Source organism: Heptranchias perlo, chromosome 4 (assembly GCF_035084215.1).
Source record: "Heptranchias perlo isolate sHepPer1 chromosome 4, sHepPer1.hap1, whole genome shotgun sequence".
In the NCBI taxonomy this organism is placed as follows: domain Eukaryota; kingdom Metazoa; phylum Chordata; class Chondrichthyes; order Hexanchiformes; family Hexanchidae; genus Heptranchias; species Heptranchias perlo.
Window position 1 is genome coordinate 123766735 of NC_090328.1, and position 72089 is coordinate 123838823.

The 72089-nt window shown below is 45.8% G+C and overlaps 1 long non-coding RNA gene across 1 annotated transcript; it reads left to right on the top strand.

Moving 5' to 3' along the window:
• The first annotated feature begins 3662 nt into the window (after positions 1-3662).
• On the top strand, positions 3663-45730 carry LOC137320596 (uncharacterized). The gene is made up of 5 exons (XR_010962599.1): positions 3663-3692; positions 14422-14574; positions 41989-42135; positions 43080-43112; positions 43600-45730. It is a non-coding gene; the product is annotated as an uncharacterized lncRNA (long non-coding RNA).
• The last annotated feature ends 26359 nt before the right edge of the window (positions 45731-72089 follow it).

Sequence of the window (72089 nt, forward strand, 5' to 3'; positions counted from 1 at the left end):
ATTAGTTTTCTTGGGATTTCCGGCATGGTATCCTCTTTTTTTACTGTAAATACTGACACAAAGTAATTGTTCAACATGTCCGCCATTTCCCCATTGTCAATGACAATATCCCCACTTTCAGTTTTTAAGGGGCCAACACTGCTCCTGACCACCCTCTTTTTCCTAATATAACTATAAAAGTTCTTTGTATTGGTTTTGATATCCCTTGCAAGTTTCTTTTCATACTCTCTTTTTGTAGCTCTTACTATCTGTTTTGTGACCCTTTGTTGATCTTTGTATCTTTACCATTCGCCAGGATCTGTGCTATTTTTTGCCTTTTTGTATGCCCTTTCCTTACATCTTATACTGTCCCTTACCTCTTTAGTTGTCCATGGCTGTTTTTTTGGCAAGTAGAGTTCTTGCCCCTCAGGGGTATAAACCAGTTCTGTATCTCATTAAAAGTTTCTTTAAACTTTTCCCACTGATCATCAGTCGTTTTACCCATTAACAGATTTGCCCAGTTTACTGTGGACAGTCTCTGTCTCATCCCATTGAAGTCGGCCTTACCCAAGTCTAGAATCTTAGCAGCTGACTCACTTTTTTCCCTTTCAAACACTACATTGAACTCAATCATGTTATGATCGCTATTGGATAGATATTCACGCACAGTTAAGCTGTTAACTAAATCTGGTTCATTACTCATTACTAAATCTAATATGGCTTGCCCCCTTGTTGCCTCTTGGACATACTGCTGTAGAAAACTATCCCGGACACACTCAAGAAATTAACTACCTTTCTGACAGTTGCTAGTCTGCTTTCCCCAATCTGTGTGAAGATTGAAAAATTTGCCTTCGGAAATCTGGTACGTGCTCTGTGCCTCAAAATGTGGAGGCACTAATAATTGAGCGTTATTAAGAGTTTTGATTGATTACATTCATCTGGAAAGCAAATCATAGATTGCAAGCCATGATCCCAACCCCTGGTCACTTGGCAAAGGTGGTAAATTTGGGTGAGGTATGGGAAAATCAATCTATATTTTATTTATATATGAAGATAGCACATATAACCAGGGCACAGCGCAAAATAAAAGTTTCACTTCTCTGTAGAGTATTGCCAGAACATCAATTCATGTATTACCAATAAGGCAGTGTAGTCCAAACAATCTGTGTGTAATATCCATTTTTTGGATGTTCATATTGATCTTCTCACAGTTAGTCCAGAACTTTTCTTCTGTTATCTCAGAATTTATGTTTAATGGCTTAAGCTGTATAAAACAATGAAATCTTTTCTCTGTGGATGCTTTATCTGCCTCACAGTAGTTATTTGTAAAATTTCTACTTGGTACCCTCTAGTAATTATACTTAGACATGAAGCCAGGCGAAACCTATAACTCTCACAAGGCAGCTTTCTGAAACACATGAATGCACACACCCATAGATACACACATATGCATAGACGCACACACTTTTGCCATAGGAACAAAGGACACCTCGTTGCAATGTGGGATGGGTTGTGCGGTGCACTCTGAGTACTGTAGTTCCACAGGGACGTGGTGAAAACTATAACTACCGGGATGTCTGTGTGCATGTCTCTCTCTCTCTTTTTCTCTTTCTCTCGCTCGATCTCTCTCTTTCTCAGGTATTTTTTAACATTAAATGACCAATTTTATGGAGGGCTTGGAATTTTTTTTCAGAATCATGTATTTGTTTTCTTTATGTTATAAATGTTCTGAGTAAGGAACCAAAATAGCAGCCAAAAACGAAATGAAGAAATTATTTCACCAAATTGATTTGTTTTATGGTGTCTGCTCGTCTGTGAATAGTAAGTTAGGGGAAAAATAGTTTGTTTGCTTGTTTTTTTGATTTTGGTTTTCTGCTTTTTACTCATTCTTCATTGCTACTTTTTGGACTCATTCATATTTAGTCGATTGGGTATTAGATTGATAACAAAAGTTAAGTCATTATTTGAATTGATTACGCTTTTTTTGGCTGTACAGACATTCAAAGCCCCGACAGCTGACACTTTGTGTGAGGCTCCCTAGGTAAATTTTCATCTTTAACTCTTAGCGCAGAGCTGGAATTTGGGTTGAAGATGAAGATGTACCCTTCTGAGACCATACTTTCACACTTTGAAAGCTGTGATCAACAGATGCATGCTAATTGCAAGACTTTAAATTTATTAGATAAAGCCGAGTTTGCCTGAAACAACCAGCTCATCCAAAGGCTCAAATGATTCTAATAAGCTGCTTGAGGTTTTTTTAAAATTCATTTTCAGGATGTGGGCATCGCTGGCAAGGGCGGCATTTATTTCCCCATCCCCTCGTTGCCCTGAATTTGGTGGTGGGCCTTCTTGAACCGCTGCAGTGTAACAGTTTGGTACAACTGAGCGCTTGCTAGGCCACTGCCAGGTAAGAGTGGCAGTTTTCCTTCCCTAAAGAACATTAGTGAACCAATTGGGTTTTATGACAATCCGACAGCTTCATGGTCACTTTTAGTGATACAGGCTTTTTATTTCCAGATTTGAAAAAAAATTGAATTCAAATTTTGAAACTGCCATGGTGGGATTTGAATTCATATTCTCTGGATTGGTTAGTCCAGGCCTTTGAATTATCGGTCCAGTAACATAACCACTCCACTACCGTACACACTGTTTGAGGTTTTCTCTGAAGTTTTAGATGCTGTATGAACTCCTGCACATCTTATTCTGTTGTGATACACTCTTAGTGGAACGGGATCGGTTCGTGCGAGGGGCTTTGGCGAGCAACAGGCTTGGAGAGATTTTAACTCCAGGCCTCGTTTTAATATTCAGGCCTCGACTCCCATCCGAATCTGGCAGAAATCACTGCTTGGCCAGCGGGGCGGGAGCACAAATTTGGGCGGCAGGAGGCCAGTGGGAAATGTCCCCGGCAGTCAGGTAAGTGGTGAGGGGGTGGTCTCCAGATGCGATCGCGATCGAGGGAGGGGAGAAGCCCGGGGCAGGGGAGGCCCAAGGTTGCCTTGTGGGGCTTGGAAGGGCACTCTTGCAACTCCCGGCCCACAAAAAAACTAAAAGACAAAAATGTTAAACTTACCTTACTGGGCCTCTTCTGGGCCTCGATCCAGCTAGCAGCAGGTTTGGCTGGGCGGGGAAGCCACCACAGCTCCCTGTTCAGGCCCCCAGTTAAAATATCGGATCGGGTCTCGATTATGTCATTGAAGCCCGATCTGCATATTGAAAGAGGCCGGCTTGGGGCAGGTGTCCTTGCTAGCCCCAATTTAAAATTGAAAGTAATGGGTAAACCCCCGCTCCATTTTAACTGCCCTCCCGCCTAGTTTCCATCTGTTGGGGGAGTTAAAATCGGGAGCTTAGATATCAGTTATTGTTATGTAATGTACAGTAATGGGAGACTCCTTCAGATTTGCATTAAATGCTTAGCTTTTGTACTCACCATAACTCTTCCTCTATGAGTGCTGTTCACATTTGTAGCAAGTATCAAATTAGTTATTAAACACAATGCATGGTCTGGAAGATACTTTACTGTCTCTACAGAGGAGACCAATTGCTAGCCTGCAGGCAATTTGCTCATCACACAACATTATAATAGCTCACTAGAACATCAATACACATTCTTCGACGAGACTGAAGTCCAAAGTCTCAGGCCTTACTCATTACACTCTTGTTTACTAACTCATATGCTGATCAGAGAGAGAGAGACAGGGAGAGACAAAAAAGGGGTAACTCTCTCTCCTTCTTTAAGACGCTTCTTAAAACCTACCTTTTCGACCAAGCTTTTGCTCACCTGTCCTAATATCTCCTATGTGGCTCGGTGACTAATTGTGTTTGATAAACGCTTCTGTGAAGCACCTTGGGACGTTTTACTACATTAAAGCCGCTGTATAAATGCAAGCTGTTGTTGCTGGCTTACAATCTGATTGCTTTGCTTTTATTGTATCCTTCGGTAGAGCAGCTAACCCTGTCATTACTTATTGTTTGCTGCTTTTGTACCACAGATTACAGGTTTGGTTTGTTGATTTTTTTTTCAGGAAATATATTTTTAATAAGGAGGTTGTAGTTGACAAGATAACCTGGTAAGTGAAGATTCACTGTGGTGCAGTGCTAAAATAGAGAGAAAATTAGAACACCATAGCCTCGATCTCTTGACTGGGCATAAGCAAGCTGAGAAGTCGGGCAGGGCACAATTTGCACCTGCAAGACTCATAATACATTGACCCTGGCTGCATTTTTAGTGTCAGCTTAATTATAAATTTGGTCGGTTCCAGGTATGGAGAATTCTCTGATTGGGAGCTCGCCCATTCTGGGCTGAGAAATCGTGTGCTGCTGCAGGATTTAAAGGCCTATAGCAGCCTTAAAGGGACAGGTACCCAGATGTTTTTAAATTGCAAAGTAGAAAGCTCATTTGTGGGAAAGAGCCTGAAAGGAATTCTGTATTGGATCCATAGAAATACTACTTTTGAGGAAGTGAGGCTGAAGAGGGGGTTCCTTCTTTGGTGCAGAGTGCCACAGGATTAATGGGCCCCATTATTAAAAGAAGGATGCTTTACGAGTATGAAGCCTTGGTGTAGGCACTGGTGGCCATGCCAAACTGTGTGCTGCAGGTGGTGAGTAAGATGGAGGAGACCACTTGGTGCCTGTGCAATGCCATGCAGGATGACTTCACAATACTACAGAGGTGCCCACGTTACTTAACTGCCACCTGGCACTTGATGTTGACCAGTCAGAGGTAGTGCTGTCCACTGTCATTACAGTAGCCAGTTTCTGACCTGAACTACATAAGAGCACCCTTAATGCAATGACGATGCACCTTGAACCTTGGGGAAGCCATAAAACTGTATGCCTCTTTCTCTCTGCTGTCTTCCTGCAACGCCAAAGCATATGAGTTGGGCTGTTCTGTTGTAAAAGAGGTCTGACCAATGCACGGGGATCCAGGAGGTAGCATTGCAGGAGCCTCAGCCTCTGCACTTGTCCAATAGATATGAGGTTGTTGCAGCCCTTGTGGACGAGTGCAGGGACTGCAGGGAGGACAAGCAAACTGGCCACGACACTGTGGTTCAGGGGTCCATTCAAGTTGGGGGAGTAAAAAGGAATGTGGTTGTAGTAGGTGACCATATAGTTAGAGGGATAGATACTGTTCTCTGCAGCCAAGAGTGAGAGTCCCGAAGGCTGTGTTGCCTACCCAGTGCCAGGGTTAAGGAGCTTTCCTCAGAGCTGGAGAGAAACTTGGAGTGGGAGGGGGAGAATCCAGTTGTCGTGGTCCACGTGGGTACCAATGATATAGGCAGGACTGAGAAAAGGGTTCTGCTGAGGGAGTTTGAGCAGCTAGGGACTGCTTAAAAAGCAGAACCACTAATAAAGGTAATAAATAGAGCGTTAAAACATAAGAGTGCACTAGCAAATGGGGCCGGGGTAGGAAAGAATGGTAAAAAGACAAAATTAATGGTTCTTTATCTGAATGCGCGCAGCATTCGTAATAAGATAGATGAATTGACGGCACAAATAGAAACAAATGGGTATGATCTCGTGGCCATTACAGAGACGTGGTTGCAAGGTGACCAAGATTGGGAGCTAAATATTCAGGGTTATTTAACATTTAGGAAGGATAGGAAGAAAGGTAAAGGTGGGTGGGGTAGCTCTGTTAATAAATTGGTATAATAGTGAGAAATGATCTTGGCTCAGAAAATCAAGATGTCGAATCAATTTGGGTGGAGGTAAGAAATAGCAAGGGAAAGAAATCACTGGTGGGAGTAGTATATAGGCCCCCTAACAGTGGCTACACTGTAGGGCAAAATATAAATCCGGAAATAAGGGGGGCTTGTAAAAAAGGTAATGCAATAATCACGGGTGATTTTAACTTTCACATAGATTGGACAAATCAAATTAGCAAAAGTAGCCCTGAGGAGGAGTTCATAGAATGTATTAGGGACTGTTTCTTCGATCAATATGTCGGGGAACCAACCAGGGAACAGGCCATTTTGAATCTGGTAATGGGTAACGAAACAGGATTAATTAATGATCTCAACGTAAAGGATCCCTTGGGAAGCAGTGATCATAACATGATAGAATTTCACATCCAGTTTGAGAGCGAGGATTTTGGTTCTGAAACTACTGAATTAAACTTAAATAAGGGCAATAACAAAGGAATGAGGACAGAATTGGCTAAAGTGGACTGGGTAAACAGATTAGATGGTATGATGATGGATAAGCAGTGGCAAACATTTAAAAAGATATTTTATGATTCGCAACAAAAATATATCCCTGTGAGGAGGAAAGACTCCACAAAAAGTGTGAACCAACCATGGCTAACTAAGGAAGTCAACGATGGTCTCAGGTTAAAAGAAAAAGCATACAACATGGCAAAGATTACTGGTAAGCCCGAAGATTGGGAAAACTTTAAAAACCAGCAAAGGATGACTAAAAGAATAATAAAGAGGGAGAAAATAAATTATGAGAGTAAACTAGCAAGAAATATAAAAACTGACAGTAAAAGCTTCTACAAGTATATAAAAAGGAAGAGGGTAGCTAAAGTAAACATTGGTCCCTTAGAGGATGAGACTGGGGAAATAATAATGGAAAACAAGGAAATGGCAGAGAAATTGAACAGATATTTTGTATCTGTCTTTACAGTAGAAGACACTAATAATATACCAATAATAGTAGATAATCAAAGGGCAAAGGGGAGGGAGGAACTAAAAACAATCACTATCGCTAGAGAAAAAGTAGTAGGTAAACTAATGGTTCTAAAGGCTGACAAGTCCCCTGGACCTGATGGCTTGCATCCAAGGGTCTTAAAGGAAGTGGCTACAGAGATAGTGGATGCATTGGTTGTAATCTTCCAGAATTCACTAGATTCTGGAAAGGTCTCAGCGGATTGGAAAACCACAAATGTATCACCCCTATTTAAGAAAGGAGTGAGACAGAAAGCAGGTAACTATAACCAATTAGCCTAACATCTGTCATTGGGAAAATGCTAGAATCCATTATTAAGGAAGTAGTAGCAGGACATTTGGAGACTCATAATACAATCAAGGAGAGTCAACATGGTTTTATAATGGGGAAATCATGTCTGACAAATTTATTAGAGTTCTGGATGTTGGATTTCCAAAAGGCATTTGATAAGGTGTCACATAAAAAGGTTACTGCACAAGATAAGAGCTCATGGTGTTGGGAATAATATACTGGCATGGACAGAGGATTGGCTAACTAACAGAAAACAAAGAGTTGGGATAAAAGGGCCATTTTCAAAATGGCAACCTGTAACTAGTGGGGTGCCACAGGGCTCAGTGCTGGGGCCTCAACTATTTACAATATATATCACTGACTTGGATGAAGGAACAGAGTGTTTTGTGGCCAAATTTGCTGATGATACAAAGATAGGTGGAAAAGCAAATTGCGAGGAGGAAACAAAGGGCTTGATTTTACAATGGTGGCAGGTTGGCAGCGGGGGGGGGGGGGGTGGTGGTGAGGTTGCGCGTGGCAAACTCGCATGAACAAAACTTACCCGTTTCCGACGTGATCGCATGTTGATTGATGATGATTAACGTCCTCTCCAAGTTTCGCACCCGGCAGCTAGCCTGATTGACAGGCTGGCTGCCATCAGGAGCTGCAACGGGGGGAGCGTGGGGGGAGGGGGGGTAGTGAGGGGGCGAGAAAGAGAGAGAGCGAAACGTCATCTGGCGACGGAACGGAAGACGGGGGGGGGGGGTGAATGGAAGAACCGGCGCTGGACTGGAAGACCAAGGGGAGGAGAGGGGAAGAACGGGGGGCGGGGGGAAGGTTGTGGGGGGAGATGGGGAAGATCGGGGGAAGATCGCGGGTGTGAAGAGGTGGACATTGGGGGGTGAAGAGGAGGACATCGGAGCGGGGAACATCAGAGCAAGGTACAAAGGTAGGTACATTTAGTGTCTTCACTTCCTTCCATGGTTTTTTATTTAATTTATTTAGTTTCTTGTTCCCTGATCCGGCCCACCAGGCGTGATTCAGAGGCGGTGGGCAAGCCGCCCAGGTAAATTAAAAATTGTTCTAATGACTCACTCTGTCACAGGTAAAGTGCCTTAAGTACCTCAATGAGGTACATTTGGTTCTTTAACTGTCTTCCATTTTCGGCTTACCTGCGCGCACACTGGTGGGTCCCTGGGAAACTCGGAAGTTGGCGGGTTGGAGACGGCTTCTGAACCCGAATGGGATTTTCACAATTTTCAGAGCCCCGTCCGCCCTCAACGCACCCGCAATTGCCTCCTAAAATCACCCCCATCGTGTCTGCAAAGGGATATTGACAGGTTAAGCGAATGGGCAAAAATTTGGCAAATGGAATATAATGTGGGAAAATGTAAAGTCATCCACTTTGGGAGGAAAAATAAAAAAGCAAAATATTATTTGAATGGAGAAATACTACAAAATGCTGCTGTACAGAGGGATCTGGGTGTCCTTGTACATGAAACACAAAAAGTCAACATACAGGTGCAGCAGGTAATCCGGAAGGCAAATGGCCTTTATTTCCAGGGGGATGGAGTTTAAAAGCAGGGAAGTCATGCTACAACTGTACAGGGTGCTGGTGAGACCACACCTGGATTATTGCGTACAGTTCTGGTGCCATATTTAAGGAAGGATATACTTGCACTGGAGGCAGTTAAGAGAAGGTTCACTAGGTTGATTCCGGGTATGGAAGGGTTGTCTTATGAGGAAAGATTGAACAGGTTGGGTCTATACTCATTGGAGTTTAGAAGAATGAGAGGAGATCTTATTGAAACATACAAGATTCTGAGGGGACTCGATAGGGTAAATGCTGAGAGGATGTTACCCCTCATGGGGGAATTTAAAACTAGGGGACATAGTCTCAGAATAAGGGGTCACCCGTTTAAGACGGAAATGAGGAGGAATTTTTTCTCCCAGAGGGTCGTGAATCTCTGGAATTCTTTACCCCAAAAAGCTGTGGAGGATGAGTCATTGAATACATTCATGGCTGAGTTAGACAAATTTTTGATCAGCAATGGAGTCAAAGGATATGGGGAAAGGGCAAGAAAGTGGAGTTGAGGTAAAAATCAGATCAGCCATGATCTCACTAAATGGTGGAGCTGGCTTGAAGGACCAAATGGCCTACTCCTGCTTCTATCTCTTATGGTCTTATGACTTCCATTGCTCTCTGGCTGATGTTGCAGAGAATCCCCCCGGCTCCCTGAAATGACCCCCTGTCACAGAAGTTGAGGGCAGTGGTCCCTCCATAGCCATTGAGAGCAGTGTGGGAAGATGAGTGGGGCTTCAATTCTTCGTGCAGCAGGCCAAAGAGACCCTATTGCCTCTTTGTGAAGCACGCTCTTCAGATGCAGAGCGACAATACGCTGCCTGTATATTTTTTTTCGGGGGGTGGGGATTAATACCTGTTATGGTGCATTCTCTTGGGATGGTGCCTTACTCTCCTTAGCTCCATCCTGTACTGCTGCTCCTCCCCCACAATAGTGGCATAGGAAAAGCCATTACTGCTCCCGAGATGCCATGGCTGCAGGTGGGTTGGGGGGTGAGCGGAGGTTTGTAAATCTTCCAGTAGGCTGGCCATGTGAGAGGCGGTCAGAAGCAAGTGCAGGTCTTTGTAGAGAAAAATGCAATAAAAGAAAGATTTCACAAAGCATCTCCCAGCTGCGGAAATCACTGTACAAATGTTCCACACTCTTCAAGCTCACAAACCCCTTACTTCCTCCTTGATGAGGTGATCCTGGCAGCTGCTGTGTTGCATTTATCTTAGTCTAAGTTGCCCAGAGTGCGGTACCAGGGTAGAACCAGGAAACTTGCCATACACATTTGAGGCCAGTGCGGACTCAGTGGACAGTTCACGGGAAAGGTTCAAAAAGCATGAGGAAACTCGGAGGAAGTGATTTGAAGATGCACAAGTGGCAGAAATGGCTTCCACTCAAATTTCCTCATTAAAAAAATTTCCTACGCCGTTTATACACCACCAATGCACTGAAAATGGCAAGAAAATTCCCAGGATAAATATCTATAGATGGGATGAATCTACAATGTTACTTCAAAGTAAGTAATATAAATACAAACTTAAAACAGATAGGAAAAAAAATTTAGTCAAAGAATGATAAACTTTTCCAGTAGTTTACCATGTAAGGTAGCATTAGGTCATTCAAAGTATAGTTGGCAATGAGGTCTTAAGTGTGTGTGTTGAGTACTTATGGGTTGAGCTCCAATGGGCAGACGGCCTTTTCTTACCCTTAATTTTCCTACGTTCTTGTAACCTATTGGCTGAAAAAGGTTCAGAAAAGGGTGAGTCAGCACAACTGATTCTGTGGTCCCATCACAGTGATGGAGGGACCAGTGCTCCTCGGGTACACCGCATGGCATTAGCACAGAAACCAGATCTTGTGTGTCGCTCACCCATCACCCCTGTGCTCGCTGACCTACATTGGCACCCGGTCCGGCAACATTTCGATTTTAAAATTCTCATTTTTGTGTTTAAATCCCTCCTTGATCTCGCCCCTCCCTATCTCTGTAACCTCCTCCAGCCCTACAACCCTCCGAGATCTCTGCGCTCCTCCAATTCTGACCTGTTGCGCATCCCCGATTTCCTTCGCTCCACCATTGGTGACCGTGCCTTCAGCTGCCTAGGCCCTAAACTCTGGAATTCCCTCCCGAAACCTCTCCACTTCTCTTCCTCTCTCTCCTCCTTTAAGACACTCTTTAAAACCTACCTCTTTGATCAAGCTTGTGGTCACCTGGTGTCAAATTTTGTCTGATAACGCTCCTGTGAAGCACCTAGGGATGTTTTACTACATTAAAGGTACTATATTGTTGTTGAGTTGACATATTAGCACAATACGCCCTGCACAGATTGTCTGTTATGCAAAATGTGCGTAGGGGGTCAATGAGCAGGATATCCAGGGAGAGCAGCCCTTAAAAAGAAAGCTGACTGATGGATGAGCTATGAATTGTTGTGGCAGCAATTTCAATTTTTATAATTGAAGTCAGTATTGGCACCATTGTGTCAGCCAGTGTGTTGGAGGTGGTCCAGGACTTACGGCAGGATTCACAGCAAACAGTCTATTTTATAGCAAGCAAAGTCTATTTACTCAGCAAATGGCAAACAGAGTCTGTTTAAACAGAAATAAAGACAGAAAATGCTTGAAATATGTAGCAGGTCAAGCAGCATCTGTGGAGAGAGAAACAGAGTTAAAGTGAAAAAAGGGTGGGTTGGGGGCAGCGGGGGCATTTAAAATTGCCACCATTTCAGACCCCCCTCAACCCACCTCCAACCCGCCCATTTCCGGTTTTCACTGGGGCGGGACAAGGGGTGGGCGACCAACCCGCTCCCAAGAGGCAGGTCAGGCCTTAAAACCTTTCAAGGAGGCTTCCATTTTTCTGGACTTCCCGATTTCAACCCCGGTGGCCTTCTGCTTTACCCCTCGTGAAAGGAGGCGAGAAGGCCCAAGACTAACGGGTAGGTGCCTAGAAAGGCACAGCTTGTGGCCCCTGAGGAGCAGGAGTGCTTCCCCTCAGGCCCAACAAGCCTACCTGCACCGATCCCCTGGTCGCGAACCCACCCTCCGATCGCAGACCCCCGACCCCGATTCTCCCCCTCAACGATTGCGGACCCCCGCGATGACCCCCGATCCCGACACCCCCCCACCCCGTGACTGACCCCCAATCCCACCCTACATGCCTCACCATGTCCCCCGTGCCAACCTATGCCCACCCATGCCCCCGTGGCCAACCATGCCCCTGTGCCCACCCATGTCTCTTTGCCCCTCCCTCATCCATACAAACAAAGACTTACCTGAAGATTTACCTGAACACGTTCTCTCCCTGGCTGCTCTCCCTATCAATCAGCCGGTCAGTCAGATCGGAAACCAACAAAAAAAAATAAAAGACATCCTTACGTCAAAATTGTAAGGACGTCCGGGAACCCTGTACTAATGGGTTTCCCGTCCTCAATTTGACCCCCGCCCCCTTCACGGCTCGGTTTTAAAATCAAGCCCAACGTCTCAGGTCGATGACCTTTCATCACAACTGGAAAATGTTAGAGATTTAACAATTTATAAGCAAGTACAGAGCCAGGGAAAAAAGGGGGGAGGGGAGGACGGGAGGAAGGAACAAAAGAGAAGGGGCATGATTTTAACTCGTAGATGGGTCCTCAGCCGGGGTGGGGGGAGGGATCAATAATCGGGTGGGAAACCCGGAGAAAAAAAATCATGCTGTTTCCTGTGCAATCACAACTCAATTGAAGTCACTTAACTCAGCTTCCGGGTTTCGCACCCTCAAGCTGCGCAGCGGGCAGACTGCGCACCCATATGATGCGTTTAAAGCCCACTATTTAAAGGGCCGCTCCAGCAATGCATTTTGAAGGGGAAAGGAGGAAACAATGAGTGGGGAACATCATAGAGCGAAGCCAGCACCTAGATTCTCCGCCGCCAGCCTGGAGACATTGCTGGGCGCAGTAAGAAGCAGGAGGGAGGTGCTGTACCCAGCAGACCGCAGCAAGAAACCTGGTTGTGTCACCAAGAAGGTGTGGCTGGAGGTAGTGGACAAGGTGAACAGCAGAAGCATGGTGCCCCGATCATGGTTTCAATGAAGAAAGAGATTTAATGACCTAACCAGGTCAGGAAAAGTGAGTACAGTTACTGATTGACCAGCATTCCGTGGTGAATAGTACCCCCTTCACACTGCCCTACGAAGCCTACTCCATCACATCACTCCTCGTACCCACTTAAGGCTCAGTCTTGACTCACCTTCATTTTCTGTGCAATTCTTCACCCACACCCCCCACCATTTGTGCACCCACCTCTCCCACTCACCCCAATCCTGATGCAATGTGATCAATGTCTGATACTCACCCTCTGATGCACCTGCTTCATTGTCATCCTGACCCAAAGCAATGCATCCATCGGATAACCCCGTCACCCTCACTCACTCGCACGTCTGTATTTTATCCCATTGTAGGAGAAGAGAGCGCAAAATGCGAGGGAGAGGGCGAGGACTGGAGGGGGGCCTCCACAAATCATGGCCCTCACAGAGGTGGAGGAGGCGGCCTTGGATATAAGCCATACGGTGGAGTGTCTGGGTGCTGGGGATGCCGAGACTGGCACCCTGCAAACGTCTGGTGACAGAACTTTAACATCCCTCACACACAACATGGATTGATGTTATCAATGATTGACCTGTTGCACACCTCAGTATGCTCATCGCAACATTACTTCTGTAATGATTATTAATATTGCTGTATGTTTGCTTCCAGGGGCATCGTGTACCGAAGACGTGGTTGAAGGCGATTCCTCAGAGGAGCCCCCTGCCTCTGAGGGTGCACCATCACTTCTTAGCAAGACATCCACCAGCGCAGATACTCACACCTCGGTGGGTCCTATTAGAGAGGTAGTTGGGTTGTCACCTGGTGAATCAACACACGTAAGTGAGCACAAACAGACACTGCTGGCAGGGGCAGCTGTGGAGAGACTGCGTCAGTGGGAGCACTCCTCTCCAGGCTCTGCTCAGCTTGGCACAGATGCTGAACCCTGGGGGCCATCCTTGAGAAGGAGAATGATCGAGGTACAGAAGCAACTTTGCGAGGGAGTGGAAAACGCGCCATGCACACTCACCACAATAGAGGAGAGGATGGAGTAGTCCAACTCCATCACTAGTGAATTGGTGGCGCAGGTAAGGGCAGGAATGTCTGCGATGGAGAGAATGGCAACCTCCATTTAGCTTCAAGCACGCTCCTAAATGACACCATTCAAGCCCTGGCAATAGACAGGCAGACAGATACATTAGCACTGGCCATACAAGGCATCGCACATGTCCTCCAAACTGTTGTCCAGCAGAAAGGAGTGCTGTCGCCCTGGCCTAGGAGAGGGATGATGGTGAAAGGGGATATGGAAGTGGGAACGCCACTCAAAATGCTCCACGTCTCACCTGTTGCCACCCCCTCAATCGGTACCTGCAATGCTGCCTCCTCTCCAGATGGCTGATTCTGCCCCTGCACAGGTGCAGGTGGAGCAGTCTTTGGAGGGGCCCAGAGGTCATAAGCTGAAAGCATCTAAGCAACCTGGGCATGAATCTGAGCAACAAGTCACTACCTCTGTTGCAGCCACATGGGATGCACCACACAGAAGCGGTAGGAAGAGGCAGTCAATGGTTTTGTAATCACCAAGGGTACGCACGAGGGTGTCTGACAGACTGGCCCTGATATTAGCGGGGAGGCAGGATGGCAGCGGGTGGGGGGCGGGGGGGTGATTGGGCGCGTGGGTAACCCGCCCAATAAAATCAGTCCGTTCCCCACCCGATCGCAGGTAAATTGGAGCCACTTAACGTGGCTTCCTGGTTTGCCGTCGGAAAGCTGGTGACAGAACTTTAACATTCAGCGCACACAATATGAATTGATGTTAACATGCCTTGCCATCTTCAGCACCTCAACATCTGTGATCATGCTTAATATTGCCTTCTGTTCTCTTACAGGGCCTTTAGCAACCGATGTGACGGCGGAGGGCGATTCCTCAGAAGACCTGGCGGCCTCTGAGGGTGCACCGTCACATCTGAGCGAGCCTTCTACCAGCGGAGATACACACACCTCGGTGGGTCCCAGTCCGCAGTTAGTTAGGGTCGCACATGGTGAGTTACCACACACACGTGAGCACGAGCAGACACTGGTGGCAGGGCCAGCTGCGGAGAGTCCGCGTCGGTGGGAGCACTCCTCTCCAGGCTCTGCTCAGCTGGACACAGATGCTGAACCCTGGGGGCCATCCTTTAAAAGGAGAATGATGGAGGGGCAGCAGCACATTTGCGAGGTGCTGGAACAGGTGCCACGTGCACTCTCCACAATAGCGCAGAGGCTGGAGGAGACCAACTCCTGCATGAGTGGAATGGTGGCACGGGTGAGGGAGGGAATCTCTGAGATACTGTCACAGGGACGTGAGGGAATCTCTGAGATAGTGTTGCAGGTAAGTGCGGGAATGTCTGCGATGGAGGGAAGGCTAGCGTCGATGGAGCTTTAAGCACGGCTCACAAATGAGTCCATTCAAGCCATCTGTGATCTGTCGTGTACACTTATGGGCAGTCGACTGAGAGATCCTGGTGATGTCACCAGTGGTTTCCTGGAAGGAATCGAAAGCGAAGAAGTTGAGGGCAGTGGTGACTTTAACTGCGACGGGCAGTGCATGGCCACCAGACCCAGTCAGGAGCAGCTCTGCATGAAGGAGCCTGCAGATGTCTGCGACCACCTGGCCGCTCAATCTTAGCCTTCATAGGCACTGCTCCTCAGAGAAGTCCAGGTAGCTCAGCCTCTGCCTATAGATCCTCTCACGAGGGTAGTGCCTCCTACAATGTCGGGCCCTCCGTTGTTCCCCTCTCTGCTCTTCTGCAGGTCCCTGTGGCGCACCTCTGTCTTTTGGAGCTGCAAGTCCTAGAACCTCACACGGATGCTGATGTGCCTCCTCCTCAGATGTGGTGCTGAATAAATCCATTGTGCTCCCCCCATCCTGATGGTGTCAGTTTGAGGGGGTCCAAAATGCAGGCAAATATGTCTGAACAGAAGAATTCTGAGTGTGAACAAAGAAATCTTAGTCTAAACATTAAGAACTCCCAGCCAAATATTTATCTGAGAGAACTGCTTGCAAAAACTGACCTTTAATCCCCATTTGTCAATCACTGGTTTAAGTGTCCAAACGGCTGCCGGCTGCAACTAGCCTCCGTTTCCATGGCATGTTTCAGAGACCATGGGAAACAAGTTCAGGCAGAGTAAAAATCGTTTCTCTGCCTCAATCCCCACAAATTTAATTGATTTAAGTACTTCAATGATGTTAACTGCCCCTTTTTAATATCATCCCCCTCGGTTTTAATTGCCGGCAGGACTTCCGGGTTTCCGAAGTGCGCACGCAGCCAGATGCGTCTGGGTGAAACTTATTTTTTGGCCCGTTGGAGCCGGGACTCGTTCCCACTCCAAACTTTTAAAACTTTTACTGCTGCCCCCTGCCCCCAACCCACCCGTTCTTCGGGGTTTACATCATGCCCGTTGAGTTAGGAAAGAGTCTTGTATGATTCCTACACATCTTTCAGCTGTCCTGCCCTCAACACTAGATGGTTCGCCATTGTGCCATTGAATTCTTGACAAATTAAAGTCCCTCATCAAACAGATGTCACCTGTTTCAGCTGGGTTAGCCAATGCCACAGTTCTTGGTCCAATCAAAATAGCCCTGCTTTAGTCAGTTGTTTCCAGGGGTGCCTCATCACGATGAGCTGCTTGACCTGGAGGGGTTTGTAACAAGTACCAATGTCTACAGTCATGACCCTGATCCACTTGAATCAGGATAGCCTCATCATTTATAGACTTAAATTTAAAAAAACAAACTTCTCTCTCTTATTGTACAAAGTGTCTTCTGTCTAGTAACATTTGTTTGAATGTAACTATCCCATGGAAGTATTTAAATTTTTTACTGCAGTATAATTTTTAACCTCAGCCATTGTTTAAACTTCGGTAATGATGTGCTATTGGCCATTGAAACATAGAAAAATTTAGGAGGAGGCCATTCGGCCCATCGTGTCTGTGCCAGTCGAAAAAGAGCTACCCAGCCTAATCCTACTTTCTAATGCTTGGTCCATAGCCTTGTAAGTTATGGCATATCCAGGTACTTTTTTAATGTGATGAGGGTTTCTGCCTCTACCACCCTTGCAGGTAATGAGTTCCAGATCCCCACCACTCTCTGGGTGATAATTTTTTCCTCAGCTCCCCTCTAATCCTTTTACCAATCACTTTAAATCTATGCCCTCTGGTTATTGACCTCTCTGCTAAGGGAAATAGGTCCTTCCTGTCCACTCCATCTAGGCTCCTCATAATTTTATACACCTCAATTAAATCCCCCTCAGCCACCTCTGTTCCTAAGAAAACAACCTCAGCCCATCCAATCTTTCCTCATAGCTAAAATTCTCCAGTCCTGGCAACATCCTCGTAAATCTCCTCTGTACCCTCTCTGATGCAATGACATCTTTCCTGTAATTTGGTGACCAGAACTGTACGCAGTACTCAAGCTGTGGGTGGCCTAACTAGAGTTTTATACAGTTCTAGCATAAACTCCCCGTTCTTATATTCTATGCCTCGGCTAATAAAGGAAAGTATCCCGTATGCCTTCTTAACCATCTTATCTACCTGATCTGCTACCTTCAGGGATCTGTGGACATGCACTCCAAGGTCTCTCTTTTCCTCTCTACCTCTCAGTATCCTCCCATTTATTGTGTACTCCCTTGCCTTGTTTGCCTTTCCCAAATGCATTACCTCACACTTCTCCGGATTGAATTCCATTTGCCACTTTTCTGCCCACCTGACCCGTCCATTGATATCTTCCTGCAGTCTACAGCTTTCTTCCTCACTATCAACCACACATCAATTTTTGTATCATCTGCAGACTTCTTGATCATGCCCCCTACATTTAAGTCTAAATCATTAATATATATCACAAAAAGCAAGGTGTAAGGTTTTGCATTGATTTAACCTCTGTGTTTAAAGTGGCTAATACAACAAGATTTGCTTGGCAAAACCTGTGAGGGTTCGAAGTGATATTTAGATGTGCTTTACCAAGTACAATTACACTCTTGTCCTAAGTGAAGTTATTTGAAGAGGAAAAATAGTTCAATGATATGTAGCACAAAAGGAGCCTCATACAGAGTATTTGTTAATGTTACTCAAGTAACTTACTTCTTGATTATAGTGAGATGCAAGAATTACAACTGATATCACCCCATTCATCTTACATAGAGTTACATAGGGTGCTAAATTGGGCCGTGTAACGCCCGTTGTTTTGGCGCTATGCGGCCTCCCGAAGTGCCAAGATGGTGTCTTGGCTCCGCATGCACATTTCCAGCGTGACGTGCGCCGGACGTCGTCTTGGTTTGGGAATTAGTGCAGGCGCAGATAATGAACCCCAGAAGCATGTAAAGTAGGGAGAAAATGGATACAATCAGTGTGTAACGCTGATTTAAAGTGATAGACACCATTTTGGGACTCAACGCACAGTCTTAACCCCGACCATCTGTACGTGTCTTAGAGTGCCTGGAGGACCCTCCCACCAGCACTATTTAAAGGAACAATGCAGGATTCACAGGTTAGTGGCTGGATTATTGCTTCTGGCTGCCGAGACATTTGTAACTATTTTTGGAGGTCTCCTATACTTGAATACTAGGACTAGGGGACATAGCGTAACATTTAGAGCCAGGATGGCAGGAGTGAAGTTAGGAAATGCTTCTGCATGCAAAGGATGGGAGAAGTTTGGAACGGTGTTCTGCAAACGGCAGTTGATGCTAGCTCAATTGTGAATTCTAAATCTGAAATTGATAGATTTCTGTGAACCAAGGGTATTAAGGGATATGGGGCTAAGGCGGGTATATGGAGTTAGGTCACAGGTCCACCATGATCTCATTGAATGGCGGAACAGGCTCGAGGGGCTAAATGCCACTGCCCCTTGCTGCCTCCTGAAATGCAAGAAAGCGAGACATGTGTCTGGGTGATGTGCCTGTCATGGTTGAATAGCTGCCAGTGCGTGTGGCCTGTGAGTTGTGGGTGAGCAGCTTGCAACAGTGGTAATGTGTAAGGGTGAGAGGAAGCATCTGATTGGAAGAGTTGAGTACTGAAGGAAAGAGTTTTTTGTCATGTGGGTGAAAGAGGGTGTAGTGCATGGAGCAGTGGATGCGGCTAGTGGTGTAGTTGGTAGGAGACACCACTTGACAGTTGAACTCACTCACCTTGACCACTCATGTCAAAGCATTGAACTTCTTCCTTCCATATCCAATTAGAGGGTGAGAAGGTTGATTCTCAAACAAGCGTACTGAGCTTGAATAAAGGAGACTATGATGGTATGAGAGCGGAATTGATTAAAGTGGACTGGGAAAATAGATTAAAGGGTAAGACGGTACATGAGCAGTGGTGTTCATTTAGGGAGTTATTTTACAACTTTCAAAATAAATATATTCCACTGAGGAAAAAAGGGTGTAAAAGAAATGACAGCCACCCGTGGCTAAGTAAAGAAATCAAGGATAGTATCCGACTAAAAACAAGGACATATAAGGTAGCCAAACTTAGTGGGAGGATAGAAGATTGGGAATTCTTCAAAAGACAGCAAAAAGTAACTAAAGGATTGATTAAGAAAGGGAAGTTAGATTATGAAAAGAAATTAGCAAAAAATATAAAAACAGATAGCAAGAGTTTCTATAGTTATATAAAAAGAAAAAGGGTGGCTAAGGCAAACATAGGTCCCTTAGAGGATGAGACCGGGAAATTAATGGTGGGAAACATGGAGATGGCAAAAATGCTGAACAAATATTTTGTTTCAGTCTTTACAGTAGAGGACACTAAGAATATCCCAACACTGGACAAACAGGGGACTCTCGGGGGGGAGGAGCTAAATACGATTAAAATCACTCAAGAGATGGTACTCAGTAAAATAATGGGACTCAAGGCGGATAAATCCCCTGGACCTGATGGCTTCCATCCTAGGGTCTTGAGGGAAGTGGCAGTAGGGATTGTGGATGCTTTGGTGATAGTTTTCCAAAATTCCCTGGACTCAGGAGAGGTCCCGGCAGATTGGAAAACTGCTAATGTAACACCGTTATTTAAAAAGGGTAGTAGGCAGAAGGCTGGAAATTATAGGCCAGTTAGCTTAACATCTGTGGTGGGTAAAATTTTGGAGTCTATTATTAAGGAGACAGTAACGGAACATTTAGATAAGCATAATTTAATAGGACAAAGTCAGCATGGCTTTATGAAGGGGAAGTCACGTCTGACAAATTTGCTTGAGTTCTTCGAGGATATAACGTATAGGGTGGATAAAGGGGAACCAGTGGACGTAGTGTATTTAGACTTCCAGAAGGCATTCGACAAGGTGCCACATAAAAGATTATTACTTAAGATAAAAAATCACGGGATTGGGGGTAATATTCTGGCATGGGTGGAGGATTGGTTATCAAACAGGAAGCAGAGAGTTGGGATAAATGGTTCATTTTCGGACTGGCAACCAGTAACCAGTGGTGTTCCACAGGTGTCGGTGCTGGGTCCCCAACTCTTTACAATCTATATTAACGATTTGGAGGAGGGGACCGAGTGCAACATATCAAAATTTGCAGATGATACAAAGATGGGAGAGAAAGTAGAGAGTGAGGAGGACATAAAAAACCTGCAAGGGGATATAGACAGGCTGGGTGAGTGGGCGGAGATTTGGCAGATGCAATATAATATTGGAAAATGTGAGGTTATGCACTTTGGCAGGAAAAATCAGAGAGCAAGTTATTTTCTTAATGGCGAGAGACTGGAAAGTACTGCAGTACAAAGGGATCTGGGGGTCCTAGTGCAAGAAAATCAAAAAGTTGGTATGCAGGTGCAGCAGGTGATCAAGAAAGCCAACGGAATGTTGGCTTTTATTGCTAGGGGGATAGAATATAAAAACAAGGAGGTATTGCTGCAGTTATATAAGGTATTGGTGAGACCGCACCTGGAATACTGCATACAGTTTTGGTCTCCACACTTAAGAAAAGACATACTTGCTCTCGAGGCAGTACAAAGAAGGTTCACTCGGTTAATCCCGGGGATGAGGGGGCGGACATATGAGGAGAGGTTGAGTAGATTGGGACTCTACTCATTGGAGTTCAGAAGAATGAGAGGCGATCTTATTGAAACATATAAGATTGTGAAGGGTCTTGATCGGGTGGATGCAGTAAGGATGTTCCCAAAGATGGGTGAAACTAGAACTAGGGGGCATAATCTTAGAATAAGGGGCTGCTCTTTCAAAACTGAGATGAGGAGAAACTTCTTCACTCAGAGGGTGGTAGGACTGTGGAATTTGCTGCCCCAGGAAGCTGTGGAAGCTACATCATTAGATAAATTTAAAACAGAAATAGACAGTTTCCTAGAAGTAAAGGGAATTAGGGGTTATGGGGAGCAGGCAGGAAATTGGACATGAAGCTGAGTTCGGATCGGTCAATGCCCTGTGGGTGGCGGAGAGGGCCCAGGGGCTATGTGGCCGGGTCCTGCTCCGACTTCTTGTGTTCTTTAGATTTGTGGTTGGGATCAGATCAGCCATGATCTTATTGAATGGCGGAGCAGGCTCGAGGGGCCGATTGGCCTACTCCTGCTCCAATTTCTTATGTTCTTATGTTCTTATGTACATCCATGTTTGTGGTGCTATGCACCTGGCATTGATTTGATCCCCTGCTAGCTCCCACTGCCTTTTGGGTATATGTTTGGAGGGCCGCTTGCTCCCCCCCACTGCGGATATAGGATGTCCCTCCTTCTGTCCACCTCTTGCACCAAGGTCTCTAGTGCACCAGCAGAGAATCTTGGTGCATGCACTCTCGCAGGCCTGGTACAAACTCAATTCGGCAGATTGGTCAGGTCTGGCATGCAGATTGGAGGATGTGGGATTTGGTAGTGTGCAACCTTTACTCAATGTTTTAACATAACTCAGCAGTTTGTAAACACAGTGAAAGGAGCTGCATCTGTTTTTTTACGTGTGCAATGTCTGACCTCTATTCAGCAAATAAAAGGCACCAGCTACCTTTAAGAGATTTTTAGGAGACAGCCTGCCTTTAAGAGATTGGAGCTCCCCCTACTGCTGGCAACTGCAAATTGCATGGAATCCTGATTCAAAGTTGATTTCCATCGCAGATTGCAGGTAAGTCCTTGGGCCTGACGACAGTCTTTTCCTGCCTGAGCCGGGGCCATTGGGCGCGGGGTAACTGTGGATCGGGCTACCCCCGCCCAATAACAGACCCTACCCAATTTTTTTTTCCCCCTAGTCTCCAGCACAGAAACAAGCCATTCGGCCCAACTTGTCTATTCCGGTGTTTATGGTCCATACCAGCCCCCTCCCACACCTCTTCATCTAACCCTATCAGCATGTCCTTCTATTCCTTTCTCCCTCATGTGCTTATCTGGCTTCCCCTTAAATGCATCTATGCTATTTGCCTCAACTACTCCTTGTGGTAATGCGTTCCACATTCTTATCAGTCTTTGGGTAAAGAAGTTTCTCCTGAATTCCCTATTGGATTTATTAGTGACTATCTTATATTTATGACCTCTAGTTTTGGACTCCCCCACAAGTGGAAACATTTTCTCTTCATCTACCTTATCAAACTCTTTCATTATCTTATAGACCTTTATCAGGTCACCCCTTTAGCCTTCTCTTTTCTAGAGAAAAGAGCCCCAGCCTGTTCAGCCCTTCCTGATAAGGATATCCTCTCAGTTCTAGTATCTTCCTTGTGAATCTTTTTTGCACCTTCTCCAATGCCTCTATATCCTTCTTATAATATAGAGACCAGAACTGTGCACAATACTGAAAGTGTGGTCTAACCAAGGTTCAATACAAGTTTGACATAACTTCTCTGCTTTTCAATTCTATCCCTCTAGAAATGCTCCCTAGTTCTTGGTTTTCTTTTTTTATGGCCTTAATAACCTGCGTCACTACTTTTAGTGATTTGTGTATCTGTACCCCGAGATCCCTTTGTTCCTTTACCCCATTTAAACTCTTATTATCCAAGCAGTATGTGGCCCCCTTATTCTTCCTACCAAAATGCACCACCTCACATTTATTTATATTGAAATTCATTTGCCGATTACACGCCCATTCTGCAAGTTTATTAATATTTTCCTGTATTTTGTTGCATTCTTCCTTTGTATTAACTACACCTCCAAATTTGGGGTCGTCCCCAAATTTTGAAATTGTACTTCTGATTCCTGAGTCCAAATCATTAATGTAAATTGTGAACAACAGTGGTCCTAGCACGGATCCCTGTGGAACACCATTTCCCACCTTTTGCCAGTCTGAGTAGCCATACTTAAACCCTTGTCTCTGTTTTCTATTTTGTAGCTAGCTTGCTATCCATTCTGCTACCTGTTTCCTGACTCTATATGCTTTGACCTTAGTCATGAATCTACTATGTAGTACCTTATGGAAGGCCTTTTGAAAATCTAAATATATTACATCTACTGCATTACCCTTGTCTACTCTTTCTGCTACTCCTTTAAAGAATTCCATAAAGTTGATCAAGCATGAATTTCCCTTCTGAAATCCGTGTTGACTATTCTTTATTATGTTTTCAGTTTTTAGATGTTTTTCTGTTACATCTTTGCGTAAAGATTCCATTATCTTTCCGACCACCGATGTTAAGCTAACTGGTCTAAAGTAAAGTATTCTACAGGGAGATAGAACAAGTCAACTGGACTTGTTCTATCTCCCTTTCTAAATATAGAAATAACATTACCTGTTCCCCAGTCCTCTGGCATTATTCCCTTTTCTAATGATTTTTTATATATATGTAATAGTGCCTCCACTATCTCTTCCCTAACTTCTTTTAATATGTGTGGATGCAATCCACCTGGACCAGGGGTTTTATCCTCTCTAAGTTTGATTAGTTTATCAAATATCTCCCCCTCCTTTCTTTCTTAAATGTCTTTATATCTTTTGTGATCTCTTCTTCTAATGTCATGCCCACCTTATTAGTCTCCCTGGTAAATACTGAGGCAAAGTAACTATTCAATAAATTGTTTTTTTGACTTCTTGCCTAACCTCTTTATATTCTCTTTTGTCATCCTCTCCTTTATTGTCTATATACTTAGTGTATGCCTTTTTTTTAATTTCAATTTTACCCGTATCTCATTATTCATCCATGGTGTTGTATTATTGGCTAGTTGTATTATTGGCTAGTTTGTTCTTGTTTTTTTAGGGAAATATATTTCTCCTGGATTCTATTCATCACCATTTTAAATATTTCCCACTGCTGTTCTATCTCTTTGTTTGTCAAAACTTCATTCCCTTTTCCCTATTCCTTCTTGCCAGTTTAATTGTGGGTAGTTGAAATCTCCCATGATTATTATTCTATGTCTTTTACTCATTTCATAGGTTTGTCCACATATTTCATCCTCCACTTCCCTTCCACTATCGGTGGTCTGCAGAATACCCCTATTAACCTGATCCATCCCTTCTCATCCTTTGTCTCAATCCATATGGATTCTGTTTCTATCTTAATGTTACTCATGTCCCTTTTTCCTACTGCCATTACGTTGCCTCTAATTAATACAGCTACCCCACCCCCGACTTCTTTCTTCCCTATATTTCTAAATATGTTACACCCTCCAATATTCAACTGTCTGTCCTGTTCTTTGTTAAGCCATGTTTCAGTCAACCCTACTACATCTGGCTCCTCACTAATAATTATTGCCTCCCGTTCCCCTATTTTGTTTCGGATGCTGTGCACATTGCTATACAGTGAATTTAATTTGTTTTTATTAATTGTTCCATTCACTTTATTTTAACAGTCAATTTAATATTTATGTTCGATAAGTGTATCTGTTCCCCGACCGTTTTGATTACCCTTATTCTTTACCTTAGTCAGACCTTTACTCTCATCTCCTATTTATTTTACCTTACTTGAGTTTTCCTGAAAGTGCAAGTCATATTAACATTCTTAGTGGAGCATTCAATGCAATTTGTATAATTATTGCAAATGTAAACTGCTGCCTTGCAAATCAGAGACTATTTTTGAAACAGTGTCTGTCATATTTCTGATACATGTTTTAAAAGCCATGGATTGCACATCCTCCAATGTCTCAGTGTGTTCATCCACCATCTAGCTGAGTCATACAGATGAGGATGATCCCAGGTTCAATTCCATGTGTGTCCTGATTTAGCTGATCTCAGCTGGGCAGTGGTAAAGGCACCAAATTTAGCCTCGTTGCTCTCGGACGGGGAAGAGGAAAATCAATTAAGGTTCTGCACTTCTGACCCCATCCAGAAACCTTAGCTGGAAGTGCTTATGTGCGGACATCAGGTGAGTACTCAGACTGGCGGAAGGTGGGAAGTGGTGTTCCACAGGGATCGGTGCTGGGACCACTGATGCTCAGCATTTATGTAAGCGGTTTGTTCTCGGGAATCGGAAGTACAATTTCAAAATTTGCGGATGACACTAAATTGGGAGGTATAGTTAATACTGAGGAAGACAAAGTACAAGAGGATTTTTTAAAACTTGCAGAATGGGTGTGTACATGGCAAATGAATTTCAATGTAAATAAGTGTGAGATGATGCATTTTGGTAGGAGAAATAAGGAGGCCACATACTCCTCGGAAAATAAGAGTTTAAATGGGGTAGAGGAGGAGAGGAATCTCGGGGTACAAATTCACAAGTCATTAAAAGTAGCAATGCAGGTTAACAAGGCCATAAAAAATGCAAACAAAGCACTGACACGTGCTCCCGCTCCGTGAATATCTGAGTCCATTATTCTTTGTGAATGTAGTTTTTAAGGCTTATTTAATTTGTTTTTTTTGGGGGGAGAGGGAGATTCTGATTGCATTTCTTACCCCCCCTTCACAAAGGTGCTGACTCTGGTCAGCATGGACAGTGATTAGTGACAGGCTTATCCGCCATTGGGAACATCACAGCCAGGCCTGATCCGAGCCACTGCCAATGTCGATACATGTCTACATTTCCAGCAGTGGTCACTGGATAGCAATCAGGAGCATGGACCCTGGATGAATTTTCCCCTCCCTAATCCAGGGGCAGTAAGACCAATTATAGATTGTCTTTCCCCTCACTTTATTTGACATCACTTAACTGAACACAGAATGGAAATCAAATGCAAGCAGAATATGTCGTTCGGAATGTTCTTTTGTCGAACGCAGCACCAAAATGCACCTTTATTTAAAAACTGTCACAGTGGGGTGAATTAATGGCATAATCTCCTGCTGGCCCACATGCCTTAACTCAAGCACTTTATTCCAAAAACTTCTAGCATTTTAAGTATATGCACTTTTCTTTATAGCTACTCTCCCAACTGTATTTATGTTTAAAGTCTTGGCGTCTCCCTCTTCCACATCTAGTTTAAGTGAAACTCAATTCATGCCTCTCGTCTCTCTGATCCTGCCCTGCTGAGATGTAGCCCATCTCTCTTGCACCCACGTGCTTCACCCCAAGGCAGTGCCAATTATTTGTACATCGAACATCATTTGACAAACATCAACGGGCCGGCCATTTACTTCTCCCCTATAATCTACATGCGAACTCTCGGGGCTCGATTTTAGGGTCGGGTTTCCGGCGGGTTTCCAGCGGGGGGGCCCCGAAAATCCCGATATCCGGTCACGTGACCGGATCGCGCCGAAATCCCGGCCACTTCCGGGTACCGCGCTGATGTGCGGGGCTGCGCGCGCAAGCCCCGCTGGTGGGAATCCCGCAGGCAATTAAAGCCAGTGGGGTTCCACTTGAGAGTACTTACCTTGCTTGTTGAGGTCAGTTAATGAGCTGAAGCAGCTGTCAAAAGAGGAAGTGTGGGATTTTAGGTTCAAGGCAGTGAGCTTCCCACACTGGGGGAAACAGTCTTTCTCCAACCAGGCGTGTTGCAGCCAGCAGCCTGTGGCAGGTGCCAAGGTGCACTCCACGGGGGAGAGCCCTCACCCACGAAGGAGGCCACCGCGTCACATAGGGCAACCCCTGCCCTCCACCACCCCCCGCCAAGCCAGAGGACAGACCGACACGAAACCGCAGCCCCAGTCCGAGGAACCACCCACCTACCCTGCACAACCCCTCAGACCAACACCTGCCAGATGGGTGGTGCGTGGACACCCTCGGAGGACGAACAGCATGACCAGCCCCAGCAGCCTCGCAGTCCACGCCGTCCGCCGCAGAGACGTGGAGCCCCCCAACACGGTGTTGTTGCACGCCCACCTGCACAGCAGGAGGGAGGGCTACCGCAGAGAGAGACGCAGCGCAGAGGGCACTACCCTCGCCACATGGTCCACAGACCGAGGCGCAGCTCCCCGGACCTCTCCGAGCAGCAGTGCACACGGAGGCGCAGATTCGCTCGACATGTAGTCGTGGAGATCTGCAGGCTCTTTCATGCCGAGCTGCTCCTGGCTGGCCCCAGCACCAACTGCTTACCTGTCGCTGTCAAAGTCACCACTGCCCTCCACAACTTCTCCTCCGCATCCTTCCAGGGTGCAGCCGGCTACACCGCCGATGTCTCTCAGTCGTCTGCGTGGAAGAGCCCTGCAAATACACCTGCACCTACTCTGCAGTAACACGATGGGTGGCATCAGTGGTGGGTCCTCATAGTGATACCCAGGAGCGGGCATGATTGGACACAACGGACAGGATTCGCGGAGACATGGCAGTGGTGGTGTCAATATAATGTGTGCTGTTTGTTGCTCTGAAATTCAATATAGGTAACACCCAGGACAAACCCTCAGACACCCTTGTGCACCCCCTTCATGCTCACGACACGTTTGCCTTACGCTGCCTACTGCACATATGTGATGCATGCCCTGTGGCTGCAGCACAGGTGGTGGCAGGTTGAGTGAGGCTGGCCGTGAGGGAGATGCACGAGAGGTTGAGTTTGGGATGGAGCAATGAGATTGTATGAGGATTGGGTCGCGTGTTAGTGGCAGGATGAGTACTGGCGAGGTGAGTAGGTGGAGGTAAGATGAGGATGGGCTTGGAGTGGGTATGAAGGGTGATGTGACAGAGTAGTGTTGGCGGTGCCAAAGGAGATGTGGGGTGGGGGCAGTGTTGTGGCAGACGGAGTGTAGGGGAAAGACTTCGTGTTCTCACTGTGGCTGACCTACTGCGGTCATTGCAGCGCCTCCTGCACTGTATGCAGTTGGGCGATATGTTGGTGGCGCAGGTGACCCCCTCTGCCACCTCGAGCCAGGCCTCCTTGGTGGCAGAGGCAGGCCGCTTCCTCCCGCCCGCCGGGTGGAAGATCTGTGTCCTCCCCCTCCTCCTCACCCCATCTGATGATACCTGGGGTGAGGCATCATTAAACTGGGAGCAGCCTTCCCCCTGGGCTGCTCCATGCTGCAATTTGTCCCATTGGTTTCAGCATCTGTCAGTGGAGGACTGCCCCTTTAACTAGAGAGCCTAAAGCTGACAGATCGTACTGCGCATGCGCAGCCCGCCCGACGCGCAGACCAGCACCGTGGACCCCGGAGGATCAGGTAATTGATTCCTATTAGTGTGTTGCCTGCTACGATCGCGTGGGCAACCCACTAATTTCACCGAGCGTGTTGACCACGCTCCCGGAGGACCACCCGCTGGGAACCCACAGGCCTGCTAAATTCGAGCCCCGAGGTGTCTGCCAAAGACCAGAAGTTGGTCTTATCTGGTCACTGAGTCAGTAACTGAAGGGCAAAAAAGAACAAAGGGAGAGATTAGAATAATTTTCTTTTACACAGGGGATTGCTAGGACATGGAATGCGCCACGAAAAACCGTGGTGGAAGCAGATTTCATAATTGTTTTTCAAAGGCAAATGATAAATATTTGACAAAGAAAATAAATGTAAAGTGCACAAGTAAAGGGACTAAGAAACTATCTCTTTTGGAAAGCTGGTACAGGTGAGATGGACCGAATGGGTGTGAAATTCTAGGATTTTATTAACTTTCACATGGACTACAACCAACAACATTGAACTGTTCTTCAATTTCTCCTTCCTCTTCCTGAGTAACAGCCTCAATGTTATACAATGACTGCCACCTATTTGGCACTGTTATTTCCTGTGTTACTGCATTAGCCTTCCTGCCTTTCTTATTGCCTCTCCTTATTGTAACCTAATTCTTGCCTCACCCACCCACCCTGCTCTGTCATTCTCTTTCTCACTGTCACTTTTCCAGCATCCTCTTTATGTATCTCCTCTAGCTGGTCCTTCCTCAGTTGTCTCTCCCATTGCCTCCGATATCATCTACATATCATGTGTGAGCTTTTTAAATTCTCCTTCAGAGCCTTGATAGGCAATGTTCACAATTGCCTGTATGAACTCCACAATTCTGGCCATTTGAAACATATCACAACACACATAAAGCGTTGTTGCCATTTCATTCTCCACCTTATTGAGCAACTGAAGCCCTGATCTAAAATTGGCTACAAGCTTAATATATAACCTTAAAATTTTCTGTGAATAACTCATTTTTGTTGAATCAAGAAACTTTTTTAAAAAAGTATTTCAACTGATCCTGCCAGAAATTGTCTGAAATATTTCTTGATTGAAGATTATAAATGTAAATTTGTTGAGAACTTAAATGCAAACTCATCACAAATCAATTTGTGAAATTGTTTTTGTTTAAGCTTTAGGAACAAACTAGCCCAAAAACAAGATGCCGTGGATAAATAAAGAGGTGAGGATGAAATTGAATCTAAAGAAAAAGGCATAGGCAAAGTACATATACAATAAAGGAGGGGATGACAAAAGGGAATACGATTATTGAAATACAGTAAGGAAGACAAAGAGGAAATATGAAATGAAAATATCAAAGAAATAGTAAAGTATTCTATAGGCACATAAGTAATAAAAGAATTAAAATAAAACACTGCAGATGCTGGAAATCTGAAATTAAAACCGAAAATGCTGGAAATACTTAGCAGGTCAGACGGCATCTGTGGAGAAGTAAGCTTAACATTTCAGGTCAATGTCCTTTCATCAGAACAATACATTAGCCCTACCTCTCTCTTTCCACAGATGCTGACTGACCTGCTGAGTGTTTCCAGCATCTTCTGTTTTAAATTAATAAAAGAAGGATTACGTGAGGGATAGAGTCACTCAGGGATGAGATAAACTCACAGGAGGTGATACTGAAATGGCAGGGATACTGAAAAAAATACTTTGCCTCAGTTTTCACTGAAGAGGCTAACAAAGAGGCAATGACAGTAGTAGAAATCATGAAGGATATTACAACAGTTAAGATAGAAAGAAAGGAAATACTAGCCAAACCTAGCCAAACTTAAGAAGGACTCTGGGCCCAGATGGATGGCACAGACGAATTCTAAAATAAACTAGACAGGAGGTAGCAGAGGCACTTGTATCCATATCAAAAAATTCAATAGAAAAACAAATATTGCCTGTAATTCCTATCCTCAAAAGGGGAGGTAAAACTAACCAAGGGAACTATAAACCAGTTAGCTTAATATCAGTGATAGGAAAGATACTAGAATATTTGTTAAAAGATCAGAGAACAAAACATCTCGAGACAGAGAATATAATAAAAAATAGTCAGTGTGTTTTTCTAAAAGGAAGGTCACGTTTAATCACCTGTATTGAATTCTTTGAAGAAGTAACAGAAAGAGCAGACAAGGGCAATGTTGTGGATGCGGTACGCATAGATTTTTAGAAGGCCTTCAATAAGGTGCCATATGAGAGAACTGATGACAAAGGTCAAGGCGTATGTAGTCAGGGACAGGTAACAGAATGGATTGAAAGATGGCTACAAAATAGAAATCAAAGGGTATGAGTTAAGGGAAGTTTCTCAGACTGGAATAAGCTGGCAAGTGGTGTCCCGCAGGGATCAGTGCTGGGACCACTGTTGTTTACCACATACATAAATGATTTGGACTCAGGAATTAGAGGTATGTTGTTGAAATTTACGGATGATGGGAGTATCGTTAATAATGTGGAAGACTGCAACAAAATACGGGAAGACATAAACAGGCTTGCAGAGTGGGTGGATAAATGGCAAATGAAATTCAATATATTGAAGCATGAGTTGGTTTATTTTGGTAGAAAGAATAAAGAGGCTGCTTATTCCTTGGAAGGTAAGAGACTAAATGGGGTAGATGAGCTAAGAGATCTGGGAATATAGATACATAAATCAATAAAAGTAGTAACACAAGTTGATAAGGCCATAAAGAGTGTAAACAAAGTATTGGGGTTCATTTCTAGAGGAATGGAATACAAAAGCAGGGAGGTAATGTTACATTCACATAAAACCTTGGTTAGACCACACTTGCAATTCTGGGGGATGATTTTAAACCCCAAGAATGGGTGGGTTGGGGGTGGGTGTGAGTTGAAAAAAGTTGTTTTTCGGATCGCAACCGCAACCCGACTTTATTTAATGTCGGCACGGAAAAGTACAGGCTTCCCACTGGGAATGCAAAGTCCGAAAATTTTGCTGTTGCGACCCAAGAAAAAAACTATTTTCAACTCCCACCCGCCCCCAACCCACCCGTTCTTGGGGTTTAAAATCACTGATCTCCATACTACAAAAAGGATATTGTAGCATTGGAGAAAGTGCAGAAAAGATTTACAAGGATTTAACTTGAATTGAGAGGATGCAACTATCAGGAAAGATTAAACAAGCTGGGGCTCTTTCTCAGGAAAAGAGAACATTAAGAGGAGGACTGAAAGGGGTCTTTAAAATTATGAAGGGATTCAATAGGGTGAATGTGGAGAAACTGTTACCACTTGTGGGGAAGTCCAGGACAAGGGAGCATAAATATAAGATAGTCACTATCAGATCATATAGCTTAGGAGGAAGTTCTTTACACAGAATGTAAAACTCGTTGCCACATGGAATGATTGAAGCAGATAGCATTGATGCATTTAAGGGGAGGCTTGATGCGTACATGGGGGAGAAAGGAATAGAAGGATATGGGGGCGTGGTGGAAAGAGGTAATTAGAGTGGGGGGAAGCTCATGTGAAGCATAAACTCTGGCATGGACCAGTTTGGCCAGTTTCTGTACTGTAGATTCTATGTAATTCTATGTGAGGTAAAACGTGACAAATAAATAGCGATGCCAAGAAGTTTCAAGTTCAATATTGATTTCAAAAGTGTATATTTATGAATAGTTAGCAATAAAGCGGCTGCAGGATAATCTGATTCACGCACGTTAAGCTTGTGAGTAATCACAAAGAGCTGGATATGATGGTAGAATGAGGCATATTGCTAATCACTCAACCACCCTTGGGAGATGTAAATGGAAATAGGTTCTGGTGATATTGAAAGGGGACTTGGAAGGAAAATTCCTAAGATTGCTTTGATCCTGATTAAATTGTTATAATAATTACCTTTGAAGCAAGAAGTAGCATTTTCAATTTTAGAACCCAGTATCACCACTAAGTGCTTTCCAAATTTTAACTTACAGCCCAGAAGGGAGCAGTGGGGGGGAGATTTCCGGGTGTGAAACCCGGACGGTAAGAAGGCAGGTGATCTGTGATTGCAACCTTAATGAGGCCCATCAATTGCACTTCTGGGTTTCATGCCCGGCAGCCAGGCTGATTGACAGGCTGGCTGGCTGGTGGCCAGGCAGGCCTGACGCAGCAGGCCGCAGCTGGGGATCAGAGGGAGGGAGGGATCATAGGCCGGGGAGAAGGTCGGGGGGTGGGGGCGGGGAGAAGACCATGGGACGGGGTTGCTGAGGGAAATATCGGGGGGTTGAGAAGAAGATTGGGGGGCTGAGAAGAAGATCGGAGGTCGCTGGAGGTCAGGTAAAGAGCCGGAGGTTGATGGGGTCCACCATGGTGGGGGTCCACCATCTGGGGTGGGGCATCATTGTGGTGGTGCGGGGGGTTGGTCGATCGCAGGGGTCCTGTTAGCCAGGTGAGCTTGTTGGGCCTGGATGAAGCACTCCTGCTACTCTGGGCCCACTAGCAGTACAATAAAGCCCCTCACCTCATGGATCCAGCCCTTCCCACCTACTTTCAGCTGATGTGAATGGGAAGTGATGGGAAACCTGAACAGATGAGATTAAATTCATTTTATTATTCCAATACACAAAATATTAAGTACCTCAGGTATCTCAAAGAGGCACATTGCCCTTTTAAATATTGGCCCGCCGGCTTTAAGTGGGGGCGGGACTTCCTGGTGTCTGCTCTCCACACGCAGACAAACCTGCCTGGGTTAAACCCAGAAGCAGGCGTGTTGGAACTGGGATGCTGTCCCGCTCCGAAAAATTTTACCCCCAACCAACCTAACACATACCAAAGTTTAAGTTGACACCATCTTAGTCGATATGGCTTAGTACCACATTGAAAACTATATTTACCCTGTGAGCTGTACGGTATTTGTTTTTACACTTTAACACTTTAGGGTAATCAGAGGTGAAATCAACCAAGACTTTAAACTTTTCTAACTAATGGTTTTAGTAACATTAAAACAGTACAGGTTTACAGTCAGAGATGCATACAACCTTTAAATCAGTGGTGCAATTCAAAACTTAGAATGGCCGGCTCTTCTGCTTCGTGAACACTGAAAGGTTAATTCTCCGCCGACATCCTGCGTGGCTAAGAAGTTACTAATCCACCGACTTCCTGTGTCATGTTCTTCTGTTCTGACTTGTGCAATGAGCCCTGTTCAGTCTCGTGGACTGTCTCTTATATCATTCTTGTTGACCATCATAACCTCTCAGTAATTTTCCATTTTCCATGGTTACACAGACTGATGCTACCAAACAGCACCTGGTGTTTATGGCGGTTTCCCACAGTCTCTCAAGGCCTCCTTATTTGTCAACTTATCCAGACAGTCTGCGTAACACTTTTTGAATTTGGTTAACCTTCCCAGCATGCCCTCTTGAACAGTCAGTTCAACAGTTTTTTTAACCAAACTCCGCTCCTTTAGCAGGTAATTAATCCAGATAAAGTCCCAAAATCCTTCAGAGCTGTCACAACTTAACCCCCAACATGAGAGGAACAAATCCTTGCCCCATTGATTGTAAATTATCCATTTCCCACACGAAACGTCCTTTTGCTTTTCTGAGTGAGATTGTCAATTCATGGGCAGTTTTGCACCATGGATTTTCACTCACTGAGAACTTATTTTTCTAAATTAATAAAAAAAAATAAGATACTTAAAAATTGGATAGCTAAAGGTTAGGATATTCAGTGATCCCTGAAGTTGTTGTTGGCAAATTTGTTAGAATGATATAAAGTAGGGTTTGTGGATCATCGAGGGAACGGTTTCTAGTGAGCTGCAAATCCTACTTGGAAAATAATGAAGCAGACAGCAAACTTGGAGCTTCTCCAGGGAGGAGCTGCTCATTTGCTATTACTTTCAGAGGTTTTATCTAAGGGGCACCAGCCCTACCTTTGTATTCGGAGAACGGCCTCTGAGGATTACTGTTGTAATACTGCTTTTTTTTGCCTTCTCGGAAATCAGTGCATTGGGACCCCAGTGGAAATTAAGCTTAATTTGCCCTTCAGCTTGCAGGAGTGGGTTGCGACCAGCTGTGACTTTGCCCGTCTGGTGAATTTAATAAAACTAATTTGTTTGAGATCTGCTACATTCATCTTGACTTTCATCAGAAACCCACATAAGGAGAAACTCTGGGAGTTTGTTGGGGTCTGGTGTTTTCAGCTGTGACAATATGTCATTTTTGTTTATTACAGTATTGTATTCTTAAGAGCTCGTAAATAATGCCACAGTACCTGAAGCCTCTCCAACTTTATTTAACTCACTTTCTGGCCTACTTTCATTCCAACTTCAACCAGTTTCACGTATGTGAACATGATTCTTTTGAGAAGTCGTCTTTTGCCTTTGGGGTTAAGAGAATGGAATATTTATTGATGTTGGTTGTGATGTTAAGATTAAGCACAATAACCTGTATTCAGGAGAGCTTTACTTGGTCTGAGGCCATTGTTTGGAGATAGATACTGGAGCTTACAGGCAGCAGTTTTTGAAAGTTTAAACAAATTTATGAACTGGAGGCTATTTAGCTCTTCACTGAGGAACATTAAATTCTGCACTTGCTACAAAAACATATAACCCTAAATGAAACAATAATAGTACAAGCTTCAATTTATTTTGACACCTAAGGGGTAATTCTCTGACTCTGTGATTTACCTGAAATGCTTATCAGAAGTTTACAGGGCGTACTGAGTACGATTTTAAACACTTTAATTAATGGTCAGCAAATCAGGCCCCGCGCACTACCTTCCAAATTTCTGGTATGAACTCGAGCCGGGCACGGCCCCTTGCCAAGAGTGCAACGTTGCAAAATGACATAACAGTGCACGAACATCTGTATGAAATTGCTCTGCCATTATTTTAGCAGCAGTGTTAAAATAAACTGGTTTAAAATCAATGGTTCACACCTCTGCTGAATTAGCAGATACAGTAATGTCACAGTGTTCATGATAATGGGGCAGAACTCACTCAGCTTGAGCGCCGCTCCTCAATGGTGTCAAATCCATCGGAGCGAGTTCGTGAAAACCCCGAAATCGCGATTGGCTCATCGGCGTTTTTGACAGTTATGAATTAAAGGGCCACCTACGCTACGATCAATACAATCAGCAAACCTCCGTAAACTTACCCCTCTGCCCAGCTGGAACGAAGATACTTATGCCACGAGAAGGTGCGCATGAAAATACCACCCCTACTTTTTAAAAGTGCGGAGATTTATAATGACTGCAAAACAGCAAAAAATTAAATTTCAAAAATATGGAATGTCTAATTATTCTTATGTTAATATTTTTTGATCATTAAAAAAATTATTAAAAATATTTTTATTTAACTTTTAGTTTATGAATGTTTCAGTACATTATAAATCATTTCCTTGTCTTTTTTATAATAAGGTATGTTATTATGTTAAATTTTTATTTAGACTAATATAGGAAATGTCACTTTAAATGAATGAGTGTTACTTGCCCGCTTGTGGGCGGGGTGTGCATTCCCACTGTCTTTGCATGCGCACATGACCTGCGCTTATCTCGGAGCGCACATGGCCTGCGCTTATCTCGGAGCGCACATGGCCTGCGCTGATCTCTGAGCGCACATGGCCTGTGCTGATCTCGGAACGCACATGGCCTTCGCTGATCACAGAGCGCACATGACCTGCGCTGATCTCTGAGCGCACATGACCTGCGCTGATCTCGGAACGCACATGGCCTTCTCTGATCACAGAGCGCGCATGGCCTGCGCTGATCTCAGAGCGGACATGGCCTGCGCTGATCTCTGAGCGCACATGACCTGCGCTGATCTCGGAGCGGACATGACCTGCGCTGATCTCAGAGCGGACATGGCCTGCGCTGATCTCTGAGCGCACATGACCTGCGCTGATCTCGGAGCGGACATGACCTGCGCTGATCTCGGAGCGGACATGACCTGCGCTGATCTCTGAGCGCACATGACCTGCGCTGATCTCGGAGCGGACATGACCTGCGCTGATCTCTGAGCGCACATGACCTGCGCTGATCTCTGAGCGCACATGACCTGCGCTGATCTCTGAGCTCACATGACCTGCGCTGATCTCTGAGCTCACATGACCTGCGCTGATCTCGGAACGCACATGGCCTGCGCTGATCACAGAGCGCGCATGGCCTGCGCTGATCTCAGAGCGGACATGGCCTGCGCTGATCTCAGAGCGAACATGGCCTTCGCTGATCACAGAGCGCGCATGGCCTGCGCTGATCTCAGAGCGGACATGGCCTGCGCTGATCTCTGAGCGCACATGACCTTCACTGATCTCGGAGCGGACATAGCCTGCGCTTATCTCTGAGCGCACATGGCCTGCGCTGATCTCAGACCGCACCACTGGAGAAGATTTCAAAATTCAGCAAATGGACGTCGTGGCCTACGCAATGAGTACAATCGTACATTTTATCCACAGAATGTGTGGAGAGCCTTGCCACGCTGGCCGGAGCAAGTTCCGGCCCGATATTGTACAGTGTCATTTTCAGGCTCTGCGGAAGAGTTTTAAAAGTGCCTGTAAAATTCATGTAGCTTCTTTAAAATCCTCCTCATCATTTCATGGGTCTGCTATTTGTACCATTTTATGTTGAATGTCCTTGTTTGATTGGGATAGCCACACAAAAACAGTTTTTTCGATTTCAATGCTCGTTTTAATTTACAATTGGATCTACCGAGGGGCATTTGATTGGTTCAGTTTTGTTTTTATTTGATGGGTTTACTTCACTACTCACAATTATTGAGCCCTGATTTTTTTTGCTGTTTTTGAAATGGAAACTTAAACGTGAGTTGATTGCCTGAAGAAGGACACACTGGGAAGAATCGCGCTGATTTTTTTTTCAAAAAATATACTTTATTCATAAAATTTGCAACAATACATACAATACAATTGTCATATCACATTCCAAACGTACACAATACAGATTATACAATTTGCAGGTTACATCAAGTCCAGTTCAATGAACACATTGTACATAATTACAGTTCATGACAGTCTAGGGTGCCTCATTGCATTACACTCAATACAGATTATTGATTACAGATTCATTACAGGTACATTACAGCAATTTCAATTTTATATTCTGCCCGAGGGATTTTTCCCTGATTGCAGCCCCTCAGTATACAATGGCGGGAAGGCTCTAAACGGTTGCCTTTCTCCACAGAGCCTTTGCGGCGGCCGCACCCGTCCTCAGTGCGTCCCTGAGCACGTAGTCCTGGACCTTGGAATGTGCCGTCTGCAACACTCGGTCGAGGACAGCTCCTTGCACTGGAAGACCAGCAAGTTTCGGGCACACCAAAGGGCGTCTTTCACCGAGTTGATGGTCTTCCAGCAGCAGTTGATGTCCATCTCGGTGTGCGTCCCCGGGAACAGCCCGTAGAGCACAGAATCCTGTATTACGGAACTGCTCGGGACAAACCTGGACAGTTACCACTGCATCTCTCTCCAGACCTTCTTTGCAAAGTCACATTCCAGAAGGAGATGGGTGACGGTCTCGTCTCCACCGCAGCCTCCTCGGGGACAGCGCGCGGTGGCGCTGAGAGTCCGGGAGTGCATGAAGGATCTGACGGGAAGGGCCCTTCTCACCACCAGCCAAGCTGGGTCTTGGTGCTTGTTTGAAAGCTCTGGCGATGAGGCGTTCTGCCAAATGACACTGACAGTCTGCTCGGGGAACCAACCGACAGGATCCACCATCTCCTTTTCCCGCAGGGTCTCGAGGACGTTACGTGCGGACCACTTGCTGATCGCCTTGTGGTCAAAGGTGTTTTTCTGCACAAAATTTTCCATGAAGGACAGGTGGGGCGGAACGGTCCATCTGGATGGAGCGTTCTGTGGCAGCGTGGCCAGGCCCATCCTTTTCAACACCGGGGACAGGTAGAACCTCAGCACGTAGTGACACTTTGTGTTTGTGTACTGAGGGTCTACGCACAGCTTGATGCAGCCGCACACAAAGGTGGCCATCAAGATGAGGGCCACGTTGGGCACGCCTTTCACCCCTTTCTCTGGAGATTTGTACATCGTGACCCTGCGGACACGGTCCATTTTTAATCTCCAGATAAAGTGGAAGATGGCTCGGGTGACTGTCACGGCGCAGGAGCGAGGTATGGGCCAGACCTGCGTCACGTACAGCAACACCGAGAGCACCTCGCACCTGATGACCAGGGGCTCGATTTTCGCGTTGGGTTACCTGCGGGTTTCCAGCGGGGGGGCCCCGAAAATCCCGATATCCGGTCACGTGACCGGATCGCGCCAAAATCCCGCCCACTTCCGGGTACCGCGCTGACGTGCGGGGCTGCGCGCGCAAGCCCCGCTGGTGGGAATCCCGCAGGCAATTAAAGCCAGCGGGGTTCCACTTGAGAGTACTACCCTTGCTTGTTGAGGTCAGTTAATGAGCTGAAGCAGCTGTCAAAAGAGGAAGTGTGGGATTTTGGGTTCAAGGCAGTGAGTTTCCCACACTGGGGGAAACAGTCTCTCTCCAACCAGGCGTGTTGCAGCCAGCAGCCTGTGGCAGGTGCCAAGGTGCACTCCACGGGGGAGAGCCCTCACCCACGAAGGAGGCCACCGCGTCACATAGGGCAACCTCTGCCCTCCACCACCCCCCGCCAAGCCAGTGGACAGACCGACACGAAACCGCAGCCCCAGTCCGAGGAACCACCCACCTACCCTGCACAACCCCTCAGACCAACACCTGCCAGATGGGTGGTGCGTGGACACCCTCGGAGGACGAACAGCATGACCAGCCCCAGCAGCCTCGCAGTCCACGCCGTCCGCCGCAGAGACGTGGAGCCCCCCAACACGGTGTTGTTGCATGCCCACCTGCACAGCAGGAGGGAGGGCTACCGCAGAGAGAGACGCATCGCAGAGGGCACTACCCTCGCCGCAGGGTCCACAGACCGAGGCGCAGCTCCCCGGACCTCTCCGAGCAGCAGTGCACAGGGAGGCGCAGATTCGCTCGACATGTAGTCGTGGAGATCTGCAGGCTCTTTCATGCCGAGCTGCTCCTGGCTGGCCCCAGCACCAACTGCTTACCTGTCGCTGTCAAAGTCACCACTGCCCTCCACAACTTCTCCTCCGCATCCTTCCAGGGTGCAGCCGGCTACACCACCGATGTCTCTCAGTCGTCTGCGCGGAAGAGCCCTGCAAATACACCTGCACCTACTCTGCAGTAACACGATGGGTGGCATCAGTGGTGGGTCCTCATAGTGATACCCAGGAGCGGGCATTATTGGACACAACGGACAGGATTCGCGGAGACGTGGCAGTGGTGGTGTCAATATAATGTATGCTGTTTGTTGCTCTGAAATTCAATATAGGTAACACCCAGGACAAACCCTCAGACACCCTTGTGCACCCCCTTCATGCTCACGACACGTTTGCCTTACGCTGCCTACTGCACATATGTGATGCATGCCCTGTGGCTGCAACGCAGGTGGTGGCAGGTTGAGTGAGGCTGGCCGTGAGAGAGATGCACGAGAGGGTGAGTATGGGATGGAGCAATGAGATTGTATGAGGATTGGGTCGCGTGTTAGTGGCAGGATGAGTACTGGCGAGGTGAGTAGGTGGAGGTAAGATGAGGATGGGGTTTGAGTGGGTATGAAGGGTGATGTGCCAGAGTAGTGTTGGCGGTGCCGAAGGAGATGTGGGGTGGGGGCAGTGTTGTGGCAGACGGAGTGTAGGGGAAAGACTTCATGTTCTCACTGTGGCTGACCTACTGCGGTCATTGCAGCGCCTCCTGCACTGTATGCAGGTGGGCGATATGTTGGTGGCGCAGGTGACCCCCTCTGCCACCTCGAGCCAGGCCTTCTTGGTGGCAGAGGCAGGCCGCTTCCTCCCGCCCGCCGGGGGGAAGATCTGTGTCATCCCCCTCCTCCTCACCCCATCTGATGATACCTGGGGTGAGGCATCATTAAACTGGGAGCAGCCTTCCCCCTGGGCTGCTCCATGCTGCAATTTGTCCCATTGGTTGCAGCATCTGTCAGTGGAGGACTGCCCCTTTAACTAGAGAGCCTCCAGCTGACAGATCGTACTGCGCATGCGCAGCCCGCCTGACGCGCAGACCAGCGCCGTGGACCCCAGAGGAGCAGGTAATTGATTCCTATTAGTGGGTTGCCTGCTACGATCGCGCGGGCAACCCACTAATTTCGCCGAGCATGTTGACCACGCTCCCGGAGGACCACCCGCTGGGAACCCGCAGGCCTGCTAAATTCGAGCCCCAGGTTCTTGCCCACGATCAAGAGGGATCGTCGGTCCCACAGTCCCAGTTTCTGCTTGACCTTGGCAATATGCTCCTCCCAGTTTTTGGTGCATGCCCCAGCCCCCCCCCCGCCCCCCCCGAACCAGATCCCCAGCACCTTCACGTAATCCAACCTGACGGTGAAGGGGACAAAGGATTGGTCGGTCCAGTTCCCAAAGAACATGACCTCTCTCTTGGTACGATTTACCCTGGCCCCTAAGGCCAGTTTGAACTGGTCGCAGATGCTCATCAATCTGCAGACCGACAGCTGATCCGAGCAAAAGACGGCGAAGTCGTCCATGTACAGGGAGTCCTTGACCTGAGTACCTCCGCTGCCTGGGATCATCACCCCTCTTATGCCCGCATCCCTCCTGGTGGACTCGGCAAAGGGTTCAATGCAACACACGAACAAGACGGAGGAGAGAGGACAGCCCTGCCTGACTCCAGATTTGATCGGGAAGCTTTCTGATTCCCACCCGTTGATTGAAACTGCACTACTGATGTCTGTGTCGAGCAGTCGGATCGAATTGCGGATTCCCTCCCGAAACCCCATTTTGGAGAGCAAGTCCATCATGTACGTGTGGGATATTCTGTCAAAGGCCTTCTCCTGCTCCAGGCTGATCAGGCATGTGTTCACCCCCTCTGTCCTGTACGTAGGCGATCGTATCCCTGAGTAGCTATCAGAGATCTTCTTGCCGGGTACAGCGCAGGTCTGATCGGGGTGGATCACCACCTCCAGGGCTGACTTGACCCGATTGGCGATGACCTTGGACAGAATTTTGTAGCCCACATTTAGTAGTGAGATGGGTCGCCAATTTTTGATTTCTTCCCTCTCCCCCTTCCACTTGTAGATGAGGGTGATGCAGGCTGGGAGATTGTCACATTCTGGGATTTTCAGGCACTGGTCCGGTTGGTAACTCCCCTAGACTCCAACCCCAAGCTTTGATAGAGTACGAGACCTCCGAATAAAAATGTTAATAAAAGTATTTAAAGATACAAAAGCCGGTTTACAGATATTTTTGGTCATGTTATCATGACATATGTCATTTTCAATGTTTTACTATTATCCGAAAACTATTTTGAGCCTGGGAGATAGAAAAATGGTAATTAAAATGTTTTTTTTTAACATCTCGAGTGATTTGATTGGTTCTGTTTCTATTTTTTGGCATGGATTTTAATCGATTCTCATCGCTACTGAATTCTGATTGATTGCTGTTTTATGAATATGAAATTTGAGTGAATGAAGTGCAAGTTTGGCACAGAAATTTGCTGAATTACAGAGTGATGCTCAAATGTGGCAAAGGACTTGTGGTGGACAACAGGAAGTATATACAGTGTACCATTTTTATAATAAGATGGATAAATAGATGGATATAAATGAAGTGAGTTGCCACTGCCTTGGGCACAGTCCTTTAAATCACCGAGTTGTAGATAAGAATCTAGTAAAGATCAGATCACATGAAAACCTTCTGTATGGGTTTATAATATGCAATCTGACTGAGTTGGATGCATAGTTGGGTCTTGGGAAACATTTTGTCAATATGACTAAATTAGTTTTACAATGTTAACTATATACAGCATGAAAATAATGTCTGTACAAAATGTCTAGAGTCTGATCATGAAATGAACACTTTCTATGTTTAATGTTTGATACCTTATACCATAAATTATATTTAAAAATAAAAACGGAATGTACTTCAGGAGAGTAATACAGCTTAATGATTGAAATGATAATAAATGACTCAAGCTTTGGATATGTGGTTCAAATGATATTTGAAGGCTTCATGTATTATTGTCTTATAATCTACTGTGCTGAATTAAAATAATAAATATTATTAATATCAATTTCATTTTCCAGAAAGTTTCTTTTTTATTTTTGCAGAGTAATGTAATCTTGATCTAACACTTTACTGATAATATGGCCAGTGTGACTACCAACATATCACAGTTACCTCAAGACACGAGCTATTACATTTGCAAATAGAGATGGGATCTCAGATCATTCAAGACATGTTCCAGGACATAGAAGGTATAACGGCATTAAAATAACATGCAATTAAAGATAATCACCACTGTGTATGATTGAGTAGGTTCTAAACTGACAGGGTATATGGAGCTGATTAAAGGAAAAGGTAATAGCTATGTGCTTTAATCAGTTTGATATCTACTATTCTAGACCTCTTAGTTATTTTGGGCAAACATTTTTTTTTGCTTTCCCATTTTGACAGTAAGGAAGATTGAATTTACTCCTTGTATGTTACCTTTCTCTTCTACTGTTTGTGTGTCACTTATTTAGGAAATGTTATGGTGTCAGTCATGACTCAGTGGGTAGCACTCTCACCTCTGATTCAGAAGGTTGTAGGCTTAAGTCCCACTCCAGAGACTTGGGGCTCAATTTTGAAATGGTGGCGGGCTGGCAGTGGGGGCCTGGGGGGGGTGGCGGTGAAGGTGCGCGAGGCAAACCTGAATAATAATAACTTACCGTTTCCGAGGCGGTTGCAATGTAATTGATAATGATTAAAGTTCTTTCCAGGTTTTGTGCCCGGGAGCCAGCCTGAATGACAGGCTGGCTGCCGACAGAAGCTGCAACGCGAGGCAGGGGGAGAGAAAGAGAGGGAGCGAGACGGCGCTGGAACGGAAGATTGGAGGGGGGAGAGGGGAACATCGGGGGGGACATCAGGGGGTGAAGACGGGGAGATCGGGGGGGGGAAGAGGGGGAGATGGGGGGACATCAGGGAGGTGAAGAGGAGGAGATCGGGGGACATTGGGGAAGAAGTGGGGGAGATCAGGAGGGACCTCAGGAGGGTGAAGGGGGGAGATCAGGGGCACATCGGGGGGATACTGGGGGGGAAGAGAGGGAGGTCGGAGAGGGAGACATCGGACATCGTAGCAGGGTGTAAAGGTAGGTTGATTTTGTGTTTTAACTTTGTGCAATGGTTTGTTATTTAATTTATTTTGTTTCTTATTTGCCAGGTGTGAATCAGAAGCCGTGGGAAAGCCGCCCAGGTAAGTTTAAAAATCATTCTAACTGCCTAACATGTCACAAGTAAAGTGCCTTAAGTACCTCAATGAGATACATTTGGTTCTTTAACTATCATACCGCCGGCTTTAATTGCCGGTGGGACTTACGGATTCGGGATGCCCGCGTCTGTGCATCTGTGGGAAACTCGGAAGTCGGCGGGTTGGAGCCGGCTTCCGAAACTGCTCTGCATTTCTGCAATTTGTGCAGCCCCTCCCGCCCCCAACGCACCCGCAATTTAAGTTTAAAATTGAGCCCTTGATCGCATAATCTAGGCTGACACTCCAGTGCTGCACTGTGGGAGGTGCTGCCTTTTGCAGACATTAAGTCTGCCCTCTCAGGTAGACGTAAAAGATCCCATGGCACTATTCGAAGAAGAGCAGAGGAGTTCTGCTGGTGTCCTGGCCAACATTTATCCTTCAACCAACAACTAAAAACAAATGATCTGATCACTTATTTTATTGCTGTTTGCAGGATCTTGCTGTACTCGAATTGGCTGCCACATTTCCTATATTACAACAGTGACTACACTTCAAATGTACTTCATTGGCTGAAAAGTGATTTGGGACGTCCTGAGGTTGTGAAAGGTGCTATATAAATGCTTTCCCTTCTTTCTCCCTTCCTTTTCTCGTTCTTTCGTTCCCTTCCTTTTCTCTTTCTTTCATTTCTTAGCATCAGTGACTTGCAGAAATAAGAACAGAAAATGCTGGAAGCAGGTGCTGCGCAATCTGTGGAGTGTTTTCAGAATTTTCTATTTTTGTTTCAGATTTCAGAGCATCTGCTGTATTTTTTGCTTCCTGTGACTTGCAGATGCCCATTTAGAATCAGCTTTCCAATGTTAAAGAGTTAAATTTCTCTTTACGACACATTCAGAGCTCTTTCAATGCTGAGTGCCCTGGGGATATAATTTACATTTGAAATGCATTTCTACATGATTGTTAGAAAATGGTCTCACTGAAAAATAATTTCAATGTTGCACAATTTAAAATACAATTTGAATTTATTGTAACCAATTATATTAAAACTGTCGTGAAAAATAGTCACATTTATAAGCATATTTGTAAATACTGAAGAAAATAGTGATGCCACTATATTAAAGATGAAAGGAAAGCATCCAAAGACCAAATAGTGTGTTAGACCTTCTAGAAGGCAAAGGAGCGCAGAAGACGACTGCACAAATATTACAAACGAAAATATTAAAAGGTTATTGCTATTCACTGTCTTAACATAAATTCATGAGACTATTCACAGATACTCTCCACCATTCATTCAAAGGCTTGCTGAGAAAAAAAATCTTTTTTTCATGTTAAATATATTACAACAAATGCAGCCTATGTTAATTGATATTATAAAGCTGTCACTCATGACAAAACTGTGATTATTGAATAAAAATTGGAGAATAATGGATGCCTGGAAAAGATTACAAGATACTTGTGTTGTCAAAAGGCTCAGATAGTTTTCTAAGTTGTTTCTAAGGGAAATTAGGCACAATATACCTATTTGCACCGTGTAGCCTTAAGAGGGCATGACCTGTTACAAGTGGATCTACCGTTGAAGCAGAATAATACATTGTGTGTTATATGTTATAATGCTTCTGTCCTTGTATATTAGCATATCCTGCAACCTCCCATGAACCAGTACTATATAATAATGCACCCTGTATAAGTTATGAAATAGCATAGTCAGTAGGTGTTGGGTGAATTTTACTGATGTCTTCTAGAGACAGTAGCTTTGATTTTAACTCGCTAGGTTGGCTTGGCCGGAAAGCCACAATGGCAATCCATGCAGGCCTCTAGTTAAAATTGCAGTCAGGCCCCAAAGCCAATCTGCATATTTAAAGAAGGACAGCCCCCCGGCTTCCGACAGGTGCCTCTCTCGCCTGACAGAACAGCAAGTTGAAATCAGGACCCATGGGAAGACAGCGGGACCTTGGTGGGTAAGTCCCACAGGTAATTTTAACTGCCTGCCCGTCCACCTTGTCTCCGCTGGGCGGGCAGGGTTAGATTCCGGCCTAGTGTTTCATTGAAGTTAAAATAATATTGACAAGAAAATATTAATGATATCTTGTGCAATCTTACTGGGAAAAAAATGTGATTTAACTGGCCTGTGACAAAGACTCTTCTATAAACCAGACAATGCCACTCTGTGATTGGCCAATAGAAAGTTTATTTGTAATGAGTTGCGTTGACCCAGTTTTTCACTAGACCTCTCCTCATCATTGTCTTTCAAATATGAGCTCATGAACAATCTCACCTAGAAACCTGTGAGGTAACTAGCAATAAAGAACAGCAAGCCCAGTGACTCTGCAGGTGAGATAGTGGAAATTCCATCAAACTGGCAGAGTTTTGTCAATTCTTGGTTAGATCATTGGATGCAAGGCATGATGGTAGCAAAACACTTGAAATGGCCTGAATCCTGCTCTACAGCAAGTGCCCTCCAATTGGGCATTCAGTGTTAATTGTATGATTTATATCAATTAATGTTAATTGTATTCAGGTGGTGGGTATCAATTGGGGACCCTCTTGTATCCTTTTTATAGGGTGTGGTGTGTGTGTGTAAGGAGAGTCTCTCTGTGAATAAAAGCAACTAAAGACTGACTACTGCCATGTCCAATTTTAACATTTGGTGCCATTAACTACAGCTGTTTGCTTTGCAGATCATCATGGTTGAACCAGAAAATACAATAAAAATACTGCTGAAATCCAAAAAAAAAAAGCTATTCTGTTTTCTTTGCTTTATTTCCCCTGGTCCAGGTGACAGTGTCTTTGATAGTGACTCAGATCACAACTGTGGTTATTATTTGAATGTTGATGGGGGTGTCTTTGATTGGAGCAGATGGCCAGGAAGTATATCTTCTACAGCCACAGGACTAGTTAGGAACTGCAACAATGGAAATACTGGTAAGCAACTTTAATTTAATATAATTAAGCACTAGCTTCTACTATCCAGATCAGCAGTTAAAGAATTCTTGCAGCAAAAGTATATATAAAGCTACTTTAAAAGCAAAATACTGTGGATGCTGGAAATATTTTCATAAAACCAGAAAATGCTGGAAACACTCAGCAGGTCAGACAGCATCTGCAGAGAGAGAAACACTGTTAATGTTTCAGGTTGATGAAATTTCATTAGAACTGTAGAATGACCTGAAACATTAACTCTGTTTATCACTTTGCAGATGCTGCCTGACCTGAGTGTTTCCAGCATTTTTTTTGTTTATATAAAGATATTTTAGTTGTTTCTAATTATCATTTAAGACCATAATACAGTCACAGTCCCAGGCCCACCAAAGATTAAGAAATGTAATGCTATGAGGGGCTTAACTATGGTAAAATGCAATGCTCCTTAAAGATCTGCTACAGTAAGTCAGAGTGGAGCTGATGGTTGTTTACTTGTGAGCTCAGGCAAATGTTTGTCTACCTCTAACACCTGCAAAATGCATTCTTTGATACAGCAGACTCAGTGTAAATTAAACTCTCACCTGCATCAGGAAGACCTGATAGCATTCAAAATTAAACCTGGCAAGAGGCAAAAAATAATTGGCATTAAGGAGATAGCAGACCAGGGAAGACAAGTAGGAGAAAACTGGTGGTGAGTGGGGAAGACATGGAAGTTACAAGATTATCAATCATAAAATATTCTGTCTAGGAATAAAAATAATGAGTCAAAAATCAATATAGACTGAGAGCCAGATCCCTTCCTCGAGAAAATAGTTTCAGTCTTGCATCTCCCTTCTCAGATCATTAAATATGTTGTTGAGTGAGCAAATGGAAGCTTATGCAAATTTGTTTTGTGGGCCTAGTCTTAAAAAAAAATGATTTAAATAAATACTTCAGGATTAGGCTCTGATATCCATACCTCAAGAATCATTCCAAAATCACAGAAACCATTTTTGTCTCAGTTGGGTATTTGATTCTGTCTTTTTAAGTGTTCTCCCCTTCCCATTGCTTGGGTCTATCTGTCAATGATATGATTGGGATTAAGAGCTAAATGTTTGAAGAATTATGGGGTGAACACATATTCCACTGTTCTGTGATGCTGTGGATGAGAATTCTACTACTCCACCATGTGTTCTCAAAAAAAAAACCCTCTGATCAGATTTGAAAACCGAGCAGTTCAGAAAAATAACCTCAGCTACTCACCAAATCACTGCCTCATATTGGGGGGAGAAAAATGGATGTAAGAGATTAAATGCCCATCCTAGGGATTCTTTTAAAATTATTGACCCAACTTTATTTTTAGTAGCAGAAACAAAGCATTAAAAATTGGTCTGGATGGAGAAAAGACATGCCTTTCTGTTTACTTCTTTTTGGACATGTGGAACACAGCACTAAAAGGGTTAAATTATGAAGACAGGTTGCACAGACTATGCTTGTATTCCCTTGAGTATAGGAGATTAAGGGATGGTCTAATTGAGGTGTTTAAGATGATTAAAGGAGTTGATAGTTTCTCTCTATCTACCCTTGTTTCCTCTGGAAAGGGAGTCCAGAACAAAGGGGCATAAACTTAAAATTAGAGCCAGGCCATTCAGGGATGATGTCAGGAAGCACTTCTTCACACAAAGGGTAGTGGAAATCTGGAACACTCTCCCTCAAAAAGCTGTTGTGGCTGGGGGTCAATTGAAAATTTCAAAACTGAGATTGATAGATTTTTTTTGTTAGGCAAGGGAACCAAAGCAGGTAAATGGAGTTAAGATACCCCTCAGATAATGAAGCAGTCCGTGCCCGCATGCAGCAAGACCTGGACAACATCCAGGTTTGGGCTCATAAGTGGTAAGTAACATTCATGCCAGGCAATGACCATCTCCAACAACAGAGTCTAACCACCTCCCCTTGATATTCAGTGGCATTACCATCGCCGAATCCCCCACCATCAACATCCTGGGGGTCACCACTGATCAGAAACTTAACTGGACCAGCCATATAAATACTGTGGCTACAAGAGCAGGTCAGAGGCTGGGTATTCTGCGGCGAGTGACTCACCACCTGACTCCATCTACAAGGCACAAGTCAGGAGTGTGATGGAATACTCTCCACTTGCCTAGATGAGAGCAGCTCCAACAACACTCAAGAATCTTGACACCATCCAAGACAAAGCAGCCCGCTTGATTGGCACCCCATCCACCACCCTAAACATTCATTCCCTTCACCACCAGCGCACTGTGGCTGCAGTGTGTACCATCCACAGGATGCACTGCAGCAACTCGCTAAGGCTTCTTCGACAGCACCTCCCAAACCCATGACCTCTATCACCTAGAAGGACATGGGCAGCAGCTACATGGGAACACCACCACCTGCATATTCCCCTCCAAGTCACACACCATCCCAACTTGGAAATATATCGCCATTCATTCATCGTCATTGGGTCAAAACAGCACTATGGGAGAACCTTCACCACACGGACTGCAACGGTTCAAGAAGGTGGCTCACCACCACCTTCTCAAGGGCAATTAGAGATGGGCAATAAATGCCGGCCTAGCCAGCGATGCCCACATCCCATGAACGAATATTAAAAAAATACAGATTAGCCATGATCTAATTGAATGGTGGAACAGGCTCGAGGGGTTGAATGGCCTACTCCTGTTCCTATGTTCAAACAATGAGTTCTGATAAGATCCGGTGAAGTAATGCTGATGGAGCGGGAGCAGCTACAAGGAATTTCCTGGCCATTGTGTCGCTGTGCTAGTGACTTCATCCTGTCAGTACCTTCTGCCATGGTGCCTCACTCTGAGCTTCTTGTGTTTGCTGCTTCTCTTCCTCTTCCATTATTAAGCAGAACAGGGGTATACCCATTGGGAAGGTAATTCCAGCTCCTTAGTCCTTCTGAACGTGTGGGAGGTGGAGGTAGGGGGACTCAAACGTCCGGGTGCATTAAGGCTGACAGCACTTTGGTTAAGTGTAGTGTTGGTTTCAGTAAGTACAACCATGAAGGAAATCACTATCTAAGCCCAGAAATCTTGGTTTTGCTGACATCAGGTGACTTTGGGCTGTGCTGTGCCTAAACTTTTGGGCCTAGATCTATGCCTAATGTAAGGAGTCTTACAACATCAGGTTGTAGTCCAACAGCTTTATTGGAATCACAAGCTTTCGGAGGCTTCCTCCTTCATCACCTGCCAATTTCTTTGCTGCTCTTACTCCAAATCTTTCTAGGAAATCCTGGTCCAGTGAGTTGGAGGAGGTACAACATAAGGGAATGGAATCAGTATGTGGAGAGAGAGCCATTAAACTGAGGTTCAATATCATCTCCAAGCCAATTTCCCTCCCATGGGGATACCCACACTCCTTTCAATTTTTTCTTAAATCAATAGAAATAAATGAAGTTAACCATAATTCTTGATCATTGCTTGCTTTTAATAACGGATGCTAAGGCCGTGACTCAAACCTTGAACTAAATTCATGTCATCCAAGTGCTTTTTCTCATCTGATGGTCATTTGTTTTTCTTTTTGACTTTGGCAATATAAATCTTTCGATTAAATATGGTAGTGATGCTGCATTTCCTGCTCAAGGAAAGATTGGGGCAGTTTAACAAATTCAGGCAAAGGAAGATGTATTTTAAATAGCAGCAATAATTTTTTTTCAAGGTGACGAGTACAGGAAACTTTGAGTTCAAAAGCTTTAAGGACAATATCATATTGGCCCAGATTTTGCTGGATTGTGCCTCGTCCATTAGATTTTATTTTGTCCCTCACCCTTTAGTTCGAAATTTTTTTGCGCCGCAAGTTGCTGGAAGTGCGAGCTGATAACGGGCACAGCGAGGGCAACAGGGCATCTGGGACCTTAGTGAACGACGGGACCAACGGTCTATCTCCTTAACCGATGAGAATTAAGGGTTGAGGAAGAAACAGAAGAACGACTGAGAAGGAGGATGGATTCAAGTGGGTGAATTAGTCAAATCAGGTACAGAAAGAAAGAGAGGGGAACGAAAGGTCGGATTAAGGGAGAGAGAAGAAAAGTGAGAAGAAAATGTTGAAATATTAAAATATAACGTTTTTAAAATCTCCTAAAACAATTCACAACCTGAAGGAATGTGATTCCATACTTATAACTGTTAACTTTCTGGGCAAGCGAGGTTGATTAGCAGTCATTAACACTTATCACATTGGTAAAAAGATACTTACGCTGTTAATCACCAGACATAACTTTCAGCAGCAAGTTTTATGGGCAATTAACGTGCAAATGCAGGAACTTCATGAAAATCACAGGGAGGTTGAGGGCAAGATGCTATTTTCGCGAAGCTAACGGCGGAGCGGCACAAATCGTCCAATAACGTGGCGATTCGCAACTCATGGGGTATCTCTTCCTCACCATAAGTTGCTGGACGATTTATACATTAATAACGGTGGGCGCCATTAAACTCGCTGTTAATTTGGCAGCAAATTCTGGGCCATTAAGTTTTATTTCAAAGGCCAAATCTGGATTATATATTTGGAGGGGGAAAAAAAAAAGCAAATGGGAAATTGAATACAAATTTGTAGTTTCCAAGAATATAAGTCTCCAAATACACTTCCATCTATCATGGGAATTGACTTCGAGTCCTGCAATCGAATTATACAGTGTCAAAAGTTCACATATCGGATGTAACTTCATTTTCCCCAATATGTCCTTTCGATTAAATGCTGCATTAGCCTTTTAAAGGAGCATAACTGTACCTACGTACAGAGCTATAGTACAAAATCTGGGCTTACACTCCATGCAGTACTGAGGGGGTGCTGCACTGTCGGACTTGCCATCTTTTGGATGAGACATTAAACCCTCAGGTGGATGTCAGAGATCTCAGGGCACTGTTTGAAGAAGAGCAGGGCAATTCTCCCTGGCGTCCTGTCCAGTATTTATCCCTCAAGCAAAACCACTGAAACAGATCATCTGGGCATTATCACATTGCTGTGTGCAAATTGGCTACCACGTTCCCTACATTACAACAGTGCCTACTTCATTGGCTGTAAAGCACCTTGAGTCATCGTGAAAGGCACAATATAAATGCAAGTCTTTCTTTTCTTTAGCCTACAGGATTTCTACAGCTTGACTGGCACTAACAGTATTCCACAGTGGGATGATGAATTGAGATTTTTATTTTATTAGACTATTAACTTCATAATAATGAAAAATGAGCTGAACCAATGAATTTCAAATAATCAAAGGCTGGTGGCAACATGTTTTTACAAGGTTAGAAATAAATGCAATGGCAACAATGTCAGTATTTGCTAAAATCTGTTTTACAAAGTGAGATTGTTACTGGCTTTACAAATACAATGGAATTAAGAGCAGAAACACTGAATTCACACCAAGACGACAAAGGACTGTGGAATTTTTCCTAATACTCTTGCCAAGATAACAAATTTGATCAGTTTGGCTGCTGATAAATTTCCATTTTCTATTCCTGATGCAGCGTGAAGATGAAAATTGCATAGGCTTGATCATGGTAATTTTTTTGGAATTATGCTTGAGGAATCAGAAGAAGGGAGGTGATAGCCAATTAAAGCAGTTCAATGTTACTGTCGAGGAGATAAGACCCAAGTGGTAGAATTCACTTATTTCAAGTTAGCAACTTAACCAATTTCACCACACGCTTTCTAATTAGAGCACTTATAGTTTTGTTCAGAACACATTTAAATTTATCAACGCTAACATTTAAGAGAGAAGAACAGTATCAGCACAAACTTTATTCTAGAAAATATTGTCCCTCTCTAAACCTCTCCGCCTGTCTCTCCTCCTTTACTACTCTCCTTAAAAATTACCAAGCTTTTAGTCACCTCTCCTAATATCTCCATATGTGGCTCAGTGCCAATTTTTGTCTGATTACGTTCCTGTGAAACACCTTGGGACATTTTTCTACGTTAAAGGCACTATATAAATGCAAGTAGCTGTTGTAATTAACCTGAAAGATTAATGTCACAAATTGAAAGTGTCCAGAGATTATATAAAATTCCTCCCAGACCTCTGGAAAGTGCATTGCACTAAATCAGCGACGACCAAACTTCTAGCATGGAATGGTTACCTGGTTTTGCTTTAACATAGAGTAAATTGCTTAAAGGGGCATTATATTCACAAAAAAACCTGCAAACTTTTAGTTGCACTTTATTTAGGGACGGAAAAGAATTGCAATTATGCATTACCCTCAGTAAAATGAATTCACTTGCAATTGCCACTATGATGGATTTTGATGAAGGGACTCACTGTGTCATTCATTTACAATCAACAAAATAAAAAGGTTTGCCAAATACATTTTCTTGAAGACTGTGCCACTTTGAGTCTCACAGAGTTGGAAGAGGCGAACTAGCCATTGGGTGAAGAAGTGTGCTAAATCACTTCCCTGTTGATCTCTAGTTTAAATCTAGACTGAGCAAGCAAGATTTTTCTCCTCTCAAAGTTGTTAAAGATCTCAAGTAAAAGGATTATGGACAATTTCAACCTCATTTCTTGAGGCATAAGAAAGAATTGAAGAAGAGCCACAGAATTGCAAAAACTTTCATAGCTTTCAATTTGTATCTAATATATTGGCTGCATATAGTGACACCACCAGTCCCAACCAGAATGGAGATCATTGGGTAATCCCCCTGGCAATCACGCCTGGAGACCGTACTGCTGTAAGTGACTGGGGTTGATTTTACGCACATAATTTGTATTATGTAACCATCCTCCACACACTGCATTTTTTTTGGAGAAATAATTCTGCTTTTATCGGGATACTTTGCTGTAGTTTCTGTCATGGGTTTGGAGACTCTGTAAATTAAAACCACTGTCCCGTTCCTGCCTCCAATTCAATGGTTGACCACTGGTGTCAATATTCACTCTGTAATATATTTCATTGCATAGCCAGCCAAGAGATGCAGAATTAATTCACTGATACGGCAAAGAGCGATAGGACATGAGTTACCCTGTGATTATTTCTGTATGACGAATTCCTGATCTATTTTGGCTCACTGATTAGGCATCAGCTGGAGTATTGTTTCCAATTGTGGGCATCACACTTTTAGGAAGGATGTCATGGCCTTGGAGAGGGTGCAGAGATTTACTAGAATGGTACCAGGGATGAGTGACTTCAGTTATGTGGAGAGACTAGGGAATCTGGGATTGTTCTCCTTAGAGCAGAGACGGTTAAGGGGAGATTTAATAGAGGTGTTGAAAATTACGAAGAGTTTTAATAGAATAAATAAGGAGAAACTGTTTCCACCAGCAGGAGGGTAGGTAATCAAAGGACACAAATTTAAGATAATTGGCTAAAGAACCAGAGGGGAGATGAGGAGAATTTTTTTCGTAACGATTTTGCTGGATGTTTCCACTATCGAGGGAGACTAGAAGTAGGGGCCATAAATGTAAGATAGTCACTAATGAATCCAATAGGGAATTCAGGAGAAACTTCTTTACCCAGAGAGTGGTTAGAATGTGGAACTTGATACCACAAGGAATAGTTGAGGTGAATAGCATAGATGCATTTAAGGGGAAGCTAGATAAACACATGAAGGAGAAAGGAATAGAAGGATATGTTGATGGGGTTAGATGAAGAAGGGTGGGAGGAGGCTCGTGTGGAGCATTAACACTGGCATAGACCTGTTGGGCTGAATGGCCTGTTTCTGTGCTGTACGTTCTATGTAATTCTATGACCCGTAATGCACTGCCTGAGAGGGTGGCGGAAGCAGATTCAATAGTAACTTTCAAAAGAGATTTGAATATATACTTGAAGGAAAAATTTGTCGGGCTATGGGGAAAGAGCAGTGGAATGGGACTAAATGGATACCTCATTCAAAGAGATGGCACAGGCACGGTGGGCCGAATGGCCTCCTTCTGTGCTGTATGATTCTATGATCTGAAGAGGTAGTACGTGACGTAAAGGATATTCACTGAAGGATGGGAGTCAATCTACACTGTTCTCCACTGGCCAGTTTAGGAAGTGGCACGATCAGTGATCTCCATCTGACCTGATAGGACGGTGTGTGTGTGTCATGTGCTTTTTTTGGTGGGCAAGGGAATGGATCTAAAGCAAGCAAAAGAGGGAGGCTAACTTCAGGTACTTCGCTTCTTAGGAATCTAGAAAAAATGTTGCAAGTGAATCATTCAAAATATGACATTCTATGTACACTTCTTTGGGATTTAATTTAAAACATTTCACGCATGATTATATTCAATTCCATTAAATGGTCTCTTTTTATTTAATATTTATACCCTAGGGTTTACGCATCGTCGGTCCTTTGAAATATGCTGCATTTGTAACAGAACAGATGGTGCTTTGAAATATTAACTTGTGAATGAATTTAAATGTTGGTACTTAAAAATGCCAGAAACACAATTCATTCATTTTCTAATTTTAGATAGCACTTCAACTTCATTTAGCTACACGAGAAGTGGAGATCATTTTTCCGTGGCGGTTCATTTTTTTTTCTAAACTGTATTGTAGGTTATTCAGTGCCAAGTAAATGCTAACCAATCAAAGTTAAACATGATTGGCTGACATCAAGTTAGTTTAAATATTACATTGATTTTCATTTTTTTTCCGGTTGGTTTCCCCCAAAATTTCTGCTTTTCTCACCTGAAGGAGCTTACTCATACAGGGATATGCTTCAGAACCATATCCCATGAGTAAGATCCTTCTGATGCCTTGCCAAATGGCCCATCCTTCATACTTGCACCTGGATTGAGGCTATTCCACTGTGGAATGCTTGACAGCGAGCTGGGTTGTGTCCTCATCAAATGTCTTCACACATGCATTTATCAGTGGCGGGGGGGGTCACTGAATGTTGATCAGGAGCAGGAACTCTAAGCAGCTACTCCTTAGCCCTGAGGGACTGAACCAACCAAAGTCTGAACCTAAGACCTTCCTGGCCTGTATAGTCTCAGTACTATACGCCAGGCAGTGGATCAGCCTCGGTGCAATCGGGGGAGGAGGAGGAGGAGGGGGGAGGAGGAGGGAAGGGGGAGGAGGAGGAGGGGGAGGGAAGGGGAGGAGGAATGTGGGAGGGAAGGAGGGGGGAGGAGGGATGGGGAGGGAAGGGGGGAGAAGGGAGAGGGGAGGAGGGAGGGGAGGGGGAGGAGATGGAGGGGGGAGAGGGGGGAATGAGGGAGGGTAGGGGGGGAATGGGGGGAGAGGAGGAGGGGGGGTTTGGAGGGAGGTGGAGGGGGAGAGGGGGAGCGGGGTTCCAGCAGTGGCTTTGTAACAGTAATAGAGCTAGCGTGAATCCATTTTAATTATTGAACATTTGTCAAGGCGTTGTGTTTTTGGTGACCTTTTTTATTATAATTACGGTAAGGAATTGTAATTGGTTTCAGCATTAAAATTGTTCTTTTTGAGTTTGCCTCACAACGCCACTCATTTCTTAGTGTGTTTATATTAACTGTTTGCTGCAAGTGGTACGTTGAAAGTTTGGTGGCAAATTCACAAAGAAACAAAGCTACTTTCTGGCGGTTGGAAACAGCGCACAACACCAAAGTAGGTTGTTTCACCCAGGATGTCTCAAGGGCCAATATTAATGCTTCTGCCAGATGCAGACCCGGCTAAGAGAAAACATGTCTGCTGGTGGAACTACATAGAATTACATATTACATGTACAGCACAGAAGCAGGCCATTCAGCCCAACTGGGCCATGTTGTTGTTTATGCTCCACATGTGCCTCCTCCCACCCCTCTTCATCTAACCCTATCAGCATAACCTTCTATTCCTTTCTCCCTTATCTAGCTCCCCTACGCTATTTGCCTCAACTACTCCTTGTGGTAGCACGTTCCACATTCGAACCACTGTTTAGGTAAAGAAGTTTCTCCTGAATTCCCTATTGGATTTATTAGTGATAACCTGATATTTATGGCCCCTAATTTTGATCTCCCCCCACAAGTGGAAACATCTTCTCTATGTCTACCGTATCAAACACTTTCATAATCTTAAAGACCTCCCTCAAGTTACCCCTTACCCTTCTCTTCTAGAGAAAAGAGCTCCATCCTGTTGGAACTGTTCATCTTCCACTCTCACACTGATTTAAGTGGATTATCCCCAAGCCCAGCCAAAAAGTCATTACAGATCTCCCTCGCTATTGTGGAGAGCCAAGGGAAATGTTGTGTGTGAAAATGGCTTTCCATACACTTTTACATAAAATTAAACTGATGTGGAGAATACTGAATGTAGCACAACTTTCACATCATGTGCACCCAGTGAGAGATGTGTTTGCCTTCTTTATCGTCTATTTTCTTTGTATGCCTAATATAAAGAACAGTAGGAAATACCAGTCGTGATATTATCATAAGAAAACTTAACACACTTGTCCCAAACTCCTATCTCTGCTATTTTAATGAGGGTGTTAATCCATTTATTTTGAAACAAAGGGCCCGATTTTAGCACCCGCTATCGGGTGCGTTCTCGGCGGGGGACCCCGAAAATCCCGAAATCCAGGTGCGGGACCGGATCGCGCCTCGATCCCGCCCACTTCCGGGTTCCCCGCCGACCCGCCAGCGTGCGCGCGCAGACCCCGCAGGTGGGAATCCCGCAGGCAATTAAAGCCAGCGGGGTTCCACTTGAGTGTATTTATGTAGCTATTTCAGGTCATTAAATGACCTGATTGAGCTGTTTATTTAACAAGTGTGGGATTTTACGGTGAAATGAGACTGTTTCCCATATTGGGGGAAACACTCTCACTCCCAACGGACGTGTTGCAGCCAGCAGCCCGTGGCAGCTGCCAAGGTGCATTCCACAGGTGGAGGGGGAGAGCCTTCACCAACGCAGGAGGCCACTCCGTAACATTGGGCAACGCCTGCCCTCCACCACCCTCCTCCAAGCAAGAAGATTCACTGGCGTGGAAGTCCAACCCCTGTGCGAGGACACACTTTTCTACCGTGCACAACCCCGCAGACCTACACCTGCCAGATGGGTGCTGCGTTGACATCCTCGGAGGACGAACAGCATGACCAGCCTCAGCAGCCTCGCAGTCCACGCCGTCCGCCTCAGAGACGTGCATCCCCACAACACGGTGCTGTGGCACATCCACCTGCACAGCAGGATGGAGGGCAACCGCAGAGAGAGATGCGTCGCAGGAGGCACTACCCTCCGCACAGGGTCTACAAACCGAGGCTCAGCTTCATGGACCTCTCTGAGCAGCAGTGCATACGGAGGCTCAGAGTCACTCGCCAGGTAGTCGCCGACATCTGCAGCCTCCTCAATGACGAGCTGCTCCCGGATGGACCAAGCAGCATCTTCTTACCTGTCGCCGTCAAAGTCACCACTGCCCTCAACTTCTTCGCCTCCGGATCCTTCCAGGGTGCCACGGGGGACATCACCGTCTGCACACAAGTGCATAAGGCAGGTCACCGATGGGTTGTTCCGCAGGGCCTCGACCTACATCGCCAGCGACACCCACATCCCGTGAACGAATATAAAAAAAAACTTTGCCATGGATGAGCGCAGCCAGACGGAGAGGGCGGTTGGATTCCATGATGTGGCTGGCTTCCCACGGGTGCAGGGTGTAATCGATTGCACCCACATAGCAATACGGGCACCTCCACATGAGCCAGGGCTGTTCATCAACAGGAAAGGGTATCACTCCATGAACGCCCAGCTCATTTGTGACCACCGCCAGAGATTCCTACACGTGTGCGCCAGATACCCTGGCAGCTGCCACGATGCCTTCGTCCTCAGGGAGTCCACTGTCCCGCCCCTCTTCCACGCACCCAACACCGGCAACGGCTGGCTCCTCGGCGACAAGGGATATCCCCTGCACATGTGGCTTATGACACCTCTGAGGAACCCCATTACCGAGCCACAGCGTCGGTACAATGACAGCCACATTGCTACCAGGTCTACAATTGAGCAGGCTATAGGGCTGCTCAAGATGCGCTTCAGGTGCCTTGATTGTTCCGGGGGAGCGCTCCAATACACGCCACTCCGAGTGGGACGAATTATAGTTGTCTGCTGTGCCCTGTATAACATGGCATTACAGAGAGGGGTGCCGCTGGAGGAGGCCCCATGCACACCCGCCACCCACATTGAGGACGACAATGAGGAGGAGGAGTACGAGCGAGAGGAGAAGGAACGACCCATGGCCCAAACACCGGCTCACCTGCGTGCTCGTCAGGCCAGGGAGGCACTCATATGCCAACGGTTTTCCTAACATCACACTGTGTGAGGCGTTCACATGTCATAACGTGCACAGACGAGGGTCCATACAGGCTCCCTCCACAGAACAGTGGTGCCTGTACACCTGCACCCACTGTATTATGCCCAATGGGTGGGACGGGGTGGTCATCGTCATGATGAGGTGCACGGAAGGGACATATTGCACAAGCCGCAGAATTATGGACAAGAGGTGGCAGCATTGGTGAGAAAAAGTGAGTTTATTTTGTGTTGCCATTCAAAGACTGGAAATAAAAAGATAACAAATAGACAAACACCCTGGTGCAATCCCTGTGTGCTCACGGAACTTTGGGTTTTCGTTTCCTGGTACCCCTACGTGGTGCTACCCCTGTGGCTCCAGCAGAGGTGGTGGCAGGTTGCTCCTGTTCGTGCCCTGACCTGGCAGATGCTTTGGGCCGACGCCCCCTGGGTTTCGGTGCCCGTGAGGGCACCTCCACAGACTGCTCCTCCTGCACCTGTGCAGGGGCAGACTCGGCCACCTGGAGAGGATGGACTATTGTGGGCACTGGTTGAGAGGGGGGCAATGGGTGAGACGTGGGGGCGCCTTGAATAGCGTCCACACTTCCATTTCCCCGTTCACCATCTTCCCTCTCATGGCCAAGGCCCACATCACCCCTTCCACCCTGCTGGACGGCAGTTTGGATGACGTGGGTGAGACCTTGCAAGGCCACCTCCAATGTATCTGTCAACCTGTTGATGGCGGCAGAATGTTGCTCACCCTGAATCCGAACAGCCGTTGTGAGGGCCTGGATGGACTCATTGTTGAGCTGTGCGTGGCGCTCGAGGGAGGCTAGCCTGTCCTCCACCGCAGACGTTCCCACACCTACCCGCGACACTATCTCAGAGATGCCTTCACGTCCCTGCGACACTATCTCGGTGATACCCTCCTGCACCTGTGTCACCATTCCCCTCATGCAGGAGTTGGACTCCTCCATCCTCCGTGCGATTGTGGAGAGTGCGCGTGGCACCTCTCCCAGTACCTCAGCAATGTTCTGGTGCCCCTCGACGACTCTCCTTTTGACTGGTGGCCCCCTGGGTTCAGCATCTGGGTCCGGCTGAGCAGAGCCTGGAGAAGAGTGCTCCCACCGACGCGGACCCTCCGCGGCTGACCCTGCCACCAGGGTCTGCTCATGCTCACGTGTGCGCCGTGACTCACCATGTGCAATCCCAACTAACTGAGGGGGGGGACCCACCGAGGTGTGTGTATCTGCGCTGGTGGATGCAAGGCTCATGTGTGACGATGCACCCTCAGAGACGGGCATGTCCTCTGAGGAATCGCCCTCAACGGAAACGTCGATCGCAGACGGCCCTGCAAGACAACAGAGGGCAATATCAGGCATGTGACCAAATGTGGCGGTGCGGCATATGCCATGTGATGCTAAGATCATTCACGCTCATGAGTGCTGAGTGCCAGCTTTCCCTTACCGGCCGTTTCGCCAGAACCAGCCTCGCCATCCGCCACCGACAGGCAATGTAGCGTGTGGCTGATCTCCAACACCTCGACCTCGGCGTCTGTCGGGGCCACCTCGTGTGGCGGGCCCCCTCCGGTGCGTGCCCTTTCGCGTGCGTTCTTGCACCTCTTCTCCTGTGAGGGCAAAACACAAAAACACTTCAAGCATTGGTGTGAGTGGGTTGAGTGTGTGGCAGATGGATGGGAGGATGCGTGTGCCACATGGCCATCCCATTGTATGGGCATTGGGGTGCGTGGTAGTGGTCGAGTGGGGACAGGGACGGTGGGTACGTGCAGGCACTGTGAGGATGATAGTTGGGTGGCTGTGAGGATTGGTGCGGGAGTGCAGTGCTGTCAGTGGAGATGGGGTTGTGAGGTGTTTGAGGTGATGTGGAAGACGGAGTGAGGCAGAGTGCGTTAGTGTACTCACTTTCCCGGGCCTGGTGAGGTCATTGAATCTCTTCCGGCACTGAATCCAAGTCCAGGTGGTGTTGCCCCTGCTTGTGACCTCCGACGTCACCTCCTCCCATGCCCTCTTGGTGGCGCTGCCAGGGCACCTCCTTCCATCCGTGGGGAACAGCGTCTCCCTCCTCATACGGACCCCGTCCAGCAGCACCTGGAGGGCGTGGTCCGTGAATCGGGGAGCAGCCTTACCCCTGCGCTCCTCCATCCTGCATGGACTCTAGGTTGTGGCTGGAGGGGCTTCGGTGGACTGCCCCTTTAAATAGAGCTCCACCATCGCTCAGACGTCACTGCGCATGTGCAGGCCGCCGGCACGCAGCTGAGAAGCGGGGAACCCGTACCTGCCGGCTAATTGCCTCAATTATGCCGCGATCGCGCGCGCAATGCACTCAATTCGCACGGCGCGTTTTTCACGAGCCCGACTGACCACCCGCTGCCAACCCGCACCCCTGGTAAAATCGGGCCCAAAGAATTTGGTACAAGTGTGTTAAGTGTTTGTTCAACAATAAAAGAAATGAAGAAAGAACTTGTATTTATACAGCACATTTCATGACCTCAGGTCATCCCAAAGCACTTTACAGCCAATGAAGTACTTTTAAGTGTAGTCACTGTTGTAATGTAGGAAACGCAGCAGCCAATTTGCGCACAGCAAGGTCCCACAAACAGCAATGTGATAATGACCAGATAATCTGTTTTTTAGTGATGTTGGTTGAGAGATAAACATTAGCCAGGACACCAGGGAGAACTCCCCTGCTCTTCTTCAAAATAATGCCATTGGATCTTTTGGTGTCACCCTGAGTGGGCAGACGGGGCCTTGGTTTAACGGCTCATCCTAAAGACAGCACCTCAATAGTTTCTACACTACAGAGAGGAGTGGCTCCATTCAATTTCTGGTTCACTAGAGAGGATGGGTCTTAAAGACCAGAGCTAACTTCTGCATCTGTCATTTCTGACCCCACCCTCTAATGTCATAGGAGGGTCTGGAAATCTGATGCCCATGTTTACCATCTTCACCTGCAAAAGAAGTGTGCCTTACAGCTTTGACATAATTAAGGAATGTGTGCCAAAGGGCAAAGATTGTAGAAAGTGCTGGGAATGGTACCTCCATAGGGTGCGGGAGTTCCAATCTTAGATTTGTGACATCCTTGCTAGGGCCTACAAGAATAGTGTTCAGCAGTGCAGTGCAGACTCCCATTGACTTCCTCCTGATGCCAGAAAACTATCTGAAGACGAACAGGGTGTCCTGGCCAACATTCATACCACCAAAAAAAAGACTCTTGGCCAAAGAAGTGAGCGCGGAGGCAAAGGTGAAGGAAGAAGAGCTCAGCATCGTGTCGAGCTCGAAATTCATTGAGATGGGGGCATAAGGGGATGAAGCTAAGACCTTTGCTGAGGACTGATCGTTTGGGGTCAGAGAGGGGATAGTGAAAACGCGACAAAGGGTGAGATTGGAGTGAGGGATGGAGTCAGAGGAAAGTGAAGGGGAAGAAGGATCGGGAGGGGTGTTGGTATCTAAGAGTTGTTGAAGCTTGCGGTCCTTGACGCCTGAAAGGAAGAAAAAATGTTTTTTGTTAAAGTGCTGGATGAGGCGAAGGATGAAATGGAACTGCAGACCGTAATAGCTCTGAAATAGTGAGTCAGAGTTGCAGAGGAGAGAGGTTGAGAGTGTGCGTGTGGCAGTGCATGGCATTGAGAGTGGATCTCGGAAAGTGGCGAGAGCAGTGGTTCGAGGAACACTGAATATCAGGGAGATATCTGTAATCACAGGTGGATTCGAAACATGAAGGGTGGAATTTAAGTTGGAAACCACGTGGAATAAGTGTGATTTGGAGACAGTTACTGAGGAAAGAGATGTGGCTGTGAAAGTGAGTTTTAGAAGAAACCTGATCAAACATGAGAAGGGAAACAGAAAGCAATGAAGGTGAACAAGGTAAAAGAGACAAACGGAAATCCCGTCGGAGAGAAGAGCAGAACTTCTTCAAGGTGGGCGTTCCTGGGAGAGAAGTGGCAATGAATTAAACACGAGATCAAAAGCAAAACACTGTGGACGCTGGAAATCTGAAATAAAAACAGAAAATGCTGGAGAAGCTCAACAAGTGAGGCAGCATCTGCGGAGAAAGAAACAGAGTTAACGTTTCAGGTCGAAGACCTTTCATCAGAACTGGAAGATGTTAAAGAGTTAATGTTTTTAAGCAAGTACAGAGCCGGGGAAAGGTGGGGGGAGGGAGAGGAGGGGAGGAAAGAACAAAAGGGAAGGTCTGTGATAGGGTAGAAGCCAAAAGTGATTAAATGACAAAAGGGATGATGGTTCGGAATGCAAGCTCTTTTGCAGCCAGGTGCAAGGGATCTGGGTAACTGCAGAATTGTTCATCAAATACATAAATGATTTGGACTCAGAAATTGGAGGTATGGTGTCAAAATTTGCAGTTGATATTGGGGGGGTATGGCTAATAACGTGGAGGGCTGCAGAAAATACAGGAAAACATAAACAGGGTTGCAGAATGAACAAATAAATGGCAAATAAAATTCAATATAGCAAAGTGTGAAGTGGTTCATTTTGGAAGGAGAAATGAGGAGACCACTTATTGTTAATGAGATAAGAAACTAAATGGGGTAGAGGAGCAGATTTATATCGAACCTTGGTCGGACCACACTTAAAGGACTGTGTGCAGTCCTGGTCTCCATATTACAAAAAGAATACTGAAGCACTGGAGAAAGTGCAGAAAGGATTTACAAGGATGTTACCAGAATTGAGAGTATGCAACTATCAGAAAAGATTAAGTGGTCTGGGACGCTTTCCTCTGGAAGAGAGAAGACTAAGACGAGACCTGATAGAGGTCTTAAAAATTATGAAGGGGTTCGATAGGGTAGACATAGAGGAAAATATTTCCACTTATGGGTGAGTCCAGAAGAAGGGGGCATAAATATAAGACAGTCACTAACACATCAAATAAAGAATTTAGGAGGAATTTCTTTACCAAGAGAGTGGAACTTGCTACCACATGGAGTGGTTGAAGCAGATAGCATTGATGCATTTAAGGGGAGGCTTGATGCATACATGAGGGAGAAAGGAATAGAGGGATATGGGGGCAGAGTGGGAAAAGGTCATTAGAGTGGGGGGGAGGCTTGTGGAATATAACCACCGGCATAGACCAGTTGGGCCGAATGGCCTGTTTCTGTGCTATAGATTCTATGTAATTCTATGAAAAGCAGAAAATTATTTTTCGTTCCATCTTCATCCTTACATCGGGCAGGGTCTTTCCTGGTTTCCTTAATGGAGTTTTGTGGACATAAAGGTTCATCATATATCGTTCAGTTACCAAGTTGAAAAAAAGCGTAATTATCCTATCAGCTGCTTCATAGGAGTTCTACTCATTGGAGTTCAGAAGAATGAGAGGCGATCTTATTGAAACATTAGATTGTGAAGGGGCTTGATCGGGTGGATGCGGTTAGGATGTTCCCAAGGATGGGTGAAACTAGAACTAGGGGGCATAATCTTAGAATAAGGGGCTGCTCTTTCAAAACTGAGATGAGGAGAAACTTCTTCACTCAGAGGGTAGTAGGTCTGTGGAATTTGCTGCCCCAGGAAGCTGTGGAAGCTACATAATTAAATAAATTTAAAACAGAAATAGACAGTTTCCTAGAAGTAAAGGGAATTAGGGGTTACGGGGAGCGGGCAGGAAATTGGACATGAATTTAGATTTGCGATTAGGATCAGATCAGCCATGATCTTGTTGAATGGCGGAGCAGGCTCGAGGGGCCGATTGGCCTACTCCTGCTCCTATTTCTTATGTTCTTATGTTCATAGCTTCTCACCACAAGTTATTTGAAATTATTAAAATTTGTTAGAAATGAGTTTCATTACTGAGGCAAATGAGCTTCAGTACTGAGGCTTTTACTGCGCTGGCAGTAAGGTTAGGAAATAACTATTAAAAGCATGTTTTTATTACTCAGCTGGGTTCAAGTAAAACAATGTTTAAACTGAGACGCACCTCCATGTGCGGTAGTTTACTTGGTGTCACTGCTCCAATCAAACGCCAACTGTTTAACGTTTATGTGGAAAGCTTTTGGTAGTTCGTAAGACATCTGAACTGTGGACTTCCCCTGAAACGTTCCCCCGAGTTTCCCAGACCCATGGACCACGGGAATACTGTGCACCTACAGGTGATGGCATCCACCCAGCCTAAGGGTGCTTGAAAGCAATTCCACATGTAGACCTTGTTTCAATTGATGTGAGTTATGTATTTTAGTGAAATAATATGCAGAGGGATTTGTGCCTTTGTTGGCATAATATCAAATATGCTTACCATAGACAGCTGGTAGAAGTCCTGGATTGACGTGGTCCAATAAATTAACAAATTTGCAAATGTTGATTATGATGCAAAGAACTGTAGAAAGCACATCAATAGTCTTAAATGTGTTATTTACATGAAAATAATATATTATTAAACACTTTTTACATAGTCTCACAATGGCAATGGATCACCAGTTCGTTAACGGGCTAGTTATAGTGCTGCTTTTGTCTTGACACAATGCCGATTCAGATGCACATTACTGCAAGACCATCACCATATTTCAGTGGTCAGGCTGACAATCTTGACTGCAGATAGCATTAAAGACTAGAGGAAATCTCACATGCTTGACTCTTACTCGAGCTGCACTATAACAACAACAGTAACAACAACTTTCATTTATATAGTGCCTTTAACGCTGCACAGGAGCATTAGCAAACAAAATTTGACATCAAGTCACATGAGGAGATATTAGGACAGATGACCAAAAGATTGGTCAAAGAGATAGGTTTTAAGGAGCGTCTTAAGGAGGAGGGTGAGGTAGAGAGGTTTAGGGAGGGAATTCCTGAGCTTAGGGCCTAGGCAGCTGAAGGTATTGCCATTCAATGGAGGGGAGCAAGAGATTGGGGATGTACAAAAGTCCAGAATTGGAGGAGCGCAGAGATCTCGGAGGGTTGTCGGGCTGGAGGAGGTTACAGAGATAGGGTGGGATGAGGCCATGGAGGGATTTGCTCACAAGGATATAATAGTGTAGCTAATACAAAGCCAAGTTAAGGGAGTGTTTATTATTTCTGAATCTCCTAAATGGTGGCAGATAGCTGGTGCTCCCACTGGCTCTCTCAAAATTTTAACGAGCACTCAGAAGCTGATGAATGGAAGCCTGTGCACGTGTGCAAACATGCGTCTGCAGAGCCCTGTTGTCATGGGCGAAAGTTAATTTTAAATCTGAGATTAATAGATTTTTGTTAACCAAAGGGATATGGGGCTAAGGCGGGTATAAGGAGTTAGGTCACAGATCAACCATGATCTCATTGAATAACGGAACAGGCTCGAGGGGCTAAATGGCCTACTCATGTTCCTACGAGAGCAATATGGGAGTTGACAGCATTAATCATGACCGCAAACTCCACATTGCACTCTGCAGGTACTGGTCTGAGACTGTTACCTGTAATGTAACTAGCCCCTGACTGTACGGACTGTTACTTGGCTATTTTAGATCGGAATGCAGCTCATTTTTTTCCCCCCAATTTTCCTGAAGGCACAGGCTCATATTGGGATGTGGTTGGGGTTAGGGTGCAAGCCAGCCTATGGTACCTCACCCCAGTTTCCACTCTTGATTTGGGAACCTGGACAGTGAGCAGCAGCAGACTATTATAGCATGGGTAGCATAGTGGTACTTCAAAGCCATATTCTGCAGTTCAATCACAGAACCATATGGAGGAATTTTAACCGCACAGGACGGGTGAGACAGTGGCGGGGTGGGGGAGAGGTGTTAAATTCTTAAAAATGGGAAACCCGACCCCAACCCGCTGTGAACGGGCCTACTCCGGTTTAACCAGGGCTCGAGAGGCGGGTCAGTAATTAGAATATGCTAATGAGGCTACATGCCTCAGATTTTAGCAGCCATTTGGCTGCGGGTTTCCTGGCAGCTGAAGGGAGGTGAGAACTGCTGGATCCAGCAGTTAAATGCTTTTCCAGCACTGCTTGTGAGCCAGGAGGAGCAGGATTGCTTCCCCCCGTCCTCCCCCCGAACCCCGGCTCGGCCCCTCACGCTAACCTGCTACCATCACCCAGCGATCCCACCCTCCCCGCGATCCCTCCCTCCCCGCTACTGGTTGGCCCCACCCCCGCACGATCAGATGTCGCACACTCACCCTGTGATCAGTCAATCCCCCGCACGACCAGATGTCGCACACTCACCCTGTGATCGGTCAATCCCCCGCACGATCCGATGTCGCACACTCACCCTGTGATCGGTCAATCCCCCGCACGATCCGATGTCGCACACTCACCCTGTGATCGGTCAATCCCCCGCACGATCAGATGTCGCACACTCACCCTGTGATCGGTCAATCCCTCGCACGATCAGATGTCGCACACTCACCCTGCGATCGGTCAATCCCCCGCACGATCAGATGTCGCACACTCACCCTGCGATCGGTCAATCCCCCGCACGATCAGATGTCGCACACTCACCCTGCGATCGGTCAATCCCCCGCACGATCAGATGTCGCACACTCACCCTGCGATTGGTCAATCCCCCGCACGATCAGATGTCGCACACTCACCCTGTGATCGGTCAATCCCCCGCACGATCGGATGTCGCACACTCACCCTGCGATTGGTCAATCCCCCGCACAATCAGATGTCGCACACTCACCCTGCGATTGGTCAATCCGCCGCAAGACCAGATGTCGCACACTCACCCTGTGATCGGTCAATCCCCCGCACGATCAGATGTCGCACACTCACCCTGTGATCGGTCAATCCCCCGCACGATCCGATGTCGCACACTCACCCTGCGATTGGTCAATCCGCCGCAAGACCAGATGTCGCACACTCACCCTGTGATCGGTCAATCCCCCGCACGATCCGATGTCGCACACTCACCCTGCGATTGGTCAATCCCCCGCACGATCAGATGTCGCACACTCACCCTGTGATCGGTCAATCCCCCGCACGATCAGATGTCGCACACTCACCCTGCGATCGGTCAATTCCCCGCACGATCCGATGTCGCACACTCAATCTGCGATCAGTCAATCCCCCGCACGATCAGATGTCGCACACTCACCCTGCGATCGGTCAATCCCCCGCACGATCAGATGTCGCACACTCACCCTGTGATCGGTCAATCCCCCGCACGACCAGATGTCGCACACTCACCCTGTGATTGGTCAATCCCCCGCACGATCCGATGTCGCACACTCACCCTGCGATCGGTCAATCCCCCGCACGATCAGATGTCGCACACTCACCCTGTGATCGGTCAATCCCCCGCACGATCAGATGTCGCACACTCACCCTGTGATCGGTCAATCCCCCGCACGATCAGATGTCGCACACTCACCCTGTGATCGGTCAATCCCCCGCACGATCCGATGTCGCACACTCACCCTGCGATTGGTCAATCCGCCGCAAGACCAGATGTCGCACACTCACCCTGTGATCGGTCAATCCCCCGCACGATCCGATGTCGCACACTCACCCTGCGATTGGTCAATCCCCCGCACGATCAGATGTCGCACACTCACCCTGTGATCGGTCAATCCCCCGCACGATCAGATGTCGCACACTCACCCTGCGATCGGTCAATCCCCCGCACGATCAGATGTCGCACACTCACCCTGCGATCGGTCAATCCCCCGCACGATCAGATGTCGCACACTCACCCTGCGATCGGTCAATCCCCCGCACGATCAGATGTCGCACACTCACCCTGCGATCGGTCAATCCCCCGCACGATCAGATGTCGCACACTCACCCTGCGATCGGTCAATCCCCCGCACGATCTCGCTCCCCCCCCACCCCACGATTGGCCGATGCCTCACGCGATCCGATGCCTCCCCCTCCGCAACCTTGACCCCCTCCCCCCCCCCACCCCACCATTGCAATTTCCTACCACCCGCCCTCCCGCGATCTCTCCCTCTCTCCTCTCCCATCCCTGGCTGCAGCCTCCCACCTCGGGCCTTCGTGCCCGACAGCCAGTCAGCCTATCAATGTGGCAAGTTGCCATTAAATTTGGCACGACCTCCGTGTTTCCGGGCTTCCTGGCCGCTGACCGGCACCCTCGTTCCCTCCCCGCCTCCTCGTAAATATCAGGATCATATTATCTTACAACACAGGAGGCCATTCAGCCCATCACGCCTGTGCCAGCTCTTTGAAAGAGCTATCCAATTAGTACCACTCCTCTGCCCTGTTCCCATAGCCCTGCAATTTTTTTCTTTTCAAGTATTTATCCAATTCCCTTTTGAAAGTTACTATTGAATCTGCTTCCATCACCCTTTCAGGTAGTGCATTCCAGATCAAAGCAACTCACAGCGTAAAAAAAAATTCTCTCCATCTCCCCTCTGGTTCTTTTGCCAATTATCTTAAATCTGTGTCCTCTGGTTACCAACCCGCTGCTAATTAATTATATAATTATAATTATATTATACTATATTATATTAGAATGTTCTGACCTGTGCTATAAACAATACAAGGTCTTCCATTTAAAATCAAATCAAAAAATAATTAAAATAATATTTATTCTCATACTAATCTGTCGAATAATTTAAACTTGTTACACTGTTCCCTTGTATTTTCATAAGTGTACACAGAAACCACAGGCTTGACAGATAATGAAAAGGCATGTTTAGTATCGCCTGTGCTCCTTGCAACCCAGTGTTGTAAGGTTGTACCCTTCTTGTCCAGTAGTGTAGCAGGCAAGCTGGGTTATTATAATGTCTGTGTGTGGAACTTGTTTTTATATGACCTTTTATCTAATTTTGTGTGACTAAATGCTATGGTGCTGGATGTATAAACCACGTGGGACTGATATCAGAGCAGGGGGCTCTTAAAACTATCAACTTGCAAGAAAGGCAGTCTCAGCATCCAGCCTTCTGGTCTGGTTACACGGATAAATTAAAAGATGAAACAACCTCCACATTCCTGACCTAGTAAGAGCTGGGACCCTTTTCAGACGCTGGGTAGTCGTAAATAATAGAACCTTACAAGCTGGTCCATTGGCTCCGGCCTGGAATCTGAGGGAGTCAGGGTAGGCTGGGGAACCATGGATTCCCAGTCTTGACACAGGGGCAAGACCCGATAAGGTGAGGCAAAAACAGTGAAATAAAGAATGGGCTTTTATGTTGCTAGGCAACCACATTCCACACATGTGTTACAATGAGTCAAGTTACATGTATTTTTGATATGTAACTTTTGCTATCCTTATATGAGCACCTTTTTCCCTTCTGTACTAATCAAGCAAGTATATAGTAATTAACCATATAACCTAGAATCTGTCAGCTTTACAAAAACCCTTAAAATCCCTTAATACAATTAAAAAGAATATGAAATTGCTAGCCCAGCACACAAGCAGTAACCATAGCTACATTAATAAGTTTCTCAGTCATATCCACGAGATAAGGAGCTAGCTGTCCATATGAGACAATGAAGTCTTAGAGCTAACAGCCTGGGACAAGACAGGGAGTGAAAAGATAACAGGTCCAAGCCACTGGCTTCAGCCTTGAAGAGAAGTTAGAACAAGATAAGTTGGAGGGGCAGGCTCCCTCTAGTGTTGGAAGCCAATGACTGGTCAACCAGAGGGTATGACATTTTGACGGCCACTCAATCACCCCTTGCCCGCGAAATATGGAGGTAAGAAGTGGTCTGACTCTTCATCCTTTGTCTAAAGAGACACACCAATGCCTCATTGGCCACCTCGCCCTTTAGAAGGTCCCCAATAGAGCAAGGCCCATGTCAATATCTAATCTTGGGTCCACCCCCAAAAGTGGCATAAAAAGACTACCCCGCACTAAGAACAGGTTGTAGAGACTTAGCAGAAGGAAGGTAACTATGGCTGACTTTGGAGGTCCACCAAACAGCGAGAAGAACCTCCAGCCAGAGCAGGACTGAGGACGAGGAGTCCAACAGGTCACCTCTGGCGGGGCAGGAGATGTGTGAATCGACAAGGATGCCTTAGGCGGGGTGGAATGTGCGCTTTCTTCAAGACTCATGAGGTGGACACAACTCTACCCAGTGTGGATCGGGTGATATGATCTCTTTCTCTGTGTTGTAAACCACTGCCCCAACACTGCGTGTGTTGGTCCTTTTGTGAATTTCAATAAGCCACCTTTTTACCAAATTGGAATCAGGTCAATTACTGGCAACTGAGAGTAAAATCTCAGTGTGCCAGTTTCAGTTTTCATTTCCACACGCACAGCTTGCTTTACGGTAGCGTGGTGGGATCTCCCTGTGCACATGCGGCTTCGGCTAATGAAACTAAGAGTATCCATAAAAATACTGTCAGCTTTCCACTTCAGTACTCACATATGGTTCAGGTTAACCAAAGGTATTAATGGATATGGGGCTAAGGTGGGTATATGGAGTTAGGTCACAGATCAGCCATGATCTCATTGAATGGCGGAACAGGCTCGAGGGGTTAAATGGTCTGCTCCTGTTCCTATGTCCCTATGATTTTCTGTTCCTGAAGGCTGGGAGGATTGGTAGTTCCTGCAGGATTTCACATCCTGTCCTGTAGAAAGAGAACAGAAAGATATCAGAAAGCACTTCTTCACACAAAGGGTAGTGGAAAGCTGGAACTCTCGTCCCCAAAAAAGCTGTTGCGGCTGGGGGTCAATTGAAAATTTCAAAGCTGAGATTGATGGATTTTTGTTAGGCAAGGGTATTAAGGGTTATGGAACTAAGGTGGGTAGATGGAGTTAACATATAGATCAGCCATGTTCTAATTGAATGGTGGAACAGGCTCGAGGGGCTGAATGGCCTCCTCCTGTTCCTATATTCCTGTAGAAAAAGTGAGACCCTTTTGTTTCTAAAGCTGTACATAAATTGATTTATATCACGTCAGGTTGAGCTTTTCAATCAGAATTTAAATATTCAGCTATTTCTTTTGTGTTTCCATGTTATTCTTACTCCATTCAAGGTCTTGTGGGTAAATTAGGATTTTTAGCTATCGTCACTGAGTCATTATATTCAAGTATTAGCACTCGGCAGCCAAATTGTACTTCATTGGTACAAAACTTTCATCATTTACACTGACTTCTTTTGATAAAACCCGTCCAATGCAGGTGCACCAACTTGGTTAGTAAACCATTACCTTGATGGCCAACAACTTAGAGTACTGTGCACAGTTCTGGTCTCCATATTACAAAAATGATATAAAGGCAATGGAGAAGGTTCAAAAAGGATTTACAAGAATGATACCATAACTGAGAGGCTAGAACTTTCAGGAAAGACTGAACAGGCTGGGTCTCTTTTCTCTAGAAAAGAGAAGGCTGAGGGGTGGCCTCGTGGAGGTCTTTAAAATTATGAAAGGGTTTAATAAGATAGATGTAGAGAAGATGTTTGCACTTGTGGGGGAATCCAAAATTAAGGGTCATAAATATAAAATAGTCATTAATAGATCCGATAAGGAATTTAGAAGAAACTTCTTTACCCAGAGAGTGGTGAGAATGTGGAACTTGCTACCACATGGAGTCATTTAGGCGAATAGTATAGATACATTTAAGGGGAAGCTAAACATACGAGGGAGAAAGGAATAGAGGGAGATCCTAATTAGGGGTAGGCGAAGTAGGGAGGGAGGAGGCTCATGTCGAGCATAAACGCCGGCATAGACCAATTGGGCCGAATGGCCTGTTTCTGTGCTGTAACTCAATGTAACAATATCAGTTTTGTGACAAGTGTTAAAGGCACACAGAATTTGCTGAATTTTGGTCTTGCCTGCTCACAACTCACTTATTTTCATCATCGTTTTGATCAGAAGTCATTACAATGAAAAAAAAAGGAGGGGGAAGGGGATTTTAACTGCCAGCGGGTTTCTGGCTGGAAACCGCTGGTTTCAGTTAGTTTCCTGGCCAGCCACCCATGGCAATAAGAGGCCACCGCCATTTTAACCGCTGGGTCTCATTAATATGCTGCCAACCCACTCCCCACTCGG